General features: G+C 40.9%; 1 protein-coding gene and 1 pseudogene across 1 annotated transcript; both read right to left on the reverse strand.

Moving 5' to 3' along the window:
- Positions 1–9,562: 9,562 nt before the first annotated feature.
- Positions 9,563–44,848, reverse strand: LOC131239767 (probable LRR receptor-like serine/threonine-protein kinase At5g48740). Its single transcript, XM_058237629.1, has 16 exons — positions 44,488–44,848; positions 43,028–43,568; positions 42,489–42,940; positions 41,869–41,986; positions 41,714–41,782; positions 41,551–41,619; positions 41,400–41,468; positions 23,680–23,751; positions 23,516–23,584; positions 23,205–23,443; positions 22,913–23,118; positions 16,297–16,423; positions 16,099–16,167; positions 14,226–14,415; positions 14,022–14,154; positions 9,563–9,990 (listed from the first exon to the last, which is right to left on the reverse strand). Exons 1-16 carry the CDS (start codon positions 44,579–44,581, stop codon positions 9,772–9,774), a joined length of 2,736 nt encoding a protein of 911 aa, XP_058093612.1. The 5' UTR covers positions 44,582–44,848; the 3' UTR covers positions 9,563–9,771.
- A 12,192-nt stretch (positions 44,849–57,040) lies between these two features.
- On the reverse strand, positions 57,041–57,231 carry LOC131241914 (small nucleolar RNA U3; annotated as a pseudogene).
- Positions 57,232–72,089: the final 14,858 nt, after the last annotated feature.

Below are 72,089 nucleotides of genomic sequence, written 5' to 3' on the forward strand. Positions count from 1 at the left end.
AATCATCCGAGCGTGGCTACCCATCCTGTGAGGCACTGTATTTCCATGACAGTCTGAGGTAAACTCATATCGAGGAGTGCTTTGATTTTGTCGGGATTTGCTTTAATGCCCCTCTGGGTAACCTGAAACCCGAGGAATTTACTGGAGCTGACTCCGAAGACACACTTTACGGGATTCAGTTTCATCTGGTATTCTCGGAGGATGGCGAAAGTTTCTCTGAGGTCTATCAGGTGGTTGGACGCCCTGACACTCTTTACTAGCATGTCTTCGACGTACACTTCCATTGTATGTCCGATTTGCTTGGCGAACATTTGATTCACCAGTCTTTAATAAGTGGTCTCGACGTTTTTCAGGCCAAAAGGCATGACCTGGTAACAGTAGAGTCCCTTGTTCGTGACAAAGGTAGTCTTCTGCCTGTCTGGAGGGTGCATCGCGATCTGGTTGTACCCGAAGTTAGCATCCAGGAAGGTAAGTAGTTCATGTCCCGCTATGCTATCTACCAGCTGAGCAATCCGAGGCAATGTGAAACTATCTTTCGGGCATGCCTTATTTAGATCCGACTAATCTACACAAACCCGCCATTTCCTATTGGCTTTTTTGACGAGGACCACATTTGCGATCCACTCGGGATAGTGTATCTCCTCTATGAAACCGGCATCGAGTAGAGTGGAGACTTCATCGGCTATAGCTTCGTACCGCTCGGTGTCAAATGGTCTCCTCTTTTGCTTCACAGGTTTGTGGTCCGGGTCCATGTTCAGCCTGTGGACCATGACATCCAGAGAGATTCTAGGCATATCTTCATGCGACCATGCGAAGACATCTATGTGCTGCCGAAGGAAGGCTAGCACTTCGGACCATTGCTCAGGGTTTAATGATGTTCCAAGCTGAACAGTTCTGCTCAGGTTTGCCTCGTCGAGTGGTACTTTCTCCAGGTCTTCTACGAACAATCCTTTCCAAGGGACCTCTGGGGTTTAACATGTTGACGGTGAGTGCTTGCTTAACCGACCCATTCTTAACTGTTATAGCATAGCATCTTTGAGCCTCACGCTGATCGCCTCGGATGTATCATGTTCCGCCCTCGGCGGGGAACTTCATCATCAAATGATAGGTGGAAACAACTGCTCTCATTGCATTGAGGGAAGGTTTGCCCATAATAATGTTATGTACGGATGGCATATTGACAACAAGGAAGTCCATCATGAGGATGGCTTGATGTTGTCCTTCTCCCGCGGTCACAGGGAGGGAGATGGCTCCTTCGGAGATTACCCTTTCTCCGGCAAAGCCTGCAGGGGGGTCTTCACAGGTCTGAGATTTGACTTTGGAATCCTCATTCTTTCAAAGGCTTCAGAATAGATTACGTTGGCCGAGCTTCCGGTGTCGACCAAGATGCGGTACATCTTGCGGTTCATTATGGTCATAGTAACTACCACGGCGTCATCGTGCGGGTGCTGGATTCCGCGTGCATCTTCTTCTGTGAAGGTTAGACTACACGGGCTGACCCAGAGTTCCTTACTGGGCCGCTCAGTCAAGTGGACTTAATGCTCCGGATCGGACTTTCGAGAGTGGGCTTTTCGAGCCCGGTTTGAATCTCCTCCACCGGATGAGCCCCTGAAGATGGTGCGGATTTCGGCTGGCTCTTCCGTGGTGTTATTCGACTGTTCTCACTCTCGCTCTTCTTTTCAGGCGGTTCTTTCTCCCTAGGCGTATCTGCATAGGTGTCCTTTACGAATAAGGGTCTCGATCTCATCCTTGAGGTCCACGCAATCGACTGTGTTATGGCCGTGATCCCGATGAAAACGACAATACTTGCGTCTGTCTCGATGCTCCGGGTCGGCCTTCATACAGACAGGCCAATTCAGAAGCTTTTCTCCTCGGATGTCGAGTAGAATCTGCTTGGTGGACGTGTTAAGGGGGGTGTAGGAAGGAAATTTTCCCTTTGGCTTTCTGCTCGAGCGACGATCACGGGAGGCACGATCATCTGGTCCCTTGCTGGTCGGCTGGGATTCTTCGTTCCTAAGCCTCTTCCCCTTGCCAGTCAGATCTGTCACTTAAACATTCTTGCGAGCGTTGGAGAATTTCTCGGCATTAGTGTATTTATGCGCTCTGGCGATGAGATGAGCTAGTGTCTTTAGCGGATTCTTCCCAATAGAGAAGGTGAACCTCCCCTCTTTCAGACAACCAAACACGGCGGAGAGTGCCATCTTGTCATTGTAATCTTCCACCTGTAACGCTTCCTTATTAAAGCGAGTGATGAGTCTTTCAACGATTCTTTGGGCTCTTGCTTGATGGTGAACAGGTGAGTATTCGGCTTCCGACTCTTCTTACCACTAATGAACTGGGTAAGGAATAATCGACTAAGCTCTGCGAAGGAATCGATGGAATTAGGCTTGAGTTGACGGTACTAACTCCAAACGGATCTTGTGAGTGTAATCGAGAACCCCCTGCACATCATCGTATCCGTTGCCATCTGGATTTGCATCCACGAACGATAAGCTTCCACGTGCTCAAATGAGTCTCCGGACTCGGAGTATTGGATGACGGGAGGTATCCGGAACCTCTGTGGCATCACCTCGTTCATGATTATCGAGGTGAAAGGAGGCTTAGTGTAACGTCTCGAAAAAATCCGTACAAAGACCCGAGTACTACCTCAGGCAGAAATCACTAAGGACCAAATTCTTTAGGAATTAGACGAAGATTAACTAAGTGTTAAACTAAATCACCTGCCGAATTAGCTTGGACAACTTTCAATATGAACTGCAAGACTCAAAAGTAGTAGGATCGCTAACACTACATTGCCTAAATACTTAGGATCCACCTCAAAACCCAGTTGCTCTTGGGAGCATCGCGAAACTCCGTATCGAACCTGGACCGCACATTGAAAGTTCGATTGCTACGAAACCTTACAGCTATGACCACCTTATTGGGCTTGATAACCATCTCAGAAATCAAGTCCTAATAGTATCCAGAAATGCACACTTGAGGCCGGAGCGAAGTGTGTGAGAAAACACGAATATCTTTAAGAAATGAACTGAAACTTAAGTGAATTGAGTCATTCGCTTGTAGGCCAAATCTAAGGTTTCAAACCGTCAGAATCTGACCCAATTACACCCTCGGATCAAAAAAAAATTTCAACACATGTCAGGGTACTTTTGGCCCTGATCGAGTAACGGTGACCGTTAAACTGAAACTGATCCTCTGCGGTCGATCTGTAAATTTGATCGGACCGAAAACTTAACTTGACCTAGATCCAATGTCGGGGGGCTTACTCCTGACCGTACGCAAAAAAAAGGCCTCCAGATGTGCTCTGTTAGACCGAAACAGCTAACTTTTGGCTATAACCTAAGTATACCATGGCCCTGGGGCCATTCCCATCAGTTCTGGGCCTATATAAGGGCCTTAAACCCTCTCTCTCCCTTCACATACGAATTTGCAAACCCTAGGAGAGAGAAGAGAGCAAAGAGAAAGAAAGTAGGAGATAGTTCTTGGGATTCGATCCCGCCGTCCCGCATGCTGAATCAGCCTTTCTATATCGCTATTCCGACGATTCCGACTCCGTTATTGGGTAAGAAATCCTAACCCTAACCTGTTTTAGGGATTTAAATAGAGCAGATGGTTGAATAGCTAACCTATTTCATGTTTTAGGTTGTGGTGCCGTAGACAAAGACTCAGTGTTTAAACTGAGTTCGTTACGAGTCTATCAGTGAAAGGTACGGATTATAAACGTTTAGGTTATGGTTTTCAAGGCTTTCAGTGTCAGCAATGATTTATGCCTGACTTGATTACTATCACATGTGCTTAGATACGAGGTTTTCCGTATATTATGCCTATGTATTAACTATATTGACTTATAATGCATTACATGTGTTTGTTGAAATGTTTGAATGAATATGAAATTTGGAATTGTACTTGCCATGATTATTGATTGTAATTACATGATTGTTGTATGTGTGGCAACTCCTATGTGGAAGGATTTACTTAATATACATTTTAACTAATTTATTACATGTTTGTAACATGTGTTGTCTAAGTGTTTGATAGAATGCCTGAATGAGAAAATGCTTGATGTAATGTACTTAATGAGGGTGTTGAGATGGGATTCTCAATTCCCTTATATATAGTTATAGTTTCCTTGGTGTAACCTATCTTAGTACTATGTGATTTACAGATGAAATGCCTATGTATGATGACATGTGTTATATGTGCTTGTTGAAATGCTCGAATGAGATTTATGTTTAGATTTGGTTATCACATGCTACCTTGGATTATCACATGTGAATGCTATTGGTTGGAGTGTGATTGGGGCTACGATGTAGTCCAGGCAATCGGTAATGGTTTACGATCGGTGGCCATGTTGTTTAGCCACGACGGATACGTTCGAGGAATCCGAGTCGTACGCTGATTGTTGACAGTGGTTAGGCCACGCGAAGTGCTTATGCGTTCCATGTCGATTAATTCAACGTACGCTCGTACTAGTTGAGCTTGTCAAGCAACCTGATTGGCCCAATGTATGTTCACCATGTATGGATGCTACTGCTTGAACCTAAGGTACCAACTTACCAGTGAAACCTCGTTTAACCTTGATACCTCGATCCGCTAAGACTTATGAGCCGGACATGGTGGTGTATGGGACACCGTGGTCGAGCTATCGGCCTATGCTGGGGTGACGAGCCTCCCCGTAGTGACCAATGAGCAACCCAAACTCGTGAGCCGAATATGGTGGTGTATGGGACACTGTATTCGAGCTGTCGGCCTACGATCAGGTGATGAGCCCGTAGTGACCTCGAGTATACATTAGGACTATGCTAAGGTGACGAGCCTTTCCGTAGTAACCTCGAGTATAAACCAAGCCTGCGCTGAGGTGACGAGCCGTTCCGTAGCGACCTGGAACTGTTCTTCGTATGTGATTAACTAGGACTGACGACCCTAGATAGATCAATGTTTGGGTCAATGATATAAAGGGAGGTACCTTAGCTTCCCAACCTGCTGTATGAATAAGACTAATTAAGAACTTGGCTAATCATGTACATGCACCGCATTTGCATGTGCTTTGGTGAGGAAGTGCATGTTCAGGGAGTTTGTCATGCGCAATCGTGAGATGATGTCGCCGAGGGAGTGCAAGCGAGGGTATGCATCATTACAACATACTATTCTTGCATTAACAAGAGTACTTAGGATATGAGTGTTGTACTGCTTTATCATTACTGCTTGACTGAATTGATAACATGTTAACCTTTACCTTATAGCTCCACTGAGTTGATCACTCACTCTCAGTCTGGGACGGTGTTTTAAAATACAAACTAGACTCTGTTTTAGCTGCAAATGACGGCAATGCTTATGAAGCGAAGCCTGACTTCTATGATGACGAGGAGGAGTTCTCCTACATGCAACTCTCTGGCGGGTCTATGTAGGCCTGGAGTTGCGCCGACGGGATTGCAGGGTTACAAACTAGTTGAACATTACCTTGTATCATTTTGTGAATTTTGGAACTATACATGTAGTTATTTAACCTGGTAATCTGTTCATACTCTGGGGACTTACAACCATTTATATGCTTTATATATGTGTCACAGTCTTCCGCTTGCGTAATTTAACTGTCTCTGGAGTATGATATGCTGATTTGGTATAATCCTACTCATGTTTAATGCACTAATACGGACAACATTTAATCATCATTATCTATGTTGCATAAGTGATGTGTTGGAACTCGGGAGTTGGGCTCCTGCTCGACCTCTGATTTTCAGGGCGTTACACTCAGTCTCTTCCATCATTGCCTGAACAACGGCGGGAACTGACAACGGCTGCTGCTTCTTTTCCAGAGTCAGAATCTTGTCGTTAAGCTCCGTGAACCATGTTTCCCAAGGATCTTTGTTTTTAGTGACTATCTCCTGGGTGTTTTCTATCTCGGGAGTTCTTCTTCCTCTCCTCCGATCCAGCTCGTGGCGGAGATTCGTAGGTGTAAGGGCTGAGGAGACCAAGGCATTTGTTGGAGCTTGAGTAGCGGTGTTCCGAGCCGAGACTCGAATTTCGGTCAAGGGAGGATTCTGAACCGAAGCTGGCGCTCAGAGGCGTTGAGGTCCCTCGAGCCTTATACTCCTCGGCGCGGAGTGAGCTTCCACAATCAGGCCAATCGGCTCAGGAACAGGATTTTCCTGAGTAGGGCGCAGTTGTGGCTCCTGTCGCTGCTTCATCTGGTTAACCTCATCCCACAGAGCCTGTATCTCGTTTTGCATGGCTCGATACTTACTCCCCCGATTGCGAGAACGCTGGGACGGCCCTGGTGCTGACTCGGCGTGAAGCAGTAAAGAGGAGCGAGTCTGCTCGTTTTGCTCTGGTTCCGCAACTACTACTTTCTTCTTTCCTCTTGCCATTATGCTTAAAGATAGGAACTTGACTTTTCGTATCAAGTTCTCACAGATGGCGCCAAAAATGTTAATGACAAAATATAGACCACCCTCCACTCCGCGCTGCGTAACTCTGAGGTACCCTGGTCCTACACAAAGGGTTAACAAAGGAGACCATGGCTAAGCTGGGGGACCCTCTGATGCCTAAGTCAGGACAAGAGAATCTGGGTCTAAGTTGAAGAGTAGAGGGAGAGTGTGAGATGTTGCGTACCTGTAGCAATGGAGTCTCATTGTATTTATACCTGACTATCATACGGTTCGGGTCTGTCAATCTTGGCACGATTCATTCAATCAATGAGATTTTCGGATCGTGGAGATATTGCTCGCAATCCTGGGATCATGTAGCATATCGTGCGTATCTGCGAGCGAGGAAATCGGTCATGTCTACTTAAGGTAGTTTCCTATTTTGACGCATGAAGCATCTGCATTCTTCCCTAGCCTCGGCTCGGGATCTCTGGTCGGAGAGGCCCTGACTAATGTGGACAAGCCTTCACTGTTGGTTTATTAAACGTGGATTGTATCACGAGTCTGAGCCGAGCACCAGTCTGAGCTAAGCACCGGCTTGAGTCGAGCGCCGGTCTGGACGGAATGTGGATTTGGGTTTGTTCGTCTGCTGAGCCTTCTAGAGGTCTTCTCTCTGAGCTCCGAGGTAGGTCGGTGGATATGTCCGGTCGAGTAGTCAGTTCGGAGTGATCCAGTGTGACTGGGACCAAACCGAGAATTCCTTTCATTCAGTGGCAATATCCATTCTGATAACCTATTATGCATCCGACCGGATTAGTGTACTGTGACTTCTAGGATTTGGAGAGGTTTGGATCTTCCCATAACAAGCACGTCTCTAGGCGCTGATTTGTTTCCAACATTACGACAAATCATAATTGACAGAATGAAGATTGGAAACTGAAAAATCATATAAGAATCCACAAAGCACCCAAAGATAGAGACCGATCTGCTATGCTTCTCTAGCGATCAGCCAATTTTGTGAAAAATTGAAAAGTCCCTCTAGCCAAGACTATTAATTGACCAATTAATTAAACGAAGATCATGGAAGTCGAATCTGACTGTAACTCCGCAGCCACCGCCCTATAAGTCTTATAAATTCAACAAAGAACAAGGAGCTCCGGGCCCTCGCTAATCCAATCTAGGCTAATGCCTTGTTTTATATTTATCTTTTTACCATCATTTAACTTCATGTATTTACTTGTAAGCAATTTAGTTTTTCAGTCTAGTGTCTTTACTTTTCACTAAGAATAGAATAATATAGCTTCACCTTATCCGTGATTATTTATGTTCCGCCTACCTTTTCACAAGATTGTTGAAGATCTGTCCATCATTTATGATCATCTCGCTTAAAGAGATTCAACAGCTAAATGAATGTTTTTTGGGCAGGTAAGATTGTCGTATGCTCATAGTCCAGCCATGAATGTTTTTTTTTTTTTTTTTTTTTTTTTTTATAAAGAAATTAGAAAACTCAACCATATGTTTGTGGTCTGTCAGCCACACACCTAAGAGGAGCTGGAAATGTCGATGGACGGCATGGATAGAACACGAACATGGTGGGCCCTACAGCTTCACTCTACTGCAGGGATCACTACCGAAACCGAGCCTGTGAAATGACTAAGGATCGTGTGTCGCAATGCGTTACGCTTCACATCCAAACGCCATATATGAGCAAAGCCCTTACCCATCTGGTGGATCACCATATATTTTATCTGCATTTACTACCACAATTACATAGGTTACCAAACAGCAGACAATTCTCCTCACTAATTTCTTACGGCATTTCAAAAGGGAAACAAACAGGGCAATGATCTGCTCAAACCTCATCGCAGACACATGTAATTCAAGCGAAATTATAATTATTATATATTTACCATAACTTACAGCAGTCAATGGTAAAACAAGCATGCGTTAAATCTAGCTTTGTGTTTACGCCCTCTCTCATCTTATCAATCAAAACTATATCATCTACAAATAACATAGACCATAAGATCTCTTCTTATAAGCCAGTGGTACCCCCTTGGAATTGAAAATGAGAAAAATGTAGGAATTTCAACCCTCCCAGGATTGAAAATACTGGATTTTCAAATGTCCCAAACAAACATCACTTATAAAAATCCTGGATTTCAATTTTGAACTGATTAAAAACACCTGATTATAACAAGTTCCGAGTCCTGACACATCCATTGCGTTTTGGATGCATCCACAGCTGCCGTAATCTAAGAACCGTTTGTACCATAGTTCCAAAACTCAATAACTCAGACTCTAGTTCCAAAACTCAATTACTCGACTCGATGTCTAACCAGGTTGGGTCAACTCAAAGACTCAACTGAGTCCTCACTTGACTCAACTCAATATTTTAATAATTAATTTAAAATATTTACTGTGGGTTAAAAAATTGAAATTGTTGGAAAAAGATTAAAATAAATAAATTAATTAACCCACAGGTTCACTGCCGGGCGCAATGGCAGTATGTTCTCAGTCTTGCAAGGAGGTTGCTTGTTTGAATCCTGATGCCTACAATTCTTTCTTCTTCTTCTTTTTTTAAAGGACGAGTCAGGCAGCTGACTGGGCAAGTAACTAAATTAAGTCACACTTGAATCGTGTTGAGTTGCCCAAGCTTTCAAGCCAGCTCAACGAGTCATGACTGAGTCAGGCTCACCAGCGAGTTACCAAGAGAGCTCGAAATCTCTCCAAGTTGAGTTGAATCACCAAGTTTTAGAACTATAGTTTGTTCCACTTGACAAAATGGAACCCAACATGACTGAGTCCTACTTTTTCCAGCAAAATAAGAAGCCATAACTGCTCCTTATAACCTGTCAATCCCTTGTGCAGACACCCACATCGGTAGACTAGCCATGAAGAAATCATACATCATCTCACAGAATGAGTTTAAACATTTCTAAAGGAACGCAACATTTATGGACTGTTTTACTGGATGTGTCATCTGTAAAAATGACTACATGAAGTTCTAAGACTTTTTGTGGTCCTTTGGGGGAAGAAAGAGGATAATGATCTGAAGTAAACAAAGACAACCAGTAAAATCCCACTGGAAAATGACTTCCGGCAATATGGGGAGCTTACATTTTCTATAAATACATAAGAGCAAGTAGTGTTCTGGACTGATCATCTGATGGGCCACAGATCAGTAACCTTTCCCATTCAAAAAATTTTAAAGGCTTAATTAATGACCAGAAAAAGTCAGATAATACGATACATCAATTCTCCAATAACCCAAAGCTTTTCTTTGTGATCCTCATAATGCATAGATACTTGTTTACAGAGAAGATAGAAATCCCACTAGCTTAAGTATAAATATATTTTTTAAAATGGTGTAGATATCTGAACCTTGCATAACAAACCATAGAAATTACGCATGTCCAGCTTGAGAAACAAGGTATGCGAGCTGAATGCTGTAGGCTTCTTTCAGCTCTGCCAATACCTCCCCCATTGTTGGCCTCTGTGATGCATCTCTCTCCACGGACCTTGCAGCAATAGAACCCACCTTTCTCATGCTCTCTACATCAAAGCTGCCCTTCAAGCTCTCATCGACAACCTCAAAGCCACCAGCCTGCAAGTACGGCTTTGCCTGCAGTCCACCAATCAAATTCCAACACAATAAGATACATTCACAAAGCAGAATTTTAGTTGTGCAAAAATCTTATGCAGATACACTATCTTCAAATCTCCTTAACAACCACGTCATCAGGAATCCAGCAGGGGTCAAAATTTCCAAATTCATGATGCTCTAGCCTCAAACAGCCCAACATCGGCCAAGTTTACAAAAGTGAAAGTGAAATGAAGTGATTAAAATCTCCCACTCAAATATTACTGGAAACAAGTCCAATTTAAGAAATAGCCATTGTTTACACAAAAGCACGCATGCACGTGCACACGAACACACATGTAAGTATGTACGTATGTTATTTATATAGATGCACCTTATGGATGGGGCAGATCTGATGCACACATGGTCATCGGTAGTGTATTGGCTGATATGCCCTGTATCATATCGGTATCAGGCCTGTATGATACGGCCTGATCTAAAGAATTTGTACTGTGTCAGCCCGTATCGGTACCAATATTTGATGTGTGTATCTTTTCATGGGCTTCTCAAAACTCCTCTTTTCCTTCATATTTAGAGATTTTTCTTCCTCTCGACTGTTGTACAGCCATTTCTGACCAAGTCCCTTTTAAGAATTGAAGATCAAACCATCTAATTTTGGATCAAATTGAGGCATCGAAGCGTGGATGCAGTTTTCGGGAAATCCAAAAAAGAGTAAAAAATGACTCTCTCTCTTTTTTTCAATGAATCCAGATATAAGGGTGTCAAATCAGCTATGGGAGGAGTGGCTCATAACCCAAAATCAACTATTTCTTGCTTGATTTGAGTTCGATTTGGGGTTTTTTTACTCTCTCTCTCTCTCTCTCTCTCTCTCTCTCTCTCTCTCTCTCTCGATTTTCATACTTTTTTTTTCAGGGTTTTTCCTTAATTATTTTATTTTTTCTTCAAATCTTTTTACAAATCAAACATGAATAGCATGTTCCAAGTCTAAATCTACAGATTCATGTGCATGGTGGTTGGTTAGATTTTATTTTATTTTTTAATTCTGTATTTTCATGTTATTTTTTACCAATCATTATGCAATTTTCAATTATTTTTTTCTCAAAATACTTTGGGGAAATAATAGATTTATGTTGTTTAAACATAGATCATGTTCTTTGAACATAGATCTACATTTTATATACTGTAATTGTAATTTTATTGTACTTTCAGCTAATTTTTCTTTGTCATATTAATTTTTTTTTTAAAATCAGTTTAGGAAAATGATGATTTTGTGTGGTTGGAAGTTACATTTCTGTTTTTTAAACATAGATCTACCATTCTCCATGTTGTAAAATTTTCGAATGCATTTTTGGCTCTCTCTCTTCTTTTTTTTGTTGGCAATTTTTGACTTTTTTGTTTATGTTTTTTTTTTTTCAAAAGTCAGTTTGGGGAAATGAAACATTCTTGTAGTTTGAACATAGATCTACCATCTATGAGCTGTAATTTATTTTATTTTTATGTATTTTCAGCCTTTTTTTGTTATTTTTTCAAAAATCAAATTGGGGAAATGGAAATGGACCAAATGGTAGATGCATACATTCATTTTCACCTCTCTCTTTTTTAATAATTTTTTATAGTTTTCGTTTTTTTTAAGCTAGATATTATCATTGTATTTATTTTAGTGTTTTTTAGTTGCTTTATGAGTTTATGTATTTAGTTAATTAGTTTATCACGCAAGTGTGTAGCACATTCCGTCTTTATTTTGGTGTTTTGGCAGCATGGATTGTCAGTTGCGGATACATTCCTGTAGACTTACAGTGGGACCATGGTGTACTGGTGTGGGCATATGTTGAGTCGTTGATTTGTTGTTATAGAGTGGAGTGCGTACTTGTTGCAATGTTTGTTGGGTTAGAGATCTAAGTTGATGCTTGGGCTTGGCAGTTGATGCGGGAAAATGGTTGGGAATGACAATGAAGATGTAGGGTAGCAGCATGAGGGATAAGAATAGGAATGAGTAGACTGCAATTGTGTACAAATACTGTAATAGGAGTGTGAGAGGAGGCATAACTCGGTTAAAACAACACTTTGCCCATCAAAATAATCAAGTTTTCTGGGTGTCCAAGTGTCCCTGAGAAAGTAAGAGCAAATGAAAATAACTTCAAAGAAATTAAAGGAAGAAAGAGACAAGGGAGGAGAAGGCCATCCTTGATGCATATCGTGCAGAGGTATTTGGTGATATTTAGTAGGATATTGGTAATGATAAGGACATCGAGTCAGGGGAAGACTCGGACAGGGAGGTTATGATGGTGTGGAAGGAAAGTATAACTGCTCACGAGGATGAGCAGCGATGTCGGATACTTGGGAGGAGTGGTTCGATTTGTGATTTAGGGAGGAGCACTAGGGCTGGGGGGAGTGGCTGATAGTTGCAGTCAATGTTCAAAGTATCAGTATCATTACATGTATCGATGATCAGAGATATGGAAACATGTATAGGTATCATTGATATTATCACCGATACTTAGAAAAATATCGTTGTGTGAGGGAAACATTAGGAAAACGTTGGGAAAAAGGTGGAATTTTTCGGTGAAACTTCAAGAGATGTTCAAAGACACATGTTTACACATGTAGGAATCAAAATATTGCAAAAAACAATTATACATAATAAGTTTCCATTTTATAGGGGCCTAAGTATGTGTTATTAAAAAATCAGTATAAAATAAATATATAGAGTTTATAGCTAATCAATAGACCAACCAACACTCATTAATATAGGGATTTTTCCATATAATCATCTGCCCTTTGGGCTATGGACTGAAAACTGTCTGCTTTTAAAAATTTCTAAGTAAACCACTTAATTTTTGTGCCATTAGACATCTCGACGCCTGCAGTTGTATGTCATTGTCTAGATATAAGTTTGAGGAACCATATTTTTGTAAACCCGAAAATGCCCATTAGTTATTTCCTAACAGAGTTTTTACCATGGCTAACAGACTAGTGAAAACCCCTGATCCATCTCACTCGTTACTAGGCTCCCCTCACACCTTTTCTTTGGCAATTGGCAAAAGCGGCAATTGACCCTCCATCCTCTCTATCTCCCTTCTCTCGTTCTCTCTTAGAGGGGCTGGAGGTCAGAGGGGAAGCAAAGGAGATCTGTGCAAGCACATATACCATTGGAATTGTACAAAGAAGTGGTTGGGTCTTCATGGGTCTTGCCCTTTTTGTAGGTATGAGATGATTGCGGAAGAAGAAGAAGAAGGGCCCAAGAAAGGAGATGAAGGGATTGGGAAAAGGGAGGAAAGGGTAGAAAGGGAAATTTGGGTTAACTTTTCTTTGGGAAGAAGGGATTCGAGTCCGAGTCCAATGCCTATTATTGATAGATCCGATGGAGAGTAGGATTTCTAATTTTATTTTTCTTTTGTCGTCGTCATCGTTGTTATTGTTGTTGTACAGAAGCGACTTTAGATCAGATGACAAACCTATTTGTATATGATCATGAATAAATAAATTCTGATTTTTGTTTTCCTTGCATTTTCTGTTTTTCACAAATCCACACTAGTTTTCGACGATCACTAATTGTTTATCTCATGTGATGTGGCCCATTAAATTTGGACAACCATTGATTGTTTTCTTTCTAGTTGTCACTTGGACAGTTAGATTGCCAGATTAGTGTGGTTTTTAAGGGTTGTGATAGGGCAGAATCTGGGTCATGTCAAGGCGTGGAGCCTAGATAAGAGCAGCATGAGAGTTGGGCCCATTTCTAACAATAGGCCAAACTCAATGAGAACATGTGGTCGATGCCTTTAAAAAGACAAATGAAATTGACACCGTAACCCAAGGTATTTCATATCGGTAATAGTGGACTGATATAGGGGTGTAACAGTTGAATTTTTTATTTTTTTTTTTGCCCCAAAAAATTTGAAAAAATATCAAAATTCCAAATATGTATTCATTTTTTATTTTTAGTATGTTTATGGTAGCATAATGGTCCACCCTTTGGTTAGAGTGTTGTATCGGGCTGTCTGATGAATTTATGGAGAGAGAGAGAGAGAGAGAGAGAGAGAGAGAGAGAGTACCCATAGCACCAAATTGTAGGAATCTGGAGAACCAGCATGGCTCAAAGGTTCTCGCCCACAAATGAGCTCTAAAAGAACAACACCAAAGCTGTAAACGTCGCTTTTCTCAGTTAATTGCTGGGTAGAGTAATATCTGCAAACCAAAGTTAGAGTGAGGATGCAGGTCACAAGGAACTAGTTACGGGGGCACAGTCAGAGTTTTACTCAGGATCAAGATAGCCAGCAGTGCCCTTCACAACTGTTGTCACATGAGTCAAGTCCGCCTGAGGTACTTGTTTGGAGAGGCCAAAGTCACAGACCTTGGCATTCAACTCCAAGTCCAAGAGTATGTTGCTGCACTTCACATCACGGTGGATGATTCGTGGATTGCTCCCATTGTGTAGATAATCAAGTCCTTACAAGAAAAAAGAAAAAAAGATTTAACAGTTAACATCCCCATATCCCTTACTTCAGTGCTTTCTGAACATTTTTTTATTTTTTTTAAAAAGAAGATTTAACAGTTAACATCCCCATATCCCATACTTCAGTGCTTTCTTTGATATGTTCAGAATTGAAGTATCATGTTAGATACTTCAGCGTTTTAGTGTTAAGGAATTCTTCTCATCAGTAAACATTAAGAGTACTACACAAATTGAAAATCCAAAGGCCATGAAAAAATGAGCAACGTTGCATTGTTGTCATGCACCAGAACTTATAGGGCTAGGAGTTGCAGTTTAGACTCCCAGACAGTCTGATCAACAGATCTGGACCTTCCATTAGCATAAATAATAAACAATGATGGCATACCAAAAAAGCATTTTTTGTTAATTATACAAAAATGATTAATATGAAATGAAATTTTAACATGCATACATACATATGAGGTTGCTCAGTGGTACAGTACCATCCTGAGCTTACAGTGGTACCTGCATGAGTTGGGGCCCACATAATGTTTACATCACATCCAACCCATCCATCAGATGTGTCACCCCTAGTTACCCCTAGGGCCGAAAAATCAGCTTGATCCAAAAGTCAGGTGCGCCAAAGCACATGGAACCCGTTGGGAGGTACACACACCCTTGATTTTCACTAGGGCCCATCTGCAACAGATCATGATTTTGGCCTGACCATTTATCCAGGCCAGATAAGGGTCAGAGACTCAGAATGGTCTGGATTTATGTATGCACAACAAGGTGGGGCCCCGGCACAAATCACCAGTGGGTGTCCTCACTCAACTTGTTCCCTGTGTTGTGGCCCATGTGAGTTTTGGATCGGCCTGAATTTTGGGGCCTGGGGATAAGTGGGGCGACGCATCTAATGGACCAATTGGATGAGATGTAAACATCACATGGACCCCCAATGAGCCAGGCACCAACTTAGCTTACTATGGTACCGGCACAACTGGTATCCATTCCTGCCCGCACTTCATGGGTCACAAACTCACAATAAAAAGGTACCCATCGGATAATCCTATTCATTCAGACATGGACCTTCTCTTTCATAGACACTGTTTCCCAAGCAATGGATGGGAGGGTTGTAGTCATCTGATTAAAGAGATTCTTTGATCTGAATAGATGGTTCAAATTGATGATTGGATCTATTTTCTAGAATCAATCTCGACTGTTGATTTTGCATGCAGCTTATCAGATGGCTAGAATCATTTTTGTGTGTGTGATTTTTCAAAGTGGCCCATGACTGGACCTAACAGGTGGTCCAGATAGATTAATCAGACTGTTGATGTATCCATGAGCAACTGATGGAACTATAACTTACCGTGCTATGAAGAACTGGATGATTCCTCTTGACCGAACCTACATAGTCAAAAATAAAATGGTGCAATCTGTCTGTGTATCTGTAGACAGTACAACATGAGTGGACAATTGACTATTAAACAGTTGAGAAATCTATATTTGACTTTACATACAGTAGCTTTTAGGACACCCAAGTTTCTTCACTGCCACTAATCATTTTAGTAATTGTAATAGAAGGATTTCAAAAACTACAACTAAGGCAGTGATTAATTCAAAACACAAAATTCGTGTCCGTGATTTATTTTAGTTCAAAACTCGTCGACTAAAACTAGATGGAGGACCTCTACCTTTTGCAGCATCAACAGCAATTTTCAATCTGCGAACCCAGCTCAATATTCTCTTCTTACTGTTTGAACCTAAAACAATGGTTTATATAAAGAAAAAAAAGAAGGATATTGTTATAAAATGGAGAAAAAGCAACTTAAGAGAAATTGCTGCAGAAATTCAATATGGAAGCAGATATCAAATTGTTCATGATAACTTACCATAAAGACTGTCAGCCAATGATCCACCTGGTAGATACTCATACACCAGGATTTGCTGCTTTGATTCATGACAAAATCCTTCCAAGGACACAAGATTTTGATGGCGAACTTGAGACAAAAGATATACCTGCAGAAATAGCATAACAGAACCAAATGAGGAATCTCTGAAAGGAATTCATTAGGCTTGAGAATGAACAAACAAGAAGCACCAAGCTACTGGTAGACGAAGAAGAGGCCCTGCACCACTTCTTTACGATAGTACCCTTTTTCAAATATAATTACTAATAAGCATGTCGACAAACCAGGAGGCAGATCATAAAGAAAACAAAATGTAAGTAGTTTCTCAGAAGCAGTTTCAAGGATTATCCACGTGTGAAGTCCAGCAAGAAGATGCAGCCACCAAAAATCATGATTTCATCATTGAAACATAAAAGGCTCCTTCCACGAAAATCTAGGATGGAAGTCTGAATTTATTTCCACCAAATGCATTGCAGAAAGCAAGAACTAAGTTACTTAACAGAAACAGAACTGTATATTATAACCATACCAAATCAGAGTGTGAGTGTGCGTGCGCGTGCACATGTGTGTGTAGTATTTTGTATTTAGTAAGAAGATTATGAAGACATGAGTTTTAGTAATTGATTCCAGTCTTCACTGTTTTGGGTTGTGCAAATATTATCCTGAATCAAATGAGTTCAGAAAAACCAACCCAATCAAATGCTGTTGTCACCCAATCCGGAAAATTGCTTACGCACAATTAGGGAAGTCAAATGCAGTAACCGGTGTGTGTGTGTGTGTGTGTGTGTGTGAGAGAGAGAGAGAGATGCAGGCACAAACGGAGGCAGACAGATACACACAAAGACAGACTCAGACACACACGCACAGACAGAGACACAGAAACACATACATGAACAAAGAAACAAACACACCAACACACACATGGGCGTGCGCATAGACACACTTCCACTTGGGTATTTTCCCACCATATCTACTAACACAATCAATTCTCATCACTTAACATGCTTGCCACACACGATAAAATGGTCCACATGAGCCCGATGCCTAATGTATTTGTTGTAATTCTGAGCCCACAACAAACCTGGATCAACCCTATATATTAGAAATTCAGATCTAATACCGTGGCCAATCCTACGCTTTGTGGAAGCACGTTCAACGAAGATAGAACAATCAAAACTAGAAACAACTAATCAAGCAATCACAAACAAATGATTTAACATGGAAACCCCTTGAGGGAAAAAACCACGGCATAAAGCGACGGAGATCTCCACTATAATCGAAACCTTAGAGTTACACCACTCACCTTCTCCGATTACAGAAGCAACCCAATCTCCCTTTGCCATGCACACCCTAGGAATAACCTTAGCCCTTGAGAAAAATCCCTTCCCAAGCCCTTACAAGTGTAGAAAACTCTCTCACCCCGCAAAACCTTTACCCTATGAGAGATAACACTCGTCCCCTTAAGCCCTAATCGAGAATGGACTTAAATACCTGGACTTTCGCAAAACCGCGTAACTAAATCTACATTTGTCGGTCAGACCGATATCACCGTTGATTGGACCAACTCGGATCGATAGAGTCCTGCTTTGCTCCTGAGAAATCCTACACTTTGCAAGTCGAACCGACACTCAGTTCGGTCCGACTGACAGAGCCTTGCTTCAATTCCCAGACTGAGCAGAATCTAAGGCATCCGCACAACAATCTCCACCTTGACTTGTATTTTGCTAAGTTACCCTGAAAATCTCATGTCCTAGCCTTCACCTTGAGCGTAGACCGCTCCCTGCATCCTCCACCTGGAACATAGCTCCATCCTCACCCCTGTGCAAGGGTGCCCAATCTCATCAATGATTGGTGAGATTGATCAAACCCAAGCAGTGCTTGAACTTGTATGTGGTCACCGGTTTCGTCAACATGTCTACGACATTCTCGTCCATGTGAATCTTCTGAAACAAAAATCTCTTATGAAGCAATCAGTTCTCATATCTTGTGGAACCTCACGTCTATGTGCTTGGTTCTCGTATGATACACTTGATTCAATGCTAGATGGATAACGCTCTGACTATCGCAATGCAGCCGAATTGCCTTCTGCTTTAACCTGAGTTCTCCAATCAAACTTCTCAATCATAATGCCTCCTTTGACGCCTCCATCGCAACCATATATTTCACCCCTGTTGTAGACAACATTATCATAGACTATAGCGTAAATCTCTAACATATCAGTCTGCCTGCTAATGTGAAAACATATCTTGTAGCGGACCTCCTGTTGTCCAGACCTCCTGCATAATCCGAATCTACATAGCCTACAACTCCACTTGAAGCTCACGTCCCTCGAACATGATCCCAATGTCAACTATGCCCTTAGATACCTGAGAATTCACTTAACTGTATTCCAATGCTCTTTTCTTGGATTCACCATATATCTGTTGACCACACTAATTGCCTGTGAGATATTTGGCCTCATGCAAACCATCACATACATGAGACTCCCCACTGCACCCACGTATGACACTCTTGACATGTCTGAAATCTCCTCTTCTGTGCTTGGACATGACTTGACTGACAACTTAAAGTGACTTGTTAGAGGCATGTTAATTGGCTTAACACCTTCCATGTGGAACCTCTTTAACACCTACACATATCTCCTCTGAGACAGCCACAACTTCCCAGACTCTCTGTCTATGTGGATCTCCATATCTAAGATCTTCTTCGCAGGGCCCAAACCTTCATATCAAACTCCTTGCTTAACAAAGACTCAAGCACGTGCATCTCCTTGTCCTTCGCAGCAATCAACATGTCATCAACATATAACATCAATAGAATGTAGGACCCATCCTCAAGCACCCTGTAATATACGCAACAATCGTACTCACATCTGATATAGCTAATCTCCACCGCGTAGGAATTGAACCGCTTGTACCATTGCCTTGGAGACTGCTTCAGCCCATACAATGACTTCTTTGGCCTACACAAGTGATCTTCCTTACCAAGCTTCTCAAATCCTTCTGGTTGTTTCATGTAAATAACTTCCTTCAAGTTCGCATGAAGGAATGTTGGCTTCACATTAAGTTGCTTAAATGGATTCTGCTACCATAGTCAGTAGCACCCTGATTAGTGCATGTTTCACAACCGACGAGAAAACTTCATTATAATCTACTCCTTCCCTCCATGAGTACCCTTTTGCTACATGCCGTGCCTTGAACTTTTCGTCCTTTTTTTTCCCTATTAATGCCTCCTTATTTCTGAACACCCACTTGCACCCTATAGCCCTCTAACCTTTTGGAAGTTCCACCAACTCCCATGTCTTATTCCTGTATAAAGATTTCATCTCCTCCGCCATGGCCGACATCCACTTGTCGCCATCCTTTCCAGACTTAGCCTCTTGGAAGGTGGAGGGATCTCCACTCCCTATGAACAATGCGAAAGAAACCATGTCCTCGAACCCATATCGAACTAGGGCTCTAATGGTTCGTCTCTCCTTGTTCCTGGCTATTTTCTCCTAAGTATCCTACTGATTATTTTGGTTAGTTTTTTGCTCTTGCTAAATTTCACCTTCATTAACCGGCTCAACTAGCTCTACATGCACTGACAATGTCACTGTCCCACCATGTGTTTCCAACTTCTCTACAATGTCCTTGTTGGCCTTTAACATAGATGTCTCATCAAAGATGACATCTCTGTTAATGACCACCTTTTGAGAAACTGTATTCCAAAGCTTGTAACCTTGAACACATTTTTCATACCCGATAAAGATGCACTTTTTAGATTTGGGATCCAACTTTGTCCTTTGTCCACTCCGCACGTGGACGTATGTTAGACACCAAAAGATCCTCAACCCTGAGTAATCGACATCCTTTTTGTCCAGACTTCCTATGCAACTTTGAAGTTCAGCACTGTAGATGGTGATCGATTCACAATATAGCATGCCATGTTAACCGCTTCTGCCCAGAAGCTTTTAGGTAGCCCCACATGCAACCGCATACTTCTCGCCCTCTCCAATAGAGTTTTGTTCACCCTCTTTGCCACCCCGTTCTATTGTGGGGTCCCTGGAGTTGAAAATTGTCTTGTGAATTCTGCCTCTCTACATTCTCTACTGTTATTTGACCTGAGATACTTAACCTATCTCCCGGTTTGTTTTTCTACTTTCACCTTCCATTCCTTGAATTTGGCGAACACCTCAGATTTGTGCTTTAAGAAGTAGATCTAAACCTTCCTCGAGTAATCGTCTATGAAGCTCATAAAGTATCGTACTTCTCCCTTAGACGGTACTATCACTGGCCAACAGACATCGAAATGTGTATAATCGAGCACCCCGCTGCTAGTATGTGTAGCAGTCTTGAACTTTACCATACATTGTTTCCCATAAATGTAATGCTCACATAAATCCACCTTGCATGCCTTAACTCCCTTCAACAATTTCCGTTTATGTAATGCCCTAGCCACATTTGCCAAAGATTTGTGTCATCTGTGCCGTATTCTGCAGGTGAGGTGGTGGTGGCCTCACCAATAACCATGCTCCCAACCAACTTGTACAAATTCTCTGTCTTCTGTCCTTTCATTAACACCATTGCACCTTTGGTGACCTTGATTACACTACTAGCTATGGTGAATGTGCAACCGTTCGTATCTAGAAGGCCCAAGGATATCAAGTTCTTCTTCAAACCAAGGACATGCCTAACATTACCTAGAGTCCATACGACTCTATCGAACATCCTTACCTTGACGGTCCCTATTTCGATGGCCTTACATGCAACATTATTCCTTATCAGAACACACCCTCCATCATAGGACTTGTAGGTATCGAACAAAGTCCTATTTGGGTACATATGATACGAACATCCTGAATCGAGTATCCACGTATCTGTAAGATGAATCGTATCTGAGGCGACCGAGAGGAAGTCTCCTTCTGAGCTTTCTTGTGTTGCGCTAGCCGATCGCCCCTGCTCTTTTTATTCTTGCTTTCTAGGTCATCCTTCCATTTCTGGCAGTCTCTCTTAAAGTGCCCCTTCATACCACAATAGAAGCATCCATCTTTAGCCTTCGATTTCGATCTAGACTTCTTCTTGTTAAACCGAGATCACTCCACAAATCTCCCATGTCCCTAACCCCCTTTCATAACTAACCCATCTGCTTGAGAATCCTCATCGCTTAATTCCTTCCTCATCTCGTTAGACACGAGATACGAGATGACTTCCAATCTACAGAGTATTCTTTCCATATAGAAGAGTAGTAACGAAATGGTCCTATAATGTGGAAAGCAATACTAGAAGTAGTAACGCTTTATCTTCATCCTTGATCGTCTCTTCGAGCCTTAACAATTTGCTACATATCTTCGTAAACGAGCTCATATGCTTTATAAGATTGGATTCTTCATTTGTAGCCCGTAAAGTTGTTTCTTGATGAACGACTTGTTAGTGAGGGGCTTCACCATGTATAAATATTCTAGTTTCTTCCACATATCCAGGGTTGATTCCTCATCCAGACGGATGACGCTCATAGCCTTCTCCCCAAGTTCGCTCCAGTCATCTTCCGACATCTTCTCCGGTTTAGTCTCCAACAACGCCTTGCTCAACCATTATGACACTAGAATATCCTTAAGCTTTCGTTGCCACAAACTGAAATTGTTCTTCCCGTCAATTTCTGTATATCAAACTTCGACCCTGACATCTTCGTTAAATTCCCAAACGTCCTTAACCTTACTCTCTGATACCACTTTGTTGTAATTCTAAGCCCACAACAAATCCGAATCAACCCGAGATATTAGAAATTTGGATCTAATACCATGGCCAATCCTGCGCTTTGCGGAAGTATGTTCAATGAAGACAGAACAATCAAAACTAGAAACAACCAATCAAGTGATCACAAACACAGGATTTAACGAAGAAAACCCTTGCGGTAAAAAAACCATGGCACAAAGCGACAGAGATCTCCACTATAATCGAAACCTTAAAGTTACACCACTCACCTTCTCCAATTATAGAAATAACCCGATCTCCCCTTGCAATGCACACCCTAGGAAAAACCCTACCCCTTGAGAAAAATCCATTCCCATGCCCTTACAAGTGTAGAAAACCCTCTCACCCTACAAAATCATTGCCCTATGAGAGAAAACACTCGTCCCCTTAAGCCCTAATAGAGACTGGAGTTAAATACCCCAACTTACGCAAAACCGCATAACTGAATCAACGTCCATCAGTCGGACCGAACGCACCGTCGGTCGGACCGATATCACCTTCGGTCGAACCGACAGAGTCCTGCTCTCTGGAGGTCAGACTAACACCCAATTCAGTCCAACTGACAGAGCCCTACTTTAACTCTTAGACTGAGCAGAATCCAAGGCATTCGCACAACAATATTAAACCCAAATTTCATTATTTACCAAGTTCATAAGAAGGGAACAAGTAGACTAAATTCCAAAAAATTAATTTTAAACCTTCCAATATGAAAAGTATTTTAATTTTAAACCTGAAAGTAGTTATAAAATGCCAAACGCCAGAGTAACTAAAACAGATAAACATAATTCATAGAAGACTGTTCAGTAATTCTCTTCGTAAAGAATAGAAGAAAAGAATAATAGCTAAAAGAGCCCACATATATAGACCTCATTGATAAAGGAATCAGCTCCGAGTTGGGTGCGGTCGAAGCGCACTTTCACAGCTACTAGTTTTCCATCTGGAAGCTTTCCTAGATAGACAGATCCAAAACTACCACGACCTATGATGTCCTTAAAGTTGTTTGTAGCCACCTTTATCTCTTTGTAGGAGAAAATCTTTGCAGCATTCCAGTTCTTCATATCTGCCGCAGTACCTGAGCATTTAAAGATAGGCGACGGTTAAGGAAGCAATCTTAACCTTGTAATAAAGCAATTGGTAGCAATTTCAAACTATGAATACCTGGTGTGGATGTGACCTCATCTCCTTCTCTTTTCCTTCTGTATAAGAAAACCAAAAGTATGATCAACAGAATTGCACATAAGGCACCACCAAGTGCACCAGCTAAAATTGCCCTTCGATTATGTCCATGACTCTTCTTCATGTTGGGGACTGTAACCTGTGGTGTCTGAAGTGGTGGATTGTTTGGAAGAACATCACATGTTGAGGTGGAGAAGGAAAGGCACAAATTCCCGGATGTTCTGCCAAAAAAAAAAGACTCACAAATATGTCTAAATTTGTAAATCAGTGATAATAAACTAAAAACTGCATACCTAACTTCTAGATTCTCCTTGTTCAAAGATTGTGGTAGGATGCCTTGTAGTTTATTGTTTTCCAGGTTTCTGCAGAACAGGATATCATATGGATTGGAAGTGTATCAGAACTGGACACGATGATTCAGATACAGCAACTGATGGAAATTATTAAGGCGACTTACAATAATTGAAGGTTCTGTAAACCTCCCAAACTGTCTGGAACAGTTCCTTTTAAACTATTGTTCTGCAAATCCCTACATACGGTTCAAATAGAACTCAATGATTGGGTCTTTCACTACACATAAAACATAAACATCTAGCATTCACCTTACAAGATATGGCAGCAGGATGCAATTTGGGCAGCAGCATGGAATTTTGGATGCAGATTTCACAACTGATACCGAATCATTGGCTAAGACTCTTATTTGAAGAATGTAGAAATCATTGACTTCCAAATGCACAGAAATTACTTAAAATAAATTTCCCACTAGTCTCCTCAGTATCATTGGGGCTGACAAAGAAGAAAAATCTATGCTCAGTTGTAACTTGTAACTGATATGATCATTGCTCCGGGAGCAGGGACCAGTGCAGGATCCTCTTTGAGGGGGGTCTTCCTCCTAGTTCACAAGAAAATGAGTCGTTTACGGGAATCAACCTCTACTTTGTTACTTAGTAACAACTAAATATATAGAAAAAGCTAGAATCCATTCAAGATTTGGATATTCCAAAGATAGGATCTATCCAAGATGTGGATACCCCAAAGATAGAAGAAAATACAAAATATCACCCAATCTAATCTAATCTGTATCCCGCTAATCCTATCCAGCTGAGATTTAATTTTATATTATTATTTCATTTTATTCTTGGATCCTATCAGCAACTCACATCTACAATAATGCACTGGTAGTGATCCCATAAAACCCTGGCTTAACTACCAAAAAGGAAATAAAGATAAAAAACTGAACTACTGATTTCCTGCATCATATTAACTATTAAGGAACAAAGTCACATGAGTAGACAATTTCACTCCAAAGTAAAATGTGAAGTAGAAGTGTAGGAATTTCTGGCCTAAGAAATCATTCATTCCAGGTTCGCTGTCGACATCAAGTCTGAAGGATCAGCGGGTTGTTGGTGATGCCATTGTATTGTTGCTCTGGCTCATGCTGTTCCATGACTTCAACATACCTAACATGATTTGACAACTGTTCAAGCACATGATCAAGTATGTGGTTGGGGTTTCTTGGGATCAATTGGTTTAGACGTGGGTAACACAAAGACCAGGTTTATTATCGAAACTCGGTGGTTATTAAGTTGGCCACGGTGTTGTCCTATCACAGGATGTTAATGGCATGTGTTTCTCCCTTAGAGAAAGACCTAAAGAATCCCTCACTATTTCCTCAATGAATCTTTGGAGACATCATGGATGTGTGCTATTCGTGTATAAATTACGACTATGCAGACAGCACGCCTGCATAGTTGTGCACACAGATTTAGCTGCAATGAGCTTAAATGTAATTAGCCTTAAACTATATATTTAGGATGTAAAATGGAGTCAACCTCACTTTGATTCAGAACATAGAACGTCAGCATGGCCATCTATTTTTGGTGTACAAGTAGCTCTATCAGATAACACTTGTTGGATTTTGCTATGGAGTCGTAGTGCTATTTGCCTGATTTAGTGGTTTGTCTTTGAGATGAGTGGGGCTATTTTGTCCAAGCCAATATTACTAGGTTCCTTTGAGTTTCATGCTTGTGCCTTCTCAGTCTGTTTTAAGGAAAAAGTCACAAGTCTGCATGAGCTTCAAAGTTTACCTGGTTAATTTTGTTCAAACAAACCTGTGTTTTATGATACTAAAGGGCATCATCATAATTTTACATGCTGATGTGATGCTTCGTATTTCGAGATTAGCAAAAGAGATTTCCGATTAGTCATCTCCAAGAGATCTGCCCCAATGGTTTTGTCCTGGGGGATAATTTGCAGTTTTGCAAATTTCATGAGGGAACTTTGGAAAACTCATCGATAATTTTTTGGGCTATTTTTGCAAGTAGCAAATGGAATTCATTTGAGGTGAGTGTGCCACTAAGAATGGTCTCTTCCACACACCTATGAGCTGTAAGCTACATAGTATTGGAAGTGTAATCCATCCCAATTACTCGGATTCAAAGAAAGAATTCCATCCATTAATCAAGAAGAGTTGGCCAGAGCTAGCCAGGTGGACTCGTGGAAAGAACATTGTGAAACAAAGTTGAGACAAAACTGAAACAAGTGGTTCATGCCCTGAAATAAAAAGATCAATGTATAAAAGATGCGATCAGATGCATGTGCATGGTGATACCCACTTGTGAAAATTACTGACAGGTCAGATGGTAACTAAAATGGACCCAAGGGGTGACAGCGGGTTAGAAGCATGCATGCTTTTAGATTAAGCGGGGTTGTCCCAGTCAAGCGTAATTTATGCCTTTTATCTATAAGAGACTTTCTTGGTAAGCCTTTACTTGGTTCTCTCAATGAAAGACACCTAAAGTTTAGATGCTAGGAAGCCTGACCAATGTATTTGTAATTTTTAGTCAACCAAACATCAGAGTGAAGGTTTCTTTACTAAGTTACCCTTAAACTAAAACCAGCTCCAAAAAGGGCTCCAAAATGATTTAGAAGAGTTAAGAGAACACAATGTGATGCAGGATATGAAATTAAATATGATATGCAAGAGTTCAAGCTTTAGATTATACCAATTTTAAACAATCACAAAATTCCACATCCTACATACGATCAAATATTCAGAAAGGGGAATCTATGGGGGTCCAAGCCTACACAAGTTTAGGGCTGGATCAAATAAATTTACAAACCAAACAAGCCCAAAGAAGTGTAAGATTCATCCATTCTTGTAAAGGATTGTTCCCCAATTCAAGAGATTCACCATGTTTCAATTCGGGGGAAAATCGCCCACAAAGTCGGAAAGCGACTCCTAGGCTAGGATCGGCCAGGGTAGGATTGCCTCCATGCCAAATTTCGTGTCGATCCGATGCACGGTTTGTGTGTGGTGCTTCGCCTAAGTTTCAACCCCTGTGATGGGCCAGAATATGAAAATCTATTGTAGAATAGAACTTGGGTACAAGAAAGGGTGAATCTGAAGATGAAAGGGACGTAGAAGATGATGGATAAGGGGTGTGAAGAAGGGGGGATGATTGTGGCTTCGCACCACAGTAGTTAGCCCTTCGAGGAAGGGAGGGTTTCGCACCCAATTCGATTCTTCAACCCAAAGAGATAGAGAAGAAGATAAACGCAAAATTTTTATTCATAAACTTCATTGAAAATACCTACATGGGGTTGCTTATTTACAAGAAAACCCTAAACCCCAAAAGACAATTTTACCCTTGTGCCATGTGTGCGCACTAATACTTAAAGCTGAGGTAAATAAAATAATAACTAATCTACGCAATCAAAGTCATTCATAATGTTTCTAATAACGAGAATATTCAACTCAAAATCCTATATCATCTAAGGTAGTGGGCCACGATCATGAGATCCAATGGTAGAATCTATATGATGATCGAGTCCACTCCAATGCTCCATAGCACAGCCCCTAACTGTGAGGCCCTCCAAAGATGTCGTTATCGATCCAGATCGAAAGTGGGGCACTCCTCCTCCTTGAATATGTGCGAAGGGTGGGGGGTGTGTGCATGATGTTCCCATCAACTCTCCCCAACTGCGAAGGTTTCACCACTGGTGAAACGAAACTTCTGAACCGCTTCAAGATATCTAGATCAAGTCTTTGAAGCTCCTCCTCATTGAGTCAGGTACTATCTAAAGCTGGGCGTGACTTCCACTTGAAAAGGAACCTTTGAAAGCCGCCGTCCAACGTCGATACTAACTGATTGTCTAGAATATCCTCTATCTCCTCTCTGGGTGTGAGAAGTGTAGGTATGGGAGGTAGAGACTGGGAAGATGGGTCAGGAAGGGGCCATGGATCAAGGGAAAGGTCTGGGGAATCAGGATGGTTAGGTGAAAGGCTGGACAATGTATCAGTGGTCCCCTGAAATGCAACTAGATCCTCCAAATTGAATGTGGAACTAATTCCCATGGAAGGTGAAAGATTTACCACATACACATTGGGACCGTTTCGTTTTATAATTTTGAATGGTCTAGCGCTACGCGCGTGTAATTTACGAACGGCTCCCTGAGGGTACCGCTCTGGCCTGATGCGGACCATCACAGAGTCCCCTACATTGAATTCCTTGAATCGTTTATGTTGGTTTGCAGAAATTTTGTAATGTTCATTACTAGTATTAATCTTTCGCCTTATTTCTTGATGCAATGAACGAATACGATGCGCAAAGGACTCTGCAGACTCTGATGGTCTATGAGACAGGGACATAGGGACAAGATCAATAGGCTTCCTAGGTTTATAACCAGTAACGACTTCAAAAGGACTTAAACCTGTGGATCTATTGACATAACTATTAAATGCAAACTCGGTGATAGGTAGTGCAGTATCTCACGTCCTGGTGTGCTCCCCCACTAAACACCTGAGCAAATTTCCTAAGCCCTTATTGACCACCTCAGTCTGACCATCGGTTTGAGGGTGGTAGACAGAAGAAAAGTGGAGCCTAGCACTCATCATATGCCATAATGTCTTCCAAAAATAACTCATGAATCACACGTAGTCAGACACTATGGTTTTGGGTAACCCATGAAGCTTAACAACCTCACTAAAGAACAACTTGGCAAAATGAGATGCGTCAGAGGTCTTCGAACAAGGGATGAAGTGGGCCATTTTAGAAAAATGGTCCACGACAACAAATATGGAATTGTGTTTCCGAATAGTCTTGAGGAGCCCAAGCACAAAGTCCATACTGATGTCCTGCCAAGGGGCGAATGGAACTGGCAAAGGTGTGTATAGCCCCGTATTCTGCTTTTTCTGTTTTGCCAGTTGACAAGTAAGACACTGCCCTATAATTTTGGTCACGTCTCGCTTGAGGCTTGGCCAATAGAATCTATCCTCCACTAGGTCAATGGTCTTGTCTCAACCAAAATGACCCGCAACCCCTGCTGAATGTTAACTCCCAAACAAGAAAATCGCGGAGGGAGGTGCGAGGTATGCACAAACAGTCACTCTTAAACAAATATCCGTCCAATATCAAATACTCACTGCTAGCTCCTAACGGACTCTCTAATAACGATGCGTACACAACGCCAAAATCTGGGCACTCAGAATAATCCTCTCTTACACGCTCTAGCCCTGTGACTTTGACACATGGAATTGAGTAATGCGACTCAACGACTTAACGCGTTAGCAGGTTTATTCTCTGGCCTTGTGCTTAAGCACAAAAGTATACTCTTGAAGGAACTGGACCCACTTGGCGTGCCTAGGGTTTAATTTCTTCTGAGAGTTCAGATATCTCAAGGCCTCGTGATGTGAGAACAAGACGAATCTTATGGTAATAGATAATGACACCAGTGGCGCAACGATTGCACTACCGCATACAATTCTTTGTCATAGGTGGAGTATTTTTGCTTTGCCTCATTCAGTTTCTCACTAAAGAAGGCGACAGGGTGCCCTTCTTGACTAAGTACTCCTATGCCGACTCCTGACGCATCGCATGCGACTTCAAAAACTTTCGAAAAATCCGGAAGTCACGTGACTGGAGCTTTGGTCATCTTGACCTTTATCTCCTTGAAGGCCTTCGAGGCTGCCTTCGTCCATTGAAACTCTCTTTTTTTATGCAAACCGTGGTGGGAGCCATAATGGAACTAAAGCCTCAAATGAACCGTTTATAGAAGGTGGCCAAGCCATGAAAGCTGCGCATCTCGTGAATACCACGCGGTTCAAGCCAATTGATGATGGCCTTGACCTTCTCGGGATCCGCCAACACACCCTCAACTGACACAACAAAACCTAAGAAGATAACACTGCTAGACATAAACGCACACTTCTTTAGGTTGGCGTATAATTTTTTGGCTCTAAGGATCCCACAAACCTGCCTCAAATGGTTGAGGTGTTGTTCCTTGGTCATGCTATAAATCAGGATATCATCAAAGTAGACGAGCAGGAACTTCCCCATGAAGGGCCTCAACACTTGGGTCATCACACGCATGAAGGTACTTGGGGCATTAGTCAGCCCAAAAGGCATGACTAACCACTCGTATAGCCCATCCTTTGTCTTGAAGGTCGTCTTCCACTCGTCGCCAGGGCGTACACGGATTTGGTGATAACCACTTTCGAGGTCAATCTTCGAGAAGATAGTAGTGTTGGCCATCATATCCAACATGTTATCAAGACGCAGTATGGGAAACCGATACTTGATTGTGATTTTGTTGATGGTCCTACTATCAACACACATCCTCCATGTGTCATCCTTCATAGGTGTAAGAAGGGCAAGCACGGCACACGGGCTCATGTTCTCTCGAATGAAACCCTTTTCTAGGAGCTCATCAACCTGCCTCTTCAACTCTGCATGCTCCTTTGGGTTCATTTTGTAATGAGGGAGGTTTGATAGAGTCGCCCTAGGGACTAAATCAATGGCACGTTGTATATCTCTCATAGGAGGAAGCTCATCTGGTAGATCATCAAGAAGGACATCACGAAATTCATCAACTACCAGAATGGCCTCAGTGGATAACTCTACACTAGCCTCTGGTGCACTCTCCCTAGCCATAAGGGCGTACGCCATCGAGTCCGACTCAGTCTCTCGCTCAAAGTCTTTAGCATTTAGAATATGGAGAGGCTTAGACTTAGACTTCAATTCCTTCAATTTCTTTAAGCCGCTCACACCACTCTTTATGGTGGACTCCTTTTCAGTCGTGTTCTTGGGTGCGAGAGGATTTAGCTTGACTTTCTTGCCCTTAAACCAGAATGTACACACATTTGAATAACCAAATATAGTGACATCCCTGTCATAGAGCTAGGGCCTACCCAAAATGATGTGGCCAACATCCATAGGAACAACATCACACCAGAGTGTCTTTATATGATCCAAACTAAATAGGAACAAGACGACGGTGCGAGACTGGAATGAAAGTCTCATCAACCCAAGACACTCTATAGGGTTGAGGATGGGCTTCAAGCTTCAAGCCCAAACGGCTCACAGTGTCAGTTGATGCCACATTGGCACAACTACCACTATCCACGATCATCTTTCAACTCTTATCACCACATTTTCCGTAGGTATAGAAGATTGTGTTGTGGGGCCAATCGTCGGTATTCTTTGCTTGGGCAAAGGCACAACACACAACTGCAAGGGTCGCAGACTCTTACACTCCCTCTTCCTCATCACTAGGGATCTCTGTTGGCTCATATTCTTCCTCCTTACCGTCACTTTATGGGGGTACTACTTCTACTTGCCCATCAATAAGGAATACCTTGGTGCCCTCTTTCGTGCCACACTGGTAGGCAAAGTAACCAAACCTCTGACATCTAAAACACCTAGTCGCATCGTTTTTGCGTGAGCTAGAGCCGACAACTCCTTTACTCTTATCATCCTTGGGCCTAGACTGAGAACTACAAGAAGGCTTGTATTGATATCCAGTGCCAGGCTTAGCCCCAGAAGGGTTAGCCTTAGCGCCAGAATCACGAGACTCAAACCACCTTCCCACAGATGATTTGAGGTATTACTCGACCACTAATACTACTTGATACATCTGTTCAAGAGTGTCTATATCATTAGCGAGCAACTCTCTCCTAATGTCAGAACGGAGGCCCGTCTTAAATTGAGCAATAGTGAGTACGAGATCCTTTTTAACTTCACACTGGGTCAAGCACTCTTCGAACTTCTCAAGGTATTCAACCACACTCATGGAACCTTGTCGAAGAGACTGTCAATCTTCAACCAACCTCAAGTGATAAGAGAAAGGGACGTACTTCTCCTTTAGAATTTCTTTCATTTCTCCCCAATGAACTATTAGGGGCTCGCTCAACCTTTCTTTCTTTCGCTCCATAATAGCCCAAAACCTCTTTACTTGGCCCATAAGCTTCATTTTGGCAAATCGGACTCGACAAGCATCTGACATATCGTACCACTCAAAATAGCGGTCCATGTCCGCCAACCAATCTAGAAAAGCTTTAGAGTCCAAGTGGTTATTAAACGTAGGGGCCTCTACTCTAACTCCCTTGAGGAGTTACGCATCTGGGTCATAATGATCATGATGCCCCTCGCGGGGTGGGTGCACGGTGCGCGCCAATGACCATTTCTTTGGTCACCCCCGTTCGCTTACCTATCCTCCTAACCACCTGCATGAGATTGGGCATCTTCCCCAATGGCGAGGTTTGCCCGAGTGGAGGTCTCTAGTTGGGTAACGTGCACATTAAGCTAATCCAAGCGTTGGTCAATACATTGTTCCAAGCGCCTACCCAAAGACTCAAATTGTCAGGTTATGTTGTTCACGAACTCTTGCAATTGCTCCATGTTTAGCGTAGGATGCAAACCAAAACCACGACCAGTGCTTGCGGGCATACAACCACTCACTCAACTCAAAGACCCTCTAATGCAACTATATGCATCTAAATGAGACTAAATGATCCTATAGGACTCTATATGAAGGAAACTACACAATGCTACTAAAATTCCAGCAATATAACTGCCCAAATAATTTGTTAACAGAAAATTCAGCCATGAAATTTGTGAATTTTCTGACAACAGAAAATTCAGCAGCCCATATTGTGAATTATGGGTCCTAAACAGCCCTCTATGATGAGACTTGATGCATAATGGACATAAATAAAGTGAACCCTAAACACACAATGCATTCCCTTATAAAAACCTAGGCTCTGATACCAAATTTGATGCAGGACATGAAATTAAATATGATATGCAAGAGTTCAAGCTTTAGATTATACCAATTTTAAACAATCACAAAATTCCACATCCTACATACGATCAAATATTCAAAAAGGGGAATCTATGGGGGGTCCAAGCCTACACAAGTTTAGGGCTGGATCAAATAAATTTATAAACCAAACAAGTCCAAAGGAGTGTAAGATTCATCCATTCTTACAAAGGATTGTTCCCCAATTCAAAAGATTCACCATGTTTCAATTCCAGGGAAAATCTAGGGCTCGAATTTGGGGATGATTGGGATTTGGGATTCTTTATGATTAAGGATCTGGAATTAGGTTTCAAGAGGAGGAAAAATAGAACCTGAGATGAGCCACGTGCGTGGACAGCGGCTGGCCCTGGACACACGTGCATGACCACTTGTCCGCACGTGTGTGGGGCCCACAAAGTCGGAAAACGACTCCTAAGCTAGGATCGGCCAGGGTAGGATTGCCTCCGTGCCAAATTTCGTGTCAATCCACTGCACGGTTTGTGCGTGGTACTCCGCTGAAGTTTCAGCCCCTATAATGGGCCAAAATCTGAAAATCTGTTGTAGAAGAGAACTTGGGTACAAGAAAGGGTAAATCTGAAGATGGGAGGGATGTAGAAGATGATAGATGTGGGGTGTAAAGAAGTGGGGATGATTTGGGATGGTTGTGGCTTCGCACCATGGTAGTTAGCCCTTCGAGGAAGGGAGGGTTTCGCACCCAATTCGATTCTTCAACCCAAAGAGGCAGAATTTTTGTTCATAAACTTCATTGAAAATACCTATATGGGGTTGCTTATTTATAAGAAAACCTTAAACCCTAAAAGACAATTTTACCCTTGCGCCATGTGCGCACACTAATACTTAAAGCTGAAGTAAATAAAATAATAGCTAATCTACGCAATCAAAGCCGTTCATGATGTTTCTAATAACGAGAATAATCAAAACTCAAAATCCTAGATCATCTAAGGTAGTGGGCCATGATCATGAGATCTAATGGTAGAATTTATATGATGATCGGGTCTACTCCAATGCTCCATAGCACAACCCCTAACTGTGAGGCCCTCTAAAGATGTCATCGTCGATCCAGATCGAAAGCGGGGCCTTCCTTGAATATGTGCGAAGGGTGGGGGGCGTGCGCATGATATCCCCATCACAATGCAACATGGAAAAGTCTTCTCATGCAAATCTGGAACTCTGGAAAAGATCTGAACCATTGACCAGCTTAGAACAGACTTACCAAATTAACCAAACTATTGTACATGAAGTGAGATTAGCGAATTGAATTAATAGACAGTTCCTCACAAACAGTTGGGCTCTTCGACACAGTCCCATTTACAACAAATCCACAATTTGCATGGTTGTGGTAAAACAACGTGAAGAAGATTAGAATCCTCTACTGGCTTTTCTACACGAGATAATCAGGTTTCATCCCCTACGAGTGACTCAAGCAATAGGTCACTGAAAAGCTTCAAAAATGGGGGATGCATGAGTGACAAGGAGAATTGAATGATTCCTTCATCGTATGGCTCGAATGGAGATGAAACTCACGTTATAAAATATTTATTAAAAAAAAAAAACAGAGAGAGAGAGAGAGAGAGAGAGAGAGAGAGAGTTCCAAATCAAAATCAACTACTACTGAAAGTGTTTTGGGGTTATGCATTTGTCAAACTAGTTAGCTTGTTTTTCAAGCAACCCAATAGCTTAACCTCTAAGCAACTACCAAGCAAATCAAAACTAAGAAAATAATCAAGCAACTAAATAAGAAGATTTGCAAGCTATTCACGTCCAAGTAACTTCCATGTGGGCCTTGGGGCCCACAGTTGATTGCTTGTTTCGTATACTAGGGTTAAAGATGATGCCTAGTTTGCAATCTTGTACATCAACCTTGTTGGTTACGCACTAATAAAATGGAAGAAAATTTTAGCCTTGATCTGAATTGTACCAAACTCTCCATGTTGGAAAAATCCATTCACGAGTTTGGCTGCATGGGAAGTCTTGTAGAAAGGTATGCTTCATTCTAATCACCAAGGAGAACAATTCCAATCATGTATGATATCTAATGCGTGATCTAATTTCCCTTGACGAGTGTGTGTGATATTTGTTTGCTTTGGAAAATTTTGGGCACTTGTTGAGATCCCAATTTCTGGCATGGCCGTCGGACACATCTTCGAAAATGAAAAGATGATTGAAATTTTTAGAGAATATGGAGATAGCAATGAGGCTGGAGTCTTCCACCCGAACATATTTGCCAGTCAATGACATGATTTCAAGTCATGAATTGTCAGTTTTGCGACTGACGGTGCCTAGCCGTTCAGCTTTGAGCCTTGTGATATGCAAGGAGATATCATCAACTTCACTCCAAACTAGGGAATAGAGTATCACAACTGCATCAAGTACTCAAGCGAACTAATGTTTGGAGAGAGGTCGGACTTGAACAGGTAGCAAGTCAGTTGGAGAAAAATGGTGGTCCGTAGTGGCTGGTGGGTGTGTGTTGTATGGATGGTTGGCGGCGATGGCGGAATGATTTGTGAGAGGTGAACAAAAAAGATTATAGATGCCTAATTATCACGTTGGGGGTGATTTGGCTCTGATACCAAATGGATGCATAATGTTGTGACGATTTGTGGGGGTTGCGAAGTTGAAAGTGGAATGTCAACTAAAAATCACTAAGGGTAAATAGGCTTTGTAAATCCTTGTGACGATTTGTGGGGGTTGCGATGTTGAAAGTGGAATGTCAACTAAAAATCAATGAGGGTATGTAGGCTTTGTAAATCCTGTAAGCATCTCAGCAATGGATTGAATGAAATCTCAAATCCAACTTGAGAAACTCAACAAGTGACTCAAGCAACCAGTTATCTAAGCCCACAAAAACAAGGGTCTGTGAGTGACTCGTGTGAGACCAGCGATATCCTTCAGCACACGTGGTGGAAAAATAAGCGAAGGAGAAACTCAAGCTTACAGAAATATCAAATTAATTCATCGCTAAATAGAACACATATTGCAACTTATTTATGATAGAGGCTTTCATGGACCCCTAATTAATAACTAAAGAGAATCCATAGGCTAACTTAACCACAAATAAAGCCCTATTAACCCAAGTTAATTCATTTTTTTAAATCAAAACACAAATATAGCACCTAAATACAAACTAACCAACTAATAACATCAATGGGCCACTGGTGGATTCAATCTTCATGTGGGACCAATACAATTGCAAGGTCCACACTTTATGCAATCTCAGCCCTCAATTGTGGCCGGTATTCAAAGTATCAGTATCATAATATCATTACATGCATTGACGACTGGGGATACAGAAACATGTATCAATATCGCCAATATTATCGCTGATACTCGAAAAAATATTGTTGTATGAGGAAAAAATTGGGGAAACATTGGGAAAAAGGTGGAATTTTTTAGTGAAACTTCAGGATATGTTAAAAGACACATGTTTACATATGAAGGAATCAAAATATTGTCAAAACAACTATACATGATAAGTTTCATTTTGTACGGGACTAGCCATGTGTCGTCAAAATTGGTATAAAATTTGTAACCAATTGATAGATTGGCCAATACTCACAAATATATAAAATCTTCATATTAATTAATAATGAACAACACATTTTCAAATATAAAAATGAAAAAAAATTAGGATTTTCCTCATTTTTCACTTAAATGTTAAATTTTTTCGCCATAAATCTTTTTCAATACATGAGAATCATACATAGACATGGATTTCCAGTGCAATCCACACTAACATATAAAAATAATAATAATAATAATAATAATAATAATAAATAAAATAAAATAAAATAAAATTTGAAGTTTCTATGGAGTTTTCGTCACTATTGTGTTCCAGCCCATCTTCGTTTCGAGCCAAGATTTCTCCCCAAACCAAACTTTCATTCAATAAAAACAAAAGTGATCGAAATCAGCTAAAGAACAAATTCCAAAAAAGACATTCAGAGAAATGGAAATGTTTGGGTTTTCAGGATTTTTCCCAATATTCTATCAATTTTTGCCTATTTACAAATGTTTGGTATCTAGGATATTATTAATGGTATCATGATCCTAGGGAACTTTTATAGGAATTCTTCTCAAAGTATTGATAATATCGATAATATCGCCAAGTATCATCAACATTATTGAAAATATATCAGCAATATTTAGAAACTTTTACACTTCCCACAATTTCAGTATCACTGAGCCGGTGATACCGATAATATCGCCAATATTATCGCTAATATTGCCGATGTTTGGAACATTGATTGTGGCTACACCAAATTCCCAAGTTGGGAGAAACTCAACCTCAAGTTTGAACTGCTGTTCGCCTTTAAATTGGTATACCTTTATACCATGTCTTCATTGGCTTCAATAGACGTTGATGATGAAATCCCCTACCTCTAATCGGCTTCATTAGCATAAGATGGAGCATAGGTCAATGCATCATTCTTTTGCATCTCCTCAACATTATTCCTCAAGCAGAACATAGGCATGGATTTGCTTGGGATATTGGCAATGAGAGACAAATTCCAAGCACACACGATGCATACAAATTTCAGCATGTACTACGATGATCTTGATCCATTCGCCATTAAGTTTGCTTTGATTGATACAAACATTCTTGCAGTTGGCTCTTGTCAGATTCCACAAACCTGACTGTTGATTTGTCAGTCTTTTTCATGCTTGTAACAATCACATATCACTCGGTAGTAGTTTCAGACTTTAAGTAGATCTGATCGTTTATCCATTCATGGATTCATTGATCAATCTAATGATGGATTTATCTAGGATCATTCTTAAGGATTTCACCATCCTCAACAACCGCTTTGTCCACTTTGTCTTGATGGATTGAGATTCGACACAGGTTACCCTTTGTCAATGCACAATCTTATCCAATGCGGTAGAGATACATGCTCATGTATTCTCTGCCCTTGAGTCCTCTCTGATGTCTGAGAGGACAACTCAACCAAAAAAGGCTTACAGAAACTTTGGCTCTAATGGCAACTGATGTAGGCCCCTTCTCGGCAAAACCATGGCACACACAGCTACAGTAAAAACGAAAAGAAGATGAGAATCCTCTCCTGGCTTCTCTGCAAGATGATCAAGTTTTGACCACTGCAAGCAATTCGAGCAACGAGTGACTGAAAACCTTTGAAAAAAGATGATCCACGAGTATCTCAATGACTCAACGAATTCCTCCAGGCCTACGGCTAAAATGAAGATGAAACTCGTGTTTAAAAGCAAGCTAGGAGCACATAATCAGGGCAGCGTGAAAACAAACATACGATCATCATCATGGCACTCTTCTTGCTTTAGTTTGAGTCCGGTTGTCTTTCTTCTTCTTTTTTTCCTTTTCTTTTTTAGGGCTTATCCAGGGGATCAGAATCAACTATATTGAAAATATCTCTCAAGTTACATATTGATAATGCTACTAAAGTTTCCATCTAAGCAACCTAATAACTTTTACCTCTAAGCAACTGTAAAGCAAATCAAAACAACTAAGCAAAGAATCAAACAACTAGATTACTAAAATAAGAAGATCTGCAAGCTAATGCGACAACTAAGACTACTCAAATAAGAGAATTGTGCTCCAAGGCAAGTTCAGGTCCAAGTAACTTGCATACAAGGTATTCAATAACCGTAGCAGTGGCCATAACAGCCTCTTTCTTCTTCTTCTTCTTCTTCTTCTTCTTCTTCTGTTGAAGAAAAGTTGTATCGGACCCGTGAAGCCACTGGGCTACTGTGGACCATTTTTTCCATAACGCATAACGGTTCCCTCCGTTACCATTACGTAACCATTTTTGAAAACCTTGCTTGCATATAGGGCCTGCAGTTGATAGCGTTTTTTGTCCATCAAGGTTGAAGATGATGAGTGATGACATGTTCATGATCGTAGATGTCAATGTTGCAAGCCATGCATCAATCAGGGTGGAAGAAAATTTTGACGCGTATGTTACCTGAATCATCTTTGCTTTTAACTAAGCAAATCAAATTAGTGAATTCCTACTCCAATTCACCAAGATTTTGCTTGTCAGATTGAAGATTTGAATACTTAAATTGACACATTTTGCTAGTTAAACCAGGCTTGCATGACTTGAATTCATAAGATGGGTCAAAATTTGGGCTCAAGAAGACTTGGACAGAAGACAGAATGCAGCACTATCAACTAAACAGATTATTCACAAATTGAACAAATTGATTGCAAACTGATGCCATGAAATGAACATACAGGTGGAATACTGAACTCAGCCAATCAGATTAACGAGGCACCCAGAGAATCACAAATCATGTACCAAAGTGAACCGCAAACCTGGCCAGTATCATCTAGAACACAATCTAAGAGTCAAATCTTCAAGATCTCTCCATTGATGGTTAGGGCATCACATATAGAAACCCTTAAACTTTCATGTCATTTTGGACAATGAATGACTCTCCAACAACAAATTGCAACTCATGCATTTTTACCGACGGCATCCTAAATAGGCTGAAATCAGTCACATGAATTCCCCCTTGGTCGGAAGGAAAATGACACCAGCAAGTTTGAATCAAAATGTTTCAACAGCAAAAGCTTTTCGTCTAGTTCTTTCAACTCAGCCCTATTGCTCCACAAGGTATTAGTAATAGGAATATTCTTCCATTGACCCAAAGACTGTTCTCGGTGCTAAGGGATGAAATAGCATATGCACCCAGCATGGTATCCCAGCTGGTGTGTGTCACTCTCCTAACACAGCATGGGCCCGGGATAGTCTTACCATGGGCATTCGGTGAACATCCTACAAAAGAAGTAGAAGAAGAAGAAGAAGAAGAAGAAGAAGCATAGGTTATTTCTAGCAACAGGTCATTAAACCAAAATGAGAATACAATCCAAATCTCTTTCCCATCTTCTTCTTTCTCTCTATCAACAAGTAATAAGTTCATACAAAAATTTTGTGATAAGCACACACATTAACTTCATAACATTTAAAGCTTAACCCTATAAATGTCAGTATTAGAAAGTATACAATGTATGATAGCGAAACTTAATAGTAACTTTTAGAAGATTGCAAATTTGACCTCTGTGCTATATGGTGCAGTGTTGAGCAATTAAGAGGCAACATGAGTAGAAGATGAGAATAGACACTACACTTGATCTTAGCCAAAAGGCCGAGAGGTAAGAATAGATGATGTTCAGATGGATGAGCAAAAATACTTAGAATGAAAGAGCCAAGGACTCAAGAATGAGGAGATCCAATCCCAGCCAAAGAGTACGCAATAGGACTAATAGAAGATGAACAAATCCAGAGTTGATTGATATATCCTGGCCATGCACTGCAAAAGCCAAAGGCGGTGTTGATAAGGTTGGGAATTTTGATTAGGGTTGAAGAGACTTAAAGGAGGATGAGAGGAGATCAAGGTGTTCCGTATCCATTACAATACGGCCGTAAAAGCCGATAAGTATAGGTAACGACCGTGACCGTTACGCGATATGGAAGTGAAACGGGGCAGTCGTTTTTTGTTTTGTTTTTTTTCTTTTTAATTACTGTATCCGCCGTTATAGGGGCCGTAACGGCCATTACAGGACATAATGATCGTTACCCCAGTAACGGTTGAGAACTGCCACTTCTTTTTTCTATGTAAATCCATTTTTTCTCATTTTTTCATTTTTCTCATTCCAGAAACTTTCCTACATCATTCTACAGCAGATTTCGACCACTTGGACTATAGTTTTTAGAATTAAAATAGTAGATTGAAGTGATTTAGGCCAATAGAAGCTCCAAGGGCCATTTTTTCAAAAAATGAAAAAAGTGTTATATATGAATTTTTTTTCTTTTCTATTTCTAATTCTAATGCTTAATTGTGATGTGTAAATATTAAAGACACATAACCATGTTTATAAATTCACTAGACAACCCAATGCAACACTCTCACCAACAAGTGCACCGTTATGCTACCATAAACATTTTTTTTTTTTTTAAGAATATAGATTTGGAATATTTACATTATTCTAGATTTTTTTGATATTTTTCCATAATTTTTTCGGCAATTTTTTTAAAACCATTATAGGGGTCATAACAGTCGTTACGCCCCCATTTTGGCCATTACAACTTACGACCAATACCCTTATTGGTAACGGCGGCGATCGTTATAGCTACCATTACCAATACCAAATACCTTAGGGGATACCTGAAGACATGGTTTTCAGACTCAGTGACTAGTCCTGACTTATTTGGGTATGAAGCAGCCTGTCTCACCGGAGCCGGGGTGAATCGGGGGTGTGACTCACGGTGTGGAACTGGATCAGTTCCAACTGAGGCCTGAAGGACCTTCAAGGAGGATAAGAAGAAGACCCAAAGGGACATGGCTTGAGGTGGTTAGAAGTGGCTTGTCTGCTTAACAGGAATAGGGCCCTGCAAAAATAATTTTGCAAAGTAGGATTCATAAAGCCAACCCTAGCTGGGAGCCTGGAACGAAGCTATGATAATGATAATGACAAAAGATGGCATGCATAATATCCAGAGGACTAGGAAATATAATATATAAAGAGGATGATCCCCAAAAACTAGCTGTGTGTGACTTCATATGTAAGCCAGCTCAGGTGCTTGTGTGTTGCATGTATAGGACGTCTTAGCTACGGATAAAGTGGTAGATGGACCCCAACATGAAGATCACCTGGAAGGAAAATCAGGCCAGTCTACTCATCAAGTAGGCGATACATGTTGAACCAAACCGTCAACAGGCCTGGTTTTAAACCATCCATTCTTTCTTACAAGGTGGTGCTTTTGATAAGTGGACCAGTCTGACATTTGCACCAGGGGATCTTCATGATTGGGCCCACCTCATGAATGGCTTACACACATGATGTTTTGACACAAGCTGGATTTCATGTGAAGTTAACTGGGCTAACATTTCTCATATACACATTTACAAACAAGAGAAAATGCAGATCAAATCTCTGGTTGACTTTTGTTTTCACCTATATACACATATTAGGTATGCCTGCAACATGAAATGACCGAGTTAGCTAGAACGTGACATTACCATCAAGGTTAAAAATGAATCAGTTGATAAAATACTTGATGGATGAGTTTTTGTTGGACTGTCAGGATATTGAGGACTTACAAAACCTGAAGGCTAACCAAGGTGTTGAAGTCAGACCCAAAGGAAGTCAGCTCATTGAAGCTCAGGTTCCTGCAAATAGTGTTTGGTTTGCGTTATCTTTGAAACAAACAAGATTTCAAAATGGGCTACGCATAAATTAGAAGGATCTTACAAGGTCTCAAGCTGTTGCAGGCTAGCCAAGTTCTGTATCTCCCCAGTAAGTGAAGTGTTGTGCAAATCCCTGTAACATAGTTCTACCATCATCAAAACAAGGATAAGGAGAGCGAATAAAAAAGTTAAACTAAGTACAAATGTTATTAGTTCAAATAACTTACAATGACTTAAGATCTAGCAAGTCACCAAAGGTTGGACTCATCGACCTCAAGTTTATGTCTGAAAGTTGCCTGGAGAAAAATACCCAACAAGAAAACAGATTTAATATAACTTGTTGATGAGATCAAAAGAATGAATCCCAAACATTTATGCTCACAATGATGTGACAAGGCTTCCTTCACATCCAACATGCTTCCACGGCGTCGGAGAGCAAGGATCATCCTGCCATCCTAAATCTAAGCCAGTAGATTGCTGAATAACTTGAAGTGCAGAAACTGCATCGCGTGCAAGCCGAGGATTAGGGGGGAGCAAAAAGAGGCCTTCAACCATAGATCTCAAGAACAAGGAATATGATTCTCAAACAAGGATATGCATAGTATCCTCGAGTCTGGAGTTTAAATCACCTCATGGCTTGGTGATTCACACTTCTGACAGGAGCCACGGTTGATAGAGGACTTCCACCCAACAGAATGACCTAACCCTTCGATCAGTGGCCTCCATATAGACAATTAAGAAGAAAATAAAGCAATTGGTTACATCCAATAGGATTAAAAAAAGGGAAGATATTGGATGGCTATGATCTTCCTATCTGGCAGATTTTCTTGGTGTCCCCTATCCACGTTTAAGCTCATCAACTCAACTGTCTAAATCATAAAACTCTGGGCCCACAAGCTCATGACTCGAGGATGAATTACCCATCCTAGTTTAAGGATCATGTAGCTCTTCAATATTTACTCCATCAATTAGTAGGAAGCACGTTTAAGCAGTTTGAGGCACCTGTAGTTGTAGAAGACTCCAAGGGAATCTCGACAAGTTCATATACTTCAATGGCATTCACTAGTGGGTAGAAGCTGATATTCCGAAATGTGATATTCAAGCTCGTGATGCTCTTCCGTATGATGTAGAGAGCACCAACTTCCAAGTTTTTCACGGTATAATTTGCTTTCACAACCTCCCCATTAATCAATATGTCAAATGAGGGAGATACAGGCAGAATTCCTGCGAAATATAGGACAGCATAATAATCCCCCATCTTATCAAGTGGGAAATTATAGCTCAAAACATTCCTCCGTGCCAGAACCCTCGCCGACTGAAGGACAACATTAGGAGGGCTCTCCCGGAGGCCTGAAAGATTGAATGTAAGTGGAATGTTGAATCCAGTTGACACATGAACAGGCGAGAAGTTTTGATCTGCATCCCATATACGATCATAGGAATCTGAAGGATACCTGGCTTTGTAAAAAGAAACGAATTGATAATTTTATACGAAGAAACTAAACGAAGGCGAAAAGGAAGAAGATGAGTATTTTTCTTACTGTAGTGATCCATTCTCAGAACCACAATTGATTCTGTAACGCTTCCGCAGTGACCTGTTTGGGAAGTCCTCTTTGCCAGTTGTATAGGCTCCGGCCGGAATCGGTCGGACTTCCAACCGAGAAATAACAGGAAATCCGCCACCAGGGATAGAGTGCAAACAAAATGGGAGAGTATCTTTTGTAACCGGCCATATGAACTCTTCCACCCAGGGATCAGAGCTAGTCAGGTTTACGGCAGTAGCTGCAGCTGTCCCTAGAGAAACCCAAAAGGATGGAGGTTTCTTCAACCCATCATAGTTCTTGTAGAAAAAATGGGGTCTAACAAGGACCATGGACAAATTCTGGACAGGCAACCTGTAACACTGGCGACCTTCTTGAGATCCAGGGAAGAACCGCAGCGGGACTTGCGACGAGGAGCTACCTTCGACAAAGTTCAAGGTGGTTGTATTACCAGTTTTCACGTAAGAATCATCCGGGACCCATGAAATATTGGAAGAATCAACAGAAACTGTAGTTCCACCGCAAGATATACTCAAGAAGCCTGCCCCGGTTAGAAAAGGATTAGCAGCATGTGCATTCGGATTATTTTCATAAAACAAATAAGCCCCAAATTTCCAAATTTTGATGACAGACTAATGTAATAGCTTTTGCAGCTGCCAAGTAATGGAATTCTTATACTTGTCATAAAAATAAGTACATATAAGGGTGCAGGGACAACAAAACAACCAAATTAAGCAGCACTTTTATGTAAAAGTAAGTATCTGTTGCTAAATAAATATCTGGTTTGTGTTTGGTTGCGCCATATGTCATGATATTTTATAATTAATCAGTCAAATTTGGTGTCTGGTGCAAGAAATGAAATTCCATGATATTTGGTTCAACCAAACGTACCATAATTTAGCTATCGATATCCAAATTGTTTCTCTTTTGCACCCCTGATTGGACAACTTCTGAAGATTTCAATCAATGAGCAGAAGTCCTTGGATTGGCAGTTTTGGCATATGATCCATCCAAGGTAGGGCCCAACAGATGGGTGGTCCAGATCTTGCACATGTATGAGACTTGTACAGAGATTGAATACTTGATAACTATGAAATTTTGCATTGAACACCAGATACTTGTTTGCTTCCATAAACAAGCAGAATGAAAAAAGGAGGTTTGACCGTTTTAGGAAAAGAAAACAGATGCAGGCAGCTCATTTTCCATCCTCTTCAAGAGGAATGGACTTCATTTCTCAGTGTAATTAAGGCCGTGTTTGGATGTGTAAGCAAAGTTAAATAATGGAACTGCAAAATTCGAATCAGCCCTAGAACTAATTCGAAACTAATGCCAGCCCCTGGATATGAATGGTTAGTCAGGCAACTACAATTTGGTTATCAGGCTAGCAATCGCAATTCAATTCAATAGAACATCCAAACGCGTCACAATCTAAAATCCAATCTAAGGAGAAGCAAGCATACCTTCTTGATCACCAACAGCCAGTCTCGGCAGAACGGCAAAAATTACGAAAATACCAAGGCAGAAGAAGCACAGAGAATCCATGGGTTCAACCATACGGAATCGATCAAGATCCAGAGATGGTGATATCTCCTTGGAATGGGTATTTCAGCATGGAGTCATTCATGATGATGATACTGAGATGGCGGAAACATCATCATGAAGTCTCTCTCTCTCTCTCTCTCTCTCTCTCTCTCTCTCTCTCTCTCTCTCTCACTTTATTTTGGAGAGTGAATAGAGGAAAGAAGGATGGGAGAGGGAAAAAAGAGCAAGTCATGATGATGGAAAGCGTGGGGATCGCGATGATTGTGATGGAGTCCTGCTACCCGCCTTCGAAGAAAAGAAGAATAAAATGAGAAAATGGGAAGGAGACGTTGGGAGACGAAAAGGACTCTCTTCTATTATAATCGCTCTGCGACCCAGTCGACGCTCTCGGAGCGGAGGCTGGCACTAGCTCGTTTGAAACTTGAAAGCCGTTTGGCTGCGGACGCGGATTGCATAGTCACACTGACAGTCAGTGCTCTGTGGGCTCCACCATTATGTATATCTTTTATCCACGCCGTTCATCTATTTTTTCAGATAATTTTACGGTCTTCAAAGAAAATGAGGCAGTCCAAAAATCTCAGGTGGACCACATCACAGGAAAAAGCATTGATTGAACGCACGCCGTTAAAAACTTACTGGGGCATACGAAAGTTTTGGATCAAGCTGATTTTTTTTTTCTCTCTTCATCTATGTCAGTGTGACCTAATCAACAGGTTGGATGGAAAATAAACATTGCAGTGGGCTCAAGGAAGTTTTTATTGGTGGACGTTCAATCATCACTGTTTTCTGTGGTGTGGTCCACATGAGATTTACATCTACCTCATTTTTTTGGATCATACCCTAAAATAAAATAATTAAATAAATGGATGGACGGCGTGGATAAAATACATACATCATTTTTGGGCCCACAGAACACCATCCACTAGGGACGTCCACTGCGGAATTGGATTGCGTACTGAGTTACTCAGTACGCTCTTATCGTACTGAGTAAACTCAGTTGGGCCCACCACAAATGCGTGTGGTTTATCCATGCCGTCCATTCGTTTTTCCAGATCATCTTATGGGTTCAACCCAAAATTGATACATATACAAAGCTCAAGTAGACCATACCACTGGAAAAAGTGGAAGTATTGATTTCAACCGTTGAAAACTTTCTAAGGCCCCAATGATGTTTATTTGTCATCCAACCTGTTCCTAAGATAAGAAAGATATGTATGAAGGGAAAAAACAAATATCAGCTTGATCTAAAACTCCTGTTGTCCCCAAGAAATTTTCAATGGTAGATGTTCAACTCACACTGTTTCAGGTGGTGTGGTCCATTTGAGGTTTTCATATACTGCATGTTTTGGTTCAAGTCCTAAAATTTTGTGTTAAAATAGATGGACGGAGTGGATATAATGTATGAATGACACTGGGGCCAACGGAGTTCACTCAGTACGCTTACCGTACGGAGTTACTCAGTACACAATCCGCTTCCGTCAACTGCTGGCAGTGACAGTTTGAAATCCGCGCACGTTTGCTGCAAAGAATATGATACGGTGCATACGTAAGCACCGGAATATGGTAGAACCATCTTTATATAGTACGCTTCTCATCTCATGGAACGTACCAATCGGATCCGTCCATCTGCCGGGAAATGAAATAGATGGCTTCTATTTGAATAATCCTAGCTATTTGAAAATATAACCCATATTTCAAGGTGACACTCAAAGGAAGCTGTAAAACAAGATAAATAGAAGAAAAGAGAGGCTGGATCGTCTTCCAATGATCCAAACCGTTAGACGATGAGTCTCAGTTTTCAATGTAGATGTACAATATATATATATATATATATATATATATATATATCAGCTGTTCAAATTTAGCCTCTTTTACATTGAAAATGGAGGGTAACTATAACATTTGTGTAATCAAAGGTTAATTTTTAGTTAATGATAGACCTAGACTGCTAATCACTATTTGGACTGTTTAATCTGAGTTATTTGTATGCCACCTATTGAATTTCTAAGTAATTTACGTGATATGCGTACACACCCATGTCAATACACACCCTCCATGTTAGCCACCCCAACTAGGGATCAACCCCAAAACCTCATGTTGAAACGAGGTATGGTGAAAGTTGTTTTCTTGAAACAAACTCCGCCCTTGTATATTGACACTGCCTGTAATAAGGTTGCTATTAGATAAGGATCCATGAGCCTTACAATGATGTATGTGTTTTATCCATGTTCTTCAAATAATTATTTTAAAGTACAGGCCTAAAAATAAAGTAAATCTAACTCTCAAGTGGACCACACCATAAAAAACCAGTGGTAATTGTACCCTTGCTATTAAAAACTTCTTAGGCCCCTTGTCATGTTTATTTGCCATCCAACTTGTTAATCGAACCAAAGAAAAAACACAAATATCAACTTGATCTAAGCTTTTGTGACCCCTGAGAAGTTGTTAATGGTAGCATTAGGGCTATACACGAGCAAAGTTAGCTCGGTTAGCTCAATCGACTCGACTCGAAATAGCTCGATTCGACCTTGTTCAAAATTGAGTTCAAGCCGAGTTGAGCTGATTTTTTTAGCTTGAAAAAATTTCAAACCGAGTTCAAGATTGGCCAAGCTCGACTCAACTCGGATCGAATCAGTTTGGGGACTCGGTTACTTTGATATTTTTGTTGCTCACCAACTGTTTGATGAAATGACCTAACCAAGTGTCGGCCGGTGACAAGGAAGGTGTGTATGTGAAACAAATATCCATTTTTCATTAATTTTGATGTTACCTACGAGGTGTTTGAAATCAGCTGTTGCTGTTTTACAAACAGTGAGAATTTGAGATACAGTCCATGTGTTTGTAAAAATGCCACAGTGGCAAACTCGGCTCGATCTTGGCTCGAACTAGCCCGAGCTACTAATCGAACCGAGCCAACCTCACCAGTCAAGCTCGAGAACCGAGCCAAGCTAAGTTCAAGCTGGGGTCGACAAGTGGTCGACCTAAGCCGATCTATGCCAAGCTCGACTTGTGTACACCTCTAGGTAGCGTTCAATCCCCGCTACTTTATGTAGCGTGGTCTACTTATGGCAATATTAGCTAGGTCATAAATTCATGAGTTACAACACATTAAACAATAAACAATAGAGATGAGATGCCAAATATAGGTTTTCCATTGGTCATCATAGCATGTATTTTTCATCAAATCTATTAATCATGTTTAACTCACTAAACGAGAGGAGGATACAAAAAATCAGCATGATATGTCACTCAAGCTAGTTACACCTTGTGAACCGCTAGGTTTTAGGAGCGATTTTACATTGTTGCCATCGTTCATATGATTTTTTAACTGGTCTTATATATGCATGTATTGTCCCAATGATGGTTCTTATCTGTAAAAGGAGTAGATTTTATATATACAACAAGATGGACGGCCGTCATAGTATTTGAGTGTTTTTAAGCATTGCAAAGAAAAAAAATAAAATTTACAGACTATATCCGAATCCTACCTTTTTATTGGATAAAAGCTAGAGTGCAATCGGTCACCGTTAACATTCAAAAGAGGAACAGATGTGCAACATCGAAGCCCTTCATCAAGTGCTCCCCAACCCTGTGAGCATACATAGTAAACTCTGTGGGGCCCACAATGATTTTTTTGTTTTATCCACTCTGTCCATCCATTCTAATAGATAATTTTAGTGCTTGATCCCAAAAATAAAGCACATCCAAAGCTTAAGCGGACCACACAATAAGAAACATTGTCAATTGAATGTCTACCGTTGAAAAAATCTCTTGGGAGCCACAGAAATTTTGTATCAAGCTAATATTTATATTTGTGTTTTCCCTTCATCCATGTCTGTGTGATCTTATGAACAGATTGGATGAGAAATAAACATCAATGTAGGTTAGGAAGGTTTCAATGCTGTCCCACAGTTTTCCGTGGTGTGGTCCACTTGAGCTTTAGATATGCTTCAATTTTGGGATTAACCCATAAAATGATATGAAAAAACCAATGAACCGCGTGGATAAATAACAAACATTAAAAGTGGACTCAATAGTGTTTACTCACTACCGGTAAATCCGATTTCATTTAAAACTAATTGCAGCCAAATTGTGTGCCCCCAAGAAGATTTTAATGGTGGGAATTTAATTCCTACTGTGGTCCACCTAAGATTTGGATCTGTCTTATTATTGGGACCATGTCTTAAAATGATCTGACAAAAAGGACTAACTGTGTGGATATAGAACACATACATCTAGGTAGGCCCCATGGTCAGGGCCTCACCTACCATACGTTACCCCGCCTCACCTGGCTAATCGGCGCCTCCATCAGCCGTTGCTGTTGCGTGTCCCTGAATGTCAACATGTGTACCTGAATGTCAACCTACGACCCAGTCGACGTTCGTACTTACCTGCTCTCCATGGGGTCCACGGCAGGTTTACCTGCATCATTATTTATGGGTACGTGGTACGCATGGACGAGGTCAAATCCGTCCGTTTAATACGGACCCTGGTCTGAAAATAATATTGTTTGGACGATCATATTCCTTGGTCTGTTTGGATGGAAGGTCGCAATTGAATTGTATTGTATTAAATGGGTTAAAATATATTATACAATGTTTGATTTAAAGTTGAGATCCGGTAAGTACCATATGTGCGAATGCATCAAAAAATTAAAATGACGTTAGTGTATTGCCAGAAGACCTTGCTTCTTGCGTTACAGTCTATTCAAGAGACTGTATTTGCATGTGATAGAGGCTGCGTCTATTGCGGGGTCTTTTTTATCCGAGGACAGCCAAAAAATCCTACTCTTACCTTAGATCATCTCTCACTTTCTGCATGAGGCCATTCAGCTCAGAAGGTTCACTTCCGAAAGTTTGACTTTCATAATACATTCGGAAAATATATTTCTTACCACGTTGGATCGGGGTAAATCGAAAAATTGTAGCCAATCGAGGCAAACACAGTTCTTATTTTTTCAAACATTTTTTTTATTATTTATTCCCCTATATTCTATGTCCTTTTTTTTTAGAGATTATACGAAACAAATAAGTGGGCCAGATCATAGCGGGTCCCACAACTAGTAGATGCACGGTTGAAATCAGATCACCTCACAAAAATGAAAAGGTTTCTGATGTTGGATACTATGTGTCCCAAAATTCTGATCGGACGGCATCAATTGGCTATTTGGCCCTAATCGAAACAAAATCTGACAACTAAAATAGATGGACAACATGGATGGCTCACGAATGTCATTGAGGGACCCACATAGCCCCTTAGAATCAAGTCTACTCCAACAGCTGTTGAAAATAGCCATCGTCGTACAAGTATCCTCAATATTATACGTATATACAATACATAGCCCAAATACGTCATATCCAAACATTGATGAGACGATGGATTTGTATACTTGTTCAAAAAATTCCTCCTATCCAAACATTAATTTATTATATGTTGATGTGGATGTATTTTAAAATTGATCGAACCTATACATAAACAGTAGTTGGATACAATACAATACACCCTTATACGTCAATCCAAACAGGCCCTAAATTATTGTCATAGAAGCAATGGTTGACATTCACTGAGAAAATTTTTATTCATTGGATAGTTGAGAAGTATTAGAGTATTTTTTATTCATGGAGCAATCAACAACAGAATCAACAGGTTGAACTGTTCGGATCATAAAAAACATGTGTCATGTGTATGGTATGTAACATGGAGGCACAAAAATGTTGTGCTACCACAAGCAGTGGATCAGCTCATGTGTTAATTTGGATTGGATGGGGATTGATTCCTTCGCATTCGTGGATAAAGAGTCAGTCATTGCAAGGGTTTATCCACGCCATCCGTTCATCTTACCAGATCGTTTTCCAATTATATCACGGCGGGCCCTACAGAGACCTGACACTGCATGGCTATGCCGTGTTGGGTTCACCCCGCAATCTCGCATTCATTTGAATTGGCCTTTGATTATGTACGGAAACTGTAAACTTATTGGTATAATTTTAAAGACCTCCCCTATGGCCTTTGATCCTATACCTATAGCTAGGCATCGAGTTGAGTTAGATTGAGATAAGGATGAACTCCCTCAATTCGGTTTTGAAATATACCTATTGGAACTCAGCCCAACTCAGTACCGAGATCCAGCATGCCTGACCCGATATGAGTCGGGGTCTGGCATGGATTAACCCAAACCGAGTTCGACCGATCACTGGTACCAAGTTGGGTCAAGTCATCATTGAGTTGGGTTGGGTGCGGCAGTTATCTGCATGCTGAAATCACATCTTAGATGTAAGTGTATCTACCGGAATTGCAGACTCTTCAACAACTACATGGCATCTCAAATCTGAAACGTTAAATTTGATTATTTATTTATTTATTTATTTATTTATTATGAATGAGTTGGGTTTTGGATTGAGTCGAGTCAATACCAAATTAGATTTAGATTTGACTCGAGTTATTACCGAGTAGGATTTTGGGTCAAGTCAAGTTACCGGGTGACTCAAACTCGACTCAATTTGAGTTCAGATTGGACGAAGTCTACTTGGCTAGGATTGACTCACCCACTTGGTTCTGCTCGAGTTAAGTCTAAACAAGTCGGATAAGTCAAGTCATCCTATGCCTAGCTCTACCCGGTGAACTTATTGGTATAATTTTAAAGACCTCTCCTCTTATTTATGACAATTGTAAAGCCTCCCTTCTGTTCGAATTATTTTAAATATCTCCCCTCTTGTTTATAAATTGGCTATAAATTTTCCAGGCATACCCTACATACACTTATGCACTTACACCACATTGAGATTTCACCATAATGTGTACTCAAATTCATCACCCCGTGTTGAAACTCTTGCAAGTTTACCATTGAGGCATGAGTAAAGACCTGGTCTACGGATCGCATGTTGTCATCAAATCCATCTAGTGTGCCCACACCACAATGAAGGTAGGAACCTCTAAAAATCAACTGATTCAACCATCTTGTGGTCTACCGGTTTGGAATCTCCGGGAGATTGGGGAGGTACTTGCAATAATCCAAAATTAGGGGAGGTTTTTACAATTGATAGAAATTAGAAGTGTTTATAATTCATGGTACTAAGCCAACAAAAGTTAAGAAAAAGAACCTGTTAACTTTAGAAATATGTATCAGGATGGATTGATCGGAAGCGTCCATGTAATAGACCCTACAATGGATTGAAAGAGGGGTGTCAATGGGCTTGGCATCATCCATCCTGTGGGCCCTACCATGCAGGCTCTCTCATTCAAAACATCTACACAACAATAGACCCTTGCATGTTAACATATAACCATGCCTTCCCAATCGAGATCAAGCTCTTTTATATCCTACTACCTTGGCAATCTTAACATTTAGATCTCGATCGGCTTCTTAGATAATTAAGAAGATAATATAGCAAACATGTAACAATCGAAACCATTGCTATGGTGGGGCATCACGTGGATAAGTAGTGTGGATAAATCAAAGGAAGTAGTGGTCTAGATCGAACGATTAAAACACTCCCTCTTTGTCTGCTTTGACTAGATAGACCCATTGTAGATGGACTATGGATAGAAAAATAATGGATGGGTAGGATTTTCAATCTACAAGATATTTCAATATGGTCCATCCATATAGAGGGCTAATATCAATGGTCCGAACCAACAAACCCTAGACCGCATTTTTATGAACTTATAACCGGAGATCTTATAATGCGAAATCTCGTATGATCCTGGTACCATAATATGTAGCATATATCAGCTTTTCCGGTTAGAAGTGGGGGTACATTCCCTCCTGAGCTGGGATGCTAGGTGGGGCCACTGTGATATTTGTGAGGAATCCACCCCGTCCACCCATTGTTCAAGCTCATTTTAGGAAATGAAACCAAAAACAAGACAGATGGTAAACTCAAGTAGGTGGTATGAGAAGAAACAGTGGGGATTTAGTGACTTGAAACATTTGTATGGCCATAAAGGTCCCATATCTGGCTCAGTTTTTTATGTTTTCACTTCATCTCAGTGGGAATGACCTTATAAATGGTTTGGATATCATATGAACATAAAGGTAGAGCCAGTGAGGTTTCAAGGATAGGAAACTCTTTCCCAAGTTTTCCCTATGGTATCGCCTCTTGAATTTTAGATCCACCTTAACTTTCTAAAATGATTCTAAAAAACAGATGAACGGAGTGAATTTCTCGCAAACATCGTGATGGGCTCCATCTAGCATCCCATAGCAGGAACTTCCTGAAAGGTTCTCGCATGAAATCCGCGTCCTTAATAGTACAGATTCTTCTAGATTGGAATATCCTGTCTCTTTTTTAGTCACTTGCAGTCAAAAGGCCGAAAATCACTCAATACAAAAGAGCCAAATCTTGGACGGCAAGGACCCAACTATTGGTTCTGTTGATTCCAGAGGTATTTTGACCTTTATGTGGTATGTAGAGATGAGCTGGAATCTTTTACAACCACTTGCTTTACGTGGCATGTAAAACACCCAACCTTTTTGGGTCCACCATCTTTTATATTGAAATTCACTCCATCCATTAAGTACGCTGTTGATGCTAGACCCTGGGGCGAAAAATCAGCTAGATCCACAACTTAGGTGGGCCACACCACAAGGAAGAATAGGATGAGATGTCAGCCATAGGTTTCTACAAGGGCCACTATGGTACAATCTTTTATCAAACTCATTCATTAAGAATGAACATAAGACACAAAACAGCCTGATAAAAAAAAAACTCAGGTAGCCCATAAGGTGTGAAAAATTAAGGTTTTAATAGCAATTTTTCATTTTTTTCATATTAGCATAGCTCATATGAGTTGTTTAATCAGGCCTATATTTTGTATATACGGCAAACATAAAGTTTATTATGTAATGGACGGAGTGGATTTCATATATACAAGAGATGGTAAGGTGTTTTAAGCAGTTTTGTAGACAACTGGAGCCTTATTTTTAGGGTATGTGGATAGGGAGCGGATTAGGTGCGGCAGTTACTGTGGGTGCCACCTTGATGCATGTATTCTATATCCATTCCGTCCATCCATTTTTTCATATTATCCAAGGGGAGGAGCCGAAAAATGAAGTAGATCTAAATCTCAGATGGACCATACCATAGAAAACAGTGGTGATTGACCATTAAAAATTTACAATCAGCCATGAAAGTTTTGGATCAAGCTCATATTTTTTACCTTTTTATATGACCTTATCAACAGCTTGGATGACAAATAAAGATTACGGAAACATTATGGTGGGCCCTAGGAAATTTTTAATGACGGGGGATTCGATCACTGCCAGTTCATATGGTATTGTCCACTTGAGATTGAGATTTAGATATGCTTGGACTCATTCCCTGCAATAATATAATATGGCAAAACGCATGTTCAGTGTGGATATAAAATACATAGCCGCCAGTAAAGGGCCGCACCTAATCCACTCCCCTGGAGATATGGTCCATGTTCAACGCATGTGCATCAGTCTCTGACCACTTTAAAAATAAAGGTGAATGGATCTTTTCAAACGTTCTAAATATTGAAAGGTGACGTATTTTTCATAAAATCGTCAATGAAGAGGAATTTTTGGATAAAAATCCCTTTATAGTATCACATTTTTATCCAAAAAAACAAAAAAAACACTTTACAAATTTTTTTTTTAATATAAACACACACACACACACACACACACACACACACACACACATATATATATATATATATATAATTTCAACATTTATTAATACATAAAATATTTTAGAACTTTTTATTTTCAGTGAGATTCTTTCAACAAAATGGGGAGAAAAACCTAGATATTTAAAAATCTCCAGAGAAATTGCCACCAACAAGATCTACCATTGTGCGTCAAACAAGCAAAGGTGTGAATAATCTAGGCAACTCATTAGGTAGGTGAATCTAATGTGAAAACACCCTAACTGAAAACGGGGTGCCAAACTCATCAATGGACCGCACACATCAAACAAAATGGATGCTTAATATTGATCACAATGATCACACATCTTCAAAGGTATACATGAACAATGTGAAGTCTAATGTGATGTGTACGTGCCACCCTAATTTATTGCACAACATTATATATATATATATATATAGCGGAACGCTCACCTGCAAACCAGTTCATACAGACTACCTACGAACTTTTTTGAGAACTCATCATATCTGATGAATGTTGAAAATCTGAACAGTCCACATGAAGCAGAACCTCATGAAACCCCCTGGTACCAATTTTTACTTTGAACCAAAACTTCGGTGGACCATGAAAAATGCAAACAGTTTCTTCCCTTGATTTAAATTTCTCTTTGCTATGGCCCACCAGAATCTTAGATCAGGGTGAAAATTCATCCCCTGAGGTTTCATGGGATTCCGCATCTTATGGACCGTTCGGATTCAACACCCATGACACGTGTGCAAAGGTGCGCACGTGCGTAGGTGAGCATGCCTCTCTCTCTCTCTCTCTCTCTCTCTCTCTCTCTCTCTCTCTCTCTATATATATATATATATATATATATATATATATATATATATATAAGTAATTATAAAATAATAGAAGGTTAAACTTTCAAGTATATGAATGTTATCAATCATACCAAGGCTATGCAGTGCAAGAGCCTACATGGCCAAGTGCCATATGCTATAGATTCAACGCAATATGTCAATCATCAACTAATCCACACATCAGAATGGTTCACAACTGGAATATCACCGAAGTCCGATACACTTCAAACACTGGTTGCCGCTCATCGTGAGCAAGACTAAGCAAATATATATAAAAGTCCTCATTATTTGCTTCATCAGTGGTATATAAAAACTTACTCAATTCATTGATAGCAAACTCATTTCATGAACTGGTTAGACTCAACTTAGCATATAGTCATTTGCACTCAGGCGGGTAAGGTTACACTCCCTTCCAACTGATCCTAACATAATGGGAGACGTGGCCTACCGATATCTAAAACTAGACACAAACTAAGCCATCTTAAAAGCTCGGCTCAGATTGGTTTGAAAAGTCTCGGTTTGGATTGGTTTAAATAGAAGTTCAAACCAAACCAAGCTCAAACCAGGGCAGTACTAGCTCGGCTTGGCTCGAAGCTCAACTTAATTCAACTCAGTTTGATTCGGCTCGTAGATTGTATCTGTATGCACACTCTTTCTTGTGGTGTAATCCATTTGAGCTTTGGATATTATTCGATTTTGGGATCATGTCCTAAAATGATATGTAAAAACGGATGGACGGTGTGGATAATACATATATATGATGACATGGATAGTACATAATACATATACATGAATGCACATTATTTCCCATGGTTGTTGGACATAGGCCAATGGGGCCCACTGGTGGGCAATCACTACTGAGTGGGTCCCATGAGTTTAGGCCTCTTCCGTTAACAAATGGATTTTAAATTCAAGTTTGAATTTGGATTTAAAAAGAGGAGATAGGAATAAGACTAGATAATTTTTGGTCTCATCCAAACTCCTCATAGGCTCTCTTTTGAAAAGATATCGAGGAATAACGAGAGTAGAAAAAGGAATAGTGATATATATAAAATTTGTCCGTTTCATTTGTCCTTGGAACGATCTAAGACATAGATCATAATTCGAGGCCATCTATACCGTAGAATCAGAAGGGTGATTAGACCCATTTGCTCCAGTAGTGGTTAGGTGGACCGCTAGATCTAGACCATTTATCTTCGGCTTTGTGAAAGTTCCATATCATGTAAATCGTCAGATCTTGAAGGCTCACACTTCCGAACTTCCTATCAGTAGTATTAGAGCATATAACGGCGGATCTCCGATCTAATATTTTCATCACGAAAGATAAGTGGCCCTTTTTTTTAAAGTAAGAATTCGTTTCAGAAAATCTACTATGGATTGGATTCCTGCTCTTAGCTTTTGAATGGTATCAGATCAGTGTGCGCACCATAACTCTTAGATGCATGTGCACATGTAAAATCTGGACTCTAGGATGTGCATGCTGTGGACAGTGCCCACTGCATTTGATATAATTTTTATGAGCTTTAATTATGTTTACATGAAAGAGTTTCACAACATCAATTGAATATGAGAGGATGAAACTGTCTAATTTCGGAGAACTATAATCAAGTGGGTTAATGTTTGTAGAACGTTGGGTCACACCATAGAATTGTTTTTGGAGGCCTACTCTTATCTAGACCATTGGATCTGATAAAGACGTTTGTGTCAATGGCTAGCAATTGAGAATGGATTAGCGGACCTAGATAATCATGTCTGATAGTTTTCGCGTGCACCACCCGAATCGGCTTATGAACAGGTTGAGGGGAATATCAACATCATGATATTTTAGTTAGATTCAAATGGTGGGCCTTTCCATCCAATCGTCCTGTTGCTGTGGCATGTCTACACTCATATATGATCAGTCAAACAGACTATATCGGGACAATCTCAACCTAAATAGGCTGTCAATGACTAACTTTGCCGCCACCAATGTGGCCCTAAAAAGATTTTGGTTGAAGTTTGTCAGACAACCGCACAACCACCCCAATCAGAAGAATTTGACTGAGAACGATCCTCAACTACAAGGGACCCAGCAAGAGGTCCCAACTGTTAATCACGCTCTGATCGTGCGACCATGATTCATCCACCAGACTTGGTAGCATGTCTCCTTGTACTCAAGGATACAGATGAATGGTAGCCTGTCTCCTTAACGCTCCGAATTGGACACGATTGATGTGACTCAAAAAATAATAATAATAATAAATGGACCTCATCTTGACATGTCATATTATCTTTTATAATTATGATCTAAAGTAATGTTTTGTGCATAATTAAAATAAACTAATGGTGGGGCCCACCTGACTCCTACTTGTCTATGAAGGGAAAGATTCAACATCGTACATAAAGGGCTTTGGAAGTCCAAGGACTTTTGGTGGCCCACCTCATATGTACACCAAAGGTCAGGTGTATGATGATAGCAACTCAAGTGGACCCCACTTCTAGTAGGTGCCTGTCCCACACATCAATGGCCTATATTTCTCATTTTTCACTCTATGTTGTAGTGACCCCATTTCAGGTGCTAATGACATATTTTAGGCCAAAAATGCATATTTTCATGGCAGAATGAGGGCAGATTTTTTGTACTTACACATGTAGTGACATACAAGTTCTGTGCAGCTCCATCCATATGGTAAATATGGAAAGCACGTTTTGTGATCTAGACTGTTGATCTGGTGGGCCAACATGTAGATTGCCATTCTCTAGACGCTCATCCATCTGATCTATCCTTTAGATGGGCCTCATATCACTATGGGTCCCAGGAAGGTTTCAACGGTGAATGCCATTTTCCCACTGTTTTTTGTTGCGTGGTCCCCTCAAGCTTTTAATTTGCTTCATTCTTGGGCTCATGCCTAAAATGAGCTAGCAAATCGGATGGATAGTATAAATAAAATCTACTTTGAGAATTAGTGATCTAGAGATCATTAGTGATCAGAATTGGGGCTCCCACAAATGTCAAGAATTGCGTTATGATAGACCCAGTGCCCACGACCCAACTTAACCCCGAACCATGCTTTAATACCAAGTTGTAACGTCCCAAATTTCGGGGGCCGAGTAGGTACTCGGCTCCCGAATTCCCGAGTGCCACGTATGCCCTATTGGGTTTCAGAATTGGCGTAGTTTATTCATTTCATAAGCTGTGGGGGAGTATAGCAGGCCATGCAGAATAAATCAGGATCAACAAAATGAACTCATGTGCAGCTACATAAGAATCCATGTCCAAACATAAAGACAATGTAAATAAACATGAGGGACTAGTCCCGCGAAATATATCATCTCCAAAATATCTGGACCCCTGCCCTGTGCCCCGTGGCCATCCCTATAGCAGACCACGAGTATCCACCAAAGATCTGAAAGTACGACAGCTCCTCTTCATCATCCACGCTTGCTCCATCAAGCACGTCGAGCTCCATGATCCCTGCATCTAAGACAGGTTCTAGTTGGTGTTTTAAAACACTGTCCTAGAGTAAGAGTGAGCAGCTAACCCAGTGGTTTCATTATCAATAAGTTACGCATATTATCAAACACATGGACAAAGTTAGTGAAAAGCAATCATTCATAGAATCCTAACCACTCTTATTAATGCACATACATGATTTTATGATATGATGCATGCCCATACTTCCAACACTCCCTCAAGCGACAACGTCTAACGATCGCAATACCCAGCACTCCCTTAATGCGACCTCGACCGTCGAATCCCAAATCCAGCCTAATGCAATGTGATGGTGAGATGTTAGCCACGTTGATTAATTACATCCATTCATCCAGCAGCTTGGGAAATCTGAGACACCATGTCAGATCAATGCCCTATCCCTGGGCCCGTTTTGAGTTCGTCACTCCCAATAATAAAATCATACGAAGGTAATTTTTGAAAAATAGTCCTTGCTAGCAATAACTACGAGGAGGCTCGTCACCCCAACGTAGGCCGACTGCTCAGGCATAGTGTCTCATACTACCATGTCCGGCTCCAGAGACTTGTGGGCCGCAACCAGTGGGTTATCAGTGGGAGCAATTGGATGCAGGGTGTCTCAGGTTCAAGTTGGCGTGTACATACATGGTTAACGATCATGGATGACCAGTTGGTGAGCCAATTTGTCCCCTCTAGACGAACTACGAATTGTACAACATTGAGAGCAACATCCCGCATAGTCCGACTACAGCCAACTATTCCACAATTTGACTAGTTGGGCCAATTTTGCTCATGGGCGGGCCTACCTGAGGGGCTACCCAAGTGGATTTTGAAATTTGCATCATAATAAAAGAGACGTCGATCTAGTCGAAGTTATGAGAGATTTCGACATGCATAATGATGAACCACATCAATTATCAGCACAAAAAGTTATGGATTTATAATATTTAGGGTATTTCTAGATAAACATGCACATGAGTCCTAAGTTACTTAAATCATAGGAGAAAACAAGTACAATAACTAATTTCAGAAGGAATTAAACATGCATGGAGTAAAATTGACAGTTAATTTACACAATTCGCATATATAGGGGACATGCAACAGGATTCTTCTTGTTGAATTTACAAATTTGGGAGTATCATGCTTAGAATTCCATATTTGACAAAATAAAAATAAAAAATCAAACAATGCAAGCATTGAGGTAGTTAGGGACTAATATTTCTTTCCTATCTAGAAATTATTCATGCCCAAATTTCAATCCAACAATTACACTCCATATAAGTAACATGCGAAGCAAATTAACAAACACAATCACTAGAATTCATCATAGGTTTGATAAACAGCCACATAAAGGTAATGGTCCGCACCTAGGGTCGGTTAATGGCTTGCGGATTCGGTTTAATGGTGTCAGGTCTGAGAATTGATGTGTTGGGGCCCTGTGCCAATTGAATTTGCATGTTAGGACATTTGCAAGTGGCCTAACATACTAAAATTCGATGAGAGTTTGAGTGATTACCTTCTAATCGGCGACAAACCACTTCTATGGCAATGGAGCCGCGATTTCCGGTGAGTGGTTGTGGTAGGAGAGGGAGATCTCTCAAAATCCAGCTCCCCTTCCACTCTTTACACACACACACACACACTCTCTCTCTCTCTCTCTCTCACACTTTTTTGCTGAAAGTTTTGTACGAGAGTGAGGGAGAGAGGGTTTAAGGTTTATATAGCCTGAATTTTTGCTCAAATGGCCCTGGGGTGGCAAATCTTATTACATATGACCTTATAGGGCTCATTTACGATCTTTAAGGCTATCATAGTGGCCCTTTGGCCCATCTGTGCTATGGGATAGGTGTCCCATAATCTGATGAGGGGCCGTCCAAAATTTGGTGGCAAACGGATGCAGAAATTGATCATAGGAGTCCGATTCGCGATCAACGGTCACTGTTTTTTGATCAAGGGTTTGATTCGGTGGACGAGGGTATGATCAATGATCTATGGTGCGAGTTTGGATAAAATCTAACAATTGGAATGTCGTAATTTTCTGTCCTAAGTGGTGAGACTAATTGTTTTAAATTTCATATTTTTAAGCCATTGACTTAGAGAGTCGCGTTTGACAAGTGTCGGCTTGATGGTGTCAACTGTCCCTTTCAGGCATTGTTTCAGTTCATCGTCTATGATGGACCATAAGCCCAGTGAGGTCCACGGCGTCTCATGGTTTTGGATTTATTGGCCCCTTTTCGAGCGTTGCATGACCTGTACAGATTGTCGCCAAGTATTATTGGGCAGACCGACTCTTTGGCCCATGCTTGACCCGAACATATTCAGGCTTGTTCGCATTAGCGGCTTAACTTGATCTAATTTATCGATGGTGGGTCCCACACGTGCGACTGTCTAGTGCGGTCCTACAGCAATTCGTTAATGGTCGCCTCAGGACACAACTCTGATTGGCCTAGGTGTTACAAGTTGGTTGCCCCATTAAAAATCATATCCATAAGATAGAGCAGATGATAGGTGCCTTAGGAATGTTGTGTGTAAATTGACTGAAAATCAAAAGATAATAGTGATGCACCGTTCCTTGCCTGAATCTTGGGCCTCAATCAAAAAAGTACTAAACCATACTGATTCTATCACTATGTTCAGAGACTTTTATGGCCATTGGGTACGAGAGGTTGAAATGAATGCAATTCAGCCAAGTTCGGCCAAGGCCTTTGCAGTAGAGACTCATAAGCGGAAAGCTAACAAGAAACAATTCAAAGCACGCAAGGATGCGAAAAAGAATAACCAAGAACAGAAGTCCACAATACCTCCTTTAAATCTCAAGAAGGGGAATGGAAAGAAGAAGAAGAAAAAAGCCAACAAAATTTGCTTCGTTTATGAAAATTCCGGTCATTATGCCCGACAGTATGCCTAAAAAAAGTGATAATTCCTATGTCACTAGATATTTTGTATGTAGGCGTTTGTTCTGAAATCTTTTTCGTTGATATTATATCTAACGAGTGGATTTTATATTCAGACGCAATAAAGCATGTGATACGAAGTCGTCGAGGACTCGATAAATTCCGACCTGTAGCCAATGGAAGTTACAAGGTGTATATGGGAAATAATGTTGCTGAAGACGTACTAGGGATTGGTGTTTACCATCTCCGTACACGTATAGGGCGAACAATAATCCTCTGTAATACTCTTTATGCACCGGGCATACGTCGGAATTTAATTTCTGTTTGTACATTGTTAAATGATGGTTTTGACATTCATTTTTTCCAAGACACGAGTTTCTTTAAGACTAAATAACTTCATCTTTGAATGAAAAATTTTAATTTCAGATTTATTTATTCTAAACATAGATAATAATAATGCACCTCTTACTTTATCTGTTATGTTGAATGAAACTGCAATATCTGAATCTCTAAAATGGCACGCGAGGTTATATCACATCAGAAAGGATCGTCTGACAAGACTAGTTCGTTCTGGTTTGTTAGATTCCTTATCCAAAGTTGATTTGTTATTTTGTGAACATTGTGTGTTCAAGAAGAGTTTGAAGAAACCATTTCCTAAAGCAGCTAGGTCCAAGAGCCCATTAGAGATAATCTATTCAGATATTTGTGGACCCTTCAATGTACATGCTAGAAATGGATATCAATACTTTGTCACTTTCATTGACAATTACTAGCGCTATGGATATGCGTATCTCATCTCACACAAATCTGAGGCTTTTGATTGTTATCTTAAATATAAAGTTGAGGTGGAAAATCAGCTTGAGAAAAAGATTAAAATCCTTCGATCTGATAGAGGTGGCGAGTATACATATGAAACGTTTAAATCATATTGTTAAAACGTTGGCATTGTTCGACAGTACACAATAGCTTAACAAAATGGTGTTGCACAGAAAAGGAATAATACACTATTGGACATGGTAAGATCGATGATGGCACAAGCCAATTTCTCTACCACATTCTGAGGAGATGCATTACTAACAGTCGTCAACGTCCTTAATAGAATCACATCCAAATCCATTCCTAAGACCCCATATGAGATGAAGTCTAGGAGGATTATTTCTTTAGCTAACCTACGCCATCGGAGATCTTTAGGATATATTTTGTTGCCTGCTCCGCATAAAGGTAAACTTGATAGTAAAACTATTGAATGCATGTTTATAAGGTATCTATGCATTCCAATGGATATGATCTAGTTTATGAGGACTATGGACGATGGATTGAGATAGAATCTCGGGACGTGACCTTCGTTAAAGATAGATACCCCGAATGAAGCAAAAGGTTCCAATAGAAAATTTTGAAATACCTGATGTATCTCAAGAGTGTGGGAGTTCTGCTTCTCAAAATGATGATGCTCGTATAGTTCGTCAAGACAGTGGGAAAACATCTCAGCAGGTTCCTGAGTTACGTCGAAGCGAAAGAGGATTGATTCTCCGAAGATACTTTGATATTGAGGGATAGACATTCTCTTGCGTTGCGGTTAATGATGATAAACCCGATTCGTATCAGGATGTATTATTATCTTTTAACTTGGCTGATTGGGTGACCACTATGAACAAAGAGATTGCTTCCATGGAGAAGAATAACGTTTGAGAACTTGTTGATCTGCCTCCCAATTGCAAAGCGATAGGTAATAATAATTGGGTACTAAATATCAAAAGAAAGACAGATGGTAGAGTGGACAAGTATAAAGCACGATTAGTTGCTAAAGGTTTCACACAGAAAGAAGACATTAATTACGAGGAGACTTTTTCACCTGTTGCAAAGTTCTCAATCCGCATGATCTTGTCCATTGTCGCAAGTTTAAACTTAGAGTTATATCAGATGGATGTAAAGACCGCATTCTTAAATGGTGACTTGGACGAAGAGATATACATGCAACAACCCATGGGTTATGTGAATAAAAAACATCCAAAGAAAGTCTGCAAATTGTTGAAATCTATCTATAGGTTGAATCAATCTTCAAGACAGTGGTACATGAGGTTCCACTTAGCCATCACTACTTCTGAATTCACAATGAGTGAAGAAGATCATTCCGTATACATGAAACAGTTTAAAAGATCTTTTCTAATATTATCTCTATATGTAGACGATATCCTACTAGCTAGTAATGACATGCAATTATTGATATTGACTAAAGACTGGCTCTTCTCGAACTTTGAAATGAAAGATCTCGATGAAGCCAACTTTATTCTTGGGGTAAAAATCATCAGGGATCGCCCTAAGAAATTTTTAAGCTTGTCTTAAGCACCTATATACAAAAGATTTTAGAGCGGTTCAGGATAAAAAATTCAAAAGCTATTGAAACCCCTATGGATAAAGCTACCAAGTCAGATAAAAAATCGTGTCCCCAAACTGAAGCCGACAAATTGACTATGTCTTCAGTACCTTATGCAAGCACAGTAGAGAGCTTAATGTATGATATTCATTACACCAGACCGGATATTAACTATACAGTTGGCATAGTCAATTGTTATCAGAGTAACCCCGAACAATCTCATTGACAAGTAGTCAAACGTGTCACGCCCCAAACTCGGAAACCGGGCTTACAAATTTTTCGATCACCGAATCTGGCGCCAACAGCCTCCATAGAACCCCATTCTCGACTCCCAGCGCTCATTCGCCAGGTTCCAATCCTAGGATGTTACGAGGAGGATTTTCAACATCAGTTTGATTTGTAATAAGCATAACCAAAGGCATAACCCACAAACAACAACCAAAAACTCCATCACATTTTCACTATGATCAAAAACTTTACAAGCACAATGAACATAAAGGGAAATACAATGATGATGAACAAAAACTCCAAAATGATCTAATAAGTGCTCCTGCCTCAGCGCTGCTGCGATCCAACGTCACTTGCACGTAAAGGTCGTGCATAAGCTTATAGAAAGCTTAGAAGGTGGTGTAAGTGTGTGCGTAAGGTAGTAGTGCAGTTATGCAGTATCAGAGTAATGTGGAACATGCTGATGAATGCCAAGAATACCATTAGCCGTACCAAGGCCATGCGGTGCGAAGAATGATGTCGGCCATACCAAGGCCATGCAATGCGAAATACAACTCAAGCATACAAATCCTCATCTAAGTCCACATATCGATACAGCTCAAAGTCTGGAATATCACCGGGGTCTAGTACACTCCAAGCCAGATTGTTGCCCCATCGTACGCAATAAGGTGAGTGGAAAAGACCTCACTATCCACCTGCCAATATCGGGCTCGGCTCGTCAATAGCGGACCCATTCCTCGAGCTAGTCAGACTCAGCCTAGCTTTGCCCCCTCCTCTCGGACGGGTAAGGCCGCACCTCCTTCCAACCGACCACGACACAGTGGAAAGCGCAGCCGTCTAGTAATCGGCACTCAACGCTCATGCACCCACTCGGTCTAGACGTTGGAGCAACCTCTTAGTACCATAAGGGTTTAGGGACTTTCACCCAGGGATATCTATAGCACCCCATGTAGAACAAGATTTTCGGTATCCAATCCTGCCAACCACCATGTGCCTGTGGAGGCTATGGCCCTGATGTCGCTAAGGCATACAATATACATGTCACACAATGCGAGATGCATGAATCACGCAGTCATACAGCAGTCATGCGCGTATCGTGCGCTCATGTAGGGCAACACTCCCTATCCGGAAGCCCCTAAACAATCTGCCCGAAGGCATATGCGATGATCAGTCATTTCTCATATCAAGCATACGTATGATGCATATGATCATGAATCATGGAACTAAACATGTTATATGGGATGGATGATGTTCATAACGAAGATGGGCCTAGACGGCCTACACATAACACGTACGAGCCTAACAATGGGCCCTAGGGAAAGTCATAATGCGAACATTTAACCAACATTATACTTGCAATGTGGACGTCAAACCACCATTGCTCCCAAGGCATAGCCCGACGTAAACATCATTACATAAACCATGTTGGGATCGTACATTGCAATGGACCTTAGGTACATCCCATTGGGCCTTAAATACATCAAATGGGCCATATCATATGGGCCTTATAATCATCAAGTGGGCCACATCATTGGGCCGCACTAATGGGCCTTATGTGCATTGCAATGGGCCATAACCCGTGGGCCTTAGAATGCATCAAATGGGCCTAATCTTATGGGTCTTATATGTATCAAATGGGCCACACCAATTGGGCCCCATATGTACATCAAAAGGGCCTCAACCCATAGGCCCCAATACATCTTAATGGGCCTTAAACCATGGGCCTGTAATACATCAAATGGGCCTCGACCCATGGGCCTTACATATATATCAAAGTGGGCCTCAACCATGGACCACAAGTAAACTGAGATGGGCCTCCCACCAGCAGTAAATTATATATAATATAATATAATATAATATATATATATATAGTACATACAATATTATATATATATATATAAATATATATACACACACGTACACACCCACACACGCACGCACACGAACACACATCACAGTGGGCTCCACCGTCCGCCTGGACAGTGGAGGCAAAACACATATATCACTGTGAGCTCCATGTGGGGCCCACCATAATGCTTATACTCCATCCAACCCGTTGATAGGGTTAAGTAGACCTAGATGAAGGGTGAAAACAAATTTCACCATGATCCAAAACTTCTGTGGACCCAAAAAGGGTTTCAAAGGTAGAGGTTCAACCACACTGTTTATCATGATGTAGGCCATCTGAGCCTGAGATCAAGCTGATTTTTGGAGTGGGCCCACGTCAGGGAGTGGCCCACCCGATGAACGGGTTAGATGACAGATAAACATCAAGGTGGGGCCCACGGCTAGAGCCGTGGGTGTTGTCCGCCCGCCCATCCGCCCGAGTGCTGGTGTGTAGGCAGCGCCTGCTGCCTTTCTAACACAGCAGTAGCAGCGCTTGTTGTTTTTGTTTTTTTTTTCTATGATGTTTTCCTGTGGTTTTTCACAGGTGGGGCCCAGGTCTGATAATCCACTCCGTCCAATAGCCCTCCATGGCTCAAGGCAAGCAAAACAAGCCCAATATTAGGCATATTTCAGCGTATAAACAATCAGGGAAAGTTTCAATGGTGAAAACCACCATTTGATATGGTATGGCCCGCCAGGACCTCGGGTTGACACCATTTTTCGGTTTAACACCTAAAATGAGGTTGGGAATGGAATGGACGGCATGGATTGAAGACATACATCAAGGTGGGGCCTATAAGAGTAGGTCACCCATAAGCTTTGGAAACAAGATGATATTTGTGATTTCCAACAAACGTCCAGCATCCAGGGACGCTGGACGGTCTGGCCGTGCAAGGTGGGCCTGCTCAGGTGGGCCACCAATGATGGATAGTGTGGGTACTACACACATGAAGTGGGTCCCACTTATAGGCGGCTTAGAAAAAAATATGAACTTCATAGTGCGGTCCATTCAAGTGGGCCACACAACCTCATTATCATCACACAAAAAAAAGAAATAGAAAGGGAGAGGGAGAGAGATAGAGAGTGGGACACGCGTGATGGAGGGACCCCGACACTATGGGCCCTCCCTTCAATGACCTACAACATACATCAAGTGGGTCATTACATGTGGGCCCCTTTAAATCGAAATCCAACGGTGGAGATCCATTCTCCACTAAAATAGACGGTCTAGATAACCCTAAGTATGCAAGAAAAATAAACATCATGATGGGGTCCATGGAGAATGGCCCCATCATGGAATGATCATGATGATCCAAGTGGGTCATCGGCCACATCTTAGTGAGATCCAAACCATTGATCGGTTGGCCTCACTTGGCCCATCTTAAAAACATTAAAAACTACCCTATCAAAGCACCCACCGCTTGATCTTCTTGCTCCCTTAGCTCCTTGTGCTTCTCTTTGATGGAGGAAGATGAGAAATGGATGGCTAGGATGGAAGATCTAGGGATGGAAAGGTGGGCCTCACATATGCATTTTTCTCTCCATGGGAGGGCTTGGACGTGAGGCTCTCTTGCTTGGGAATGAGTTTGAAAATGAATGAAAGAGAGAGACTTGAAAAGGGAGAGGGATGGGTGATGGATGTGTTGATGTGGTGAGTGATGGGTGTAAGAGCCCCTTTTTTGACTTTTGTGGCAAAAGTTATAAGAAAAGCATGGGTTTGTAAGAACTTTTTGACTTTTGGGGCTTGCTTGGGAAAGAGTGAAAGGTGATGTGTACTTGAGATGATGGGATTGATGGGTTGATTGATTGATGTGACATCTTGTAGAGATTCTCTCCGGATTCGCACGCGCATCGTTTTCCTGGCACCGAACGCTGGCCCACATCTCCCAACCAGGGTATCGCCTCAGCGCGCGAGTCGAGGCATCGGAACCGCGGCGACGATGCGGTCGCTAAGGTACAAGTCCTGAGTTGAGTCGACTCGGGTTAACGGCATGAGAATCAGGGTCGCGCATAAATACCGGTTAAGGGTCGAAGGTTGCCGGAATTCGACCGAAAAGACCGTGGAAGCCTATGGAACGGAACGGGCTAGGATACGGGGCTTACAAAATGTATATTCTGCTATCTCAGAGGAACGAAAGACCTAATGTTGTGTTGTGAAGGCATAAGCCTCGAGCTCAAAGGATATTCTTATGCTGCTTGGGGTAATGATGCCGATAAGGGAAAGTCTATTTCAAGATATGTATTCTTACTCAGAGCTATCTCATGGTCGAGTAAGAAGCAGACATGCACAGCTCTTTCGTCTATGGAGGTTGAGTACATTATATGTTGTGTTGTAGTTCAAGATTGTGTGTGGGTTCGCAGATTTTTACTAGGTCTGGGTGTTGTACCGAGCGTTCGTTAGCCTATATTACTGAAAATAGACAATACTTCTGCCATTAACTTGGCAAAGGACCCTAAAAACCATTAGAAGTTCATGCACATTGAAATCAAGTATCATTGCGTCAATGATTAAGTGAGAGATAAGAAGGTCGCCCTCAGCTACATTTCTACTAAGGAAATGACGGCTGATCCCATAATGAAACCTATAGCCAGAGATTTATTTCAGATTCACGTCAGGCAGAAGGGGTTGAGGAAAGCTTGAGTAATATGATTGTATTTAGTACCTTTGATCTTTCATTAATGAATAACACATTCCATTTATTTAGTATTGAGTATTAATATAAACTAGGTAAGTAGATCATCAACATTTATTATGAGATCATGTAGGATTTCTATTTTTTGTCAGCAGGTTGGTCACCCACTCGCACCGGTTGACCAACATCAAATGTACAAGAGAGGTACATTTAGGGCGATGTTCATACACTGAGGTATGGACTTCTTTTTATCGTGAATAATAAAGGATAAGGATATAAGTAAGTCGTATCCGCCTACAATCTTAAAAGATTAAAGGTGAGACTGATCAAGTCAAATAACATAATCACACCATTCATTTTTCATGCGATCAATGTTATGGCCTGAATTAATAGCAAGGTTGTGAGATTATGAGATGAGTCGTACCTCATGTAAGATAACTGCGTATTGTATACCCGACATATACCTAGTATTGTCTACTTTACGATATGGATTGTAGCCACGTGCTAAGACCTTTTACCTACAGATTGCTTTGATTTGATCTAATCATTGCAATATGCAAGAGCCAGTCCCGTAGGTGACTCTTTGTGTCCTTAGCTATCCTCATCTTGCGTTTATAAGGATGAGATTGAGTGTCGCTACTTTAGTGTACTATGATGAAAGGTCTTTAATTGGCCAGACTCAGTTACGCTAAGAAAGTAGCTTGATTCATTCCAAATTACACATCTGCGTGAGGAAGATCCCGTGACAACTACACCAAGTTTTTAGAACTATAAATAGACACTTGAAAACTTATCCACCGGTAGTATCGAGTTGTTTTTATTAGACTTTTGGAAACAATTTTTTTTTTAAAGTGTGTGTGTGTGTGTATGTGTGTGTGTGTATGTGTGTGTGTGTGTATTACTTTAAATTGATTTTAGTGGAAATTTGTGAGAAATCGAGTTTTCAGAATAACTCGATAAGTTGGATAAGTGCGTATGTTGGCTGAGTATTCTAGATCGGGAGTTAACTCCATCCGGTGTGGTCATGCGGACTAGGACATGTATTGCAAAGCTTGAGTTATTGAGTACTAGTTAGGTGGTCACTTAGTACTTTAACACCTGCGAGAAGATTATGGTGATCCAGCTAGTCCCACGCTTCCGATTCTTTTGATCGCGATGTTTAGCTTTGATTAGTATTAGGCAAGTTAGATGGACAAATTTTTTGTGCCTATTCCACAATGTGATTGAGTGGGTGATGTTGGACATAGGCCAGTGGGGCCCACTGGTGGGCAATCACTAGTGGGCGGGTCCCATGAGTTTAGGCCTCTTCCGTTAATAGAAGGATTTTAAATTCAAGTTTGAATTTGGATTTAAAAAGAGGACATAGGGATAAGATCAGATAATTTCTGGTCTCATTTAAACTACTCATCCTTTCCTCTAAATAGGATAAGGCTCTCTTATGAAAAGATATCGAGGAATAATGAGAGTAAAAAGAAGAATAGAAATATATATAAAATTTGTCCGTTTAGCTTGTCCTTAGGACGATCTAAGCCATATATTGTAAGCCGAGGCCATCTATACCGTAGAATCAGAGGGGTGATTAGACCCATTTGCTCCAGTAGTGGTTAGGCAGACCGTTAGATCTGGACCATTCATCTTTGACTTTGTGAAGGTTCCATATCGTGTAGACCCTCAGCTCTGGAGGGCTCACACTTCCACACTTCTTATCAGTGGTTTATTCCACTTGAGCTTTGGATATGATTCAATTTTGGATCATGTCTTAAAATGATATGTAAAATGGATGGATGGCGTGGATAATATATATACATGACAGTGAGCCCACAAAGTTTACTCAATATGCTAAAGCGGGATTCGAACTGGCTGGTGACCTCAACACCCCCAACACCCCCCCCCCCCAAATGATATATGTGCTTTGTCCAACCATCCATCAAAAATTCTATCTCATTTTACAGTATAACACCGAAAACAATGAAGATCCAAACCACTGGTGGACCACGACATAGGATCCAAACTTGTCGGGGGATAGAAGTTTCAGATCAATACTGTTTTCCCATGGTGGAGCCCACCTCAATGTATGTGATGCATATCCATGCCGCCCATCCATTTTCTAGCTCATTTTTTAGTGGTATCTTTATACAAAAAGTTCATATTGTATATAATGTTTATTTACAAAAAATTAAAAAATAAATTTAAAAAAACAAAAAAAGAAAAGAAAAGAAAAAACAAGCTAAACCCTGTTTGAACTTTGCTCGGCTTGGATATTCAAACCAAACCAAACCAAACCAAGCTCAAATAAGAGTTGTCACATAAACAAGCCAAACCAAACTTGGGTCAAATTCGGATCAACTTGGCTCATTTACAACTGTACCAATATCTAGCCATGGTATGATCATGAAATCCAATAAATTTAGACATTAGAGCATCTTATTGGTACTATAAGATTCGTGGACTTTCACACAGGGATGTCCGTGAACCACTATAGCCTCAATAGTTTCTGGTGCCCATGATCTCATCCGCCAATCACATCAAGGCTGCTGGACTACATCCCTGGTGTCGCTGAGGAGTACATGTAACATAACATAACAGAATGCATTATACATTAATCACACTAAGTCATTCATCAAACCTGTGCATAGCATGGGAATCATGTAGGGTGTCCCTATATCATAGGGGCCTCATAAGTATCCCAAGCCAAAAAGCGTATGTTATGATCAATCATCATTCATAACAAGCGTACATATGATGCATATGAGCATATGAATGTCCTTGGTATCCAATATTACTCTAAACATATTGTCAATGTTTACTTATCAGGGTAAGTATACTAACATATTATCAATCATATCCTTAAAAAGGCCTAGAGAGCGAGGCTCAATTGGCGGGCCCCACCAGCAAATGTAAAGGTATAGGTGGCATGGCCCACTTTAGACTTGAATCGGTCCATCATAGTCCGAACATTAAAATGATATGGCGATGGGTGTACGGATGAAACATATACATTAAGGCGAAACCCACTTGTGGCGGCCTGAATAAATACCTGCACCAGACGTTCATGCATAAGCAATAAATTATGATAGAGTGGTTTACTGGGGGCCGGTGGAAGGCCATTGTTGGCCCTAACCCAGTCCTAGTTCCTGAGCCTTCCCTTGGCCTTAATCCCTGGCCCTAAAGGGCCATGCTAAGCAAGGGCCGGCCTCTATATATATATATATGGGTTTCACGAGGTGCTGCTTCACATGAATGGTTCAGATTTTGGATCCACATCATGTATGATGGGTTCTCAAAAAAGTTCGTATGTAGTATGTACAAACTGATTCGCAGGTGAGCGTTTCCGTGTGTGTGTGTATGACCGAAATGATAAACTAATCGAAACAACCTAACCTAAGAATTTTGTGCATATCCCAACCTCTACGGTGAATTCCACAGTGACACGTGACCCAAATCCAAGAGTCATTTAAACTACGAAAGTAGATTGAATGGATATGGGTCACAAGTATACTTTAATCGTAGATTCTTATGTATGATTGTGGCCCACTTGATGATTTGACTGGATCATTCATATTTGGCCCTGGCCAGCTCG

The sequence above is a fragment of the Magnolia sinica genome, chromosome 3 (assembly GCF_029962835.1).
Source record: "Magnolia sinica isolate HGM2019 chromosome 3, MsV1, whole genome shotgun sequence".
NCBI classification, from domain to species: Eukaryota; Viridiplantae; Streptophyta; class Magnoliopsida; order Magnoliales; family Magnoliaceae; genus Magnolia; species Magnolia sinica.

Coding starts and splice junctions, on each gene's coding strand:
- LOC131239767 (XM_058237629.1), bottom strand. CDS start 44,581: ATGGTTGAACCCATGGATTCTCTGTGCTTCTTCTGCCTTGGTATTTTC. Junction 23,585..23,679: donor TTACAGAACCTTCAATTATT/GTAAGTCGCCTT, acceptor CCTGTTCTGCAG/AAACCTGGAAAACAATAAAC. Junction 16,168..16,296: donor ATTGGCTGACAGTCTTTATG/GTAAGTTATCAT, acceptor CCATTGTTTTAG/GTTCAAACAGTAAGAAGAGA.